General features: G+C 42.3%; 3 protein-coding genes across 3 annotated transcripts in view; all 3 read right to left on the reverse strand.

Moving 5' to 3' along the window:
- Positions 1 to 3,809: 3,809 nt before the first annotated feature.
- On the reverse strand, positions 3,810 to 35,374 carry LOC110517098 (protein ANKUB1-like). Its single transcript, XM_090182755.1, has 7 exons — positions 35,306 to 35,374; positions 31,498 to 31,708; positions 29,884 to 30,417; positions 10,706 to 10,860; positions 5,550 to 5,760; positions 5,292 to 5,406; positions 3,810 to 4,844 (listed from the first exon to the last, which is right to left on the reverse strand). Exons 1-7 carry the CDS (start codon positions 35,372 to 35,374, stop codon positions 3,905 to 3,907), a joined length of 2,235 nt encoding a protein of 744 aa, XP_090038881.1. The 3' UTR covers positions 3,810 to 3,904.
- A 14,331-nt stretch (positions 35,375 to 49,705) lies between these two features.
- Positions 49,706 to 60,059, reverse strand: LOC149985385 (protein ANKUB1-like). The gene is made up of 5 exons (XM_090182769.1): positions 59,991 to 60,059; positions 56,981 to 57,124; positions 51,524 to 51,753; positions 51,286 to 51,399; positions 49,706 to 50,741 (listed from the first exon to the last, which is right to left on the reverse strand). Exons 1-5 carry the CDS (start codon positions 60,057 to 60,059, stop codon positions 49,802 to 49,804), a joined length of 1,497 nt encoding a protein of 498 aa, XP_090038895.1. The 3' UTR covers positions 49,706 to 49,801.
- Positions 60,060 to 71,553: 11,494 nt separating this feature from the next.
- The window catches only part of LOC110519733 (protein ANKUB1-like), a 17,948-nt gene continuing 17,412 nt past the window's right edge, over positions 71,554 to 72,089 (reverse strand). The window contains exons 6-7 of the mRNA XM_090182780.1: positions 71,988 to 72,089; positions 71,554 to 71,873 (exon numbers count right to left, since the gene is read on the reverse strand). The exon at positions 71,988 to 72,089 is cut by the window's right edge and continues 499 nt beyond it. Coding sequence (XP_090038906.1) covers positions 71,649 to 71,873; positions 71,988 to 72,089 — 327 coding nt within the window. The 3' untranslated portion in view covers positions 71,554 to 71,648. The remainder of the gene's footprint in view (positions 71,874 to 71,987) is intronic.

The following is a 72,089-nucleotide window of genomic DNA, read 5'->3' on the forward strand; positions in this document are numbered from 1 at the left end:
ACTTGGGGGTAGAAGCTGTTCAGCAGTCTAATGACTTGGGGGTAGAAGCTGTTCAGCAGTCTAATGACTTGGAGGTAGAAGCTGTTCAGCAGTCTAATGGCTTGGGGGTAGAAGCTGTTCAGCAGTCTAATGACTTGGGGGTAGAAGCTGTTCAGCAGTCTAATGACTTGGGGGTAGAAGCTGTTCAGCAGTCTGATGACTTGGGGGTAGAAGCTGTTCAGCAGTCTAATGACTTGGGGGTGGAAGCTGTTCAGCAGTCTAATGACTTGGGGGTAGAAGCTGTTCAGCAGTCTAATGACTTGGGGGTAGAAGCTGTTCAGCAGTCTAATGACTTGGGGGTAGAAGCTGTTCAGCAGTCTAATGGCTTGGGGGTAGAAGCTGTTCAGCAGTCTAATGACTTGGGGGTAGAAGCTGTTCAGCAGTCTAATGACTTGGGGGTAGAAGCTGTTCAGCAGTCTGATGACTTGGGGGTAGAAGCTGTTCAGCAGTCTAATGACTTGGGGGTGGAAGCTGTTCAGCAGTCTAATGACTTGGGGGTAGAAGCTGTTCAGCAGTCTAATGACTTGGGGGTAGAAGCTGTTCAGCAGTCTAATGACTTGGGGGTAGAAGCTGTTCAGCAGTCTAATGACTTGGGGGTAGAAGCTGTTCAGCAGTCTTATGGCTTTGGGGTAGAAGCTGTTCAGCAGTCTAATGGCTTGGGGGTAGAAGCTGTTCAGCAGTCTGGTGGCTTGGGGGTAGAAACTGTTCAGCAGTCTAATGGCTTGGGGGTAGAACCTGTTCAGCAGTCTGGTGGCTTGGGGGTAGAAGCTGTTCAGCAGTCTAATGGCTTTGGGATAGAAGCTGTTCAGCAGTCTGATGGCTTGAGGGTAGAAGCTGTTCTTCAGTCTAATGACTTGGAGGTAGAAGCTGTTCAGCAGTCTGACTTGGGGGTAGAAGCTGTTCAGCAGTCTAATGGCTTTGGGGTAGAAGCTGTTCAGCAGTCTAATGACTTGGGGGTAGAAGCTGTTCAGCAGTCTAATGACTTGGAGGTAGAAGCTGTTCAGCAGTCTAATGACTTGGGGGTAGAAGCTGTTCAGCAGTCTAATGGCTTGGGGGTAGAAGCTGTTCAGCAGTCTAATGGCTTTGGGGTAGAAGCTGTTAAGCAGTCTAATGACTTGGGGGGTAGAAGCTGTTCAGCAGTCTAATGACTTGGGGGTAGAAGCTGTTCAGCAGTCTAATGACTTGGAGGTAGAAGCTGTTCAGCAGTCTAATGACTTGGAGGTAGAAGCTGTTCAGCAGTCTAATGACTTGGGGGTAGAAGCTGTTAAGGAGCCTTTTGTCCCAGAATTGGTGCTCTCGTATCGCTTGCCGTGTGGTAGCAGAGTAAACAGTCTATGACTTGGGTGGTTGGAGCCTTTTGCCAATCATTTACATATCACTTACTTTATTTTTATTTGATTTGATGTCATATTGTAAACGTATGTATCTGTTTTGCTGAAAATATGATTTTGAAAACAATGAATGTCTACAAGTGCTTCATAAAACAGTTATATTTATTTTTGTATTTTCAAAAGACAGCAAATAGCCAATCAAGTATCAACATAAGTGAAATGAAAGACAGATTTAATTTTCAGTGAATAATTGTCTTGTCCAGTGAGCAACTCAATGACATCGATTCAATGACATCATTAGATCACCTCCAAGAAGCATCTTCAACGTTCACCTGACAACCCATTGGATAAGACACATACACTAACCAAGTGTTTCTTACCTGTCAACAAGGTTGAGATCAGAAGCTTCTTCAATACCCCAGAAATGGAAAGGCTTTGAGACAAAGACAATCAACTGTCCAGATAATGCACATACACTAACCCGGACGTTCTACTTGCCCCACTGAGTTACAGCAAAGTTATCATTTATGCATGGGTCCACGATCCACTCATAGCTCTCACAGCTATCTGACAGTTCTCAGAATACTAAGGAAGAAGTGTGTGATATTGGATTTGGTATCCTTCCCACTCCCAAGTGATTGGGAGTCCCATAGGGTGCCGCATAATTGGCCCAGCGTCGTCCGGGTTTGGCCATCATTGTAAATAAGAATTTGTTCTTAACTGACTTGTCTAGTGAAATAAAGGTTAAATAAAAAATAAACTATTTAAGCTGTCTGCTATGTTGCTGTGTAAATCCACACACTGCAGGGGAATGATGACACATGCTGTGCTAACACATCGTCACAGTAGTTGTCAGTTTTGTAACGTAAATAAAGAGTTTGTCAAATACTCTATGTGAAATACAGTATGTATTATTTTCCCATAATGCCATTATTTCATGTCTTGTGGTATTTTTAGCATTTTTTCCCCCCTTATGTATCAGGTGTATTATTTTGACACTGCACAGACTCATTTAAATGAGCAATAATGATCCACATCTTAATAAAAGAGTTTTAAGGCAGCAGTGTTCATACTGTATTTTACATTGATTTCAACCACTATAGGTCTTCATCAGCAAGTGAGGATTTCTATGGATAAAAACTAGTGTTAAGTGTGGGGGGGGGGGCTCAATTAGACCCATGTCAAACACTTACAATCACGTACAGTACAACCACATTCAGTACAATCACATAGTCACATTCAGTACAACCACATAGTCACATACAGCACAACCACAGTCACATTCAGTCAACTGAATGATTCTAGAATAATAATAATTCCATTCACATTTGGCTACTACAAATAGCCAGTGAAATATGATACGTTTTTTGTTACTTGAGAGGAATGACTGAGAATCCACTGCCTGCCGTTGTAAACTTTCTGCACACAAATCAAACACAGTACTGACTATATCTATAAGCCTCATCCAAAGGAACGAAATTCTAAGTCGTCCGCATTGTTTCAGGCATCATCCGTTCCAAAGTCTCATCTTGTTCACTGTAAAAAATAAAAATAAAAACTCAAATAAGAGTTCCTTTTTGGACAATTCCAAGTTGTCCCTCCTTGTTTCAGTATGTTTAATCTGCCTAATGACCAGGATCCTGGTGTCTACCCAATGTGCTGAGCACTCCTCCTGGACAGAGTCCGCGCTACATTCAGCTGCTGCAACCATGGTCTCTGTGTGAAGGCACTGTTAGAGAGTCAATCAACCAGAACAAGGTTAGGAGACCAAATCTGTGTCCTAGCATTGTGAAATACTGTATATGTAATGGCCTCAATACATTAATGAAGCGCCCTTACATCCTATCCTCTCCCCATACTGAAACGACTTGTTAGGGTGAACCAATAAGACTGACACTATATACCTTCTAAGCATGATAGTTGGCTCATGATTTGTTTCAGGACTTGTTAGGGTAAACCTATAACAGCTTCTAACCCAAAGTCATAAGACTGCTGAACAATTAATCAAATGGCCACCGGACAAGTTCAAATGTTTTATTATTTGTTACTTTAGTTTATTGGGTAAATATTCTCTTAACTCTTCTTGAACTGCACTGTTTGTTAAGGGCTTGTAAGTAAAGTATTTCACGGAAAGATCTACACTTGTTGTATTCAGCGCATGTGACAAATAAAGTTTGAGTTGATTTGATTATGTACCTTCTAAGCATGATGGTTGGCTCATGATTTGTTTGTACTGAAATCTATTCAGGGAGGATAAGGGTATATCATAGGCAGTGATGTAGTGGTAAAAACATTGACTGGTAAATGCTGATTGCCGTTCAGGATTAAAGAAGTAACGCTCCCTCTACTTTCAATGCATCTTCCACAAAAGGTGGGTAAATGCTTGAACAAAATAAAATAAAAAGTGTGTAAACAGCTTTTACATGTGTCCCCCCCCCCCCACCACCACTGATTATAGGAGGCTTCTTCTGACAGTATTCACACCTTTCATAAGAAACCTCCAGAGAAATATTCATATTCACCGTAGCTGTCATTTAAACTTGGACTAACCTGGCCAAGGCCAAACAGTATATGGCGTTTTCTCTGGGTGTGCGGTCGCAGTGGAGAGAAAAGGCCTCCAGTGAGGTGGTGAGTATCTGGGCGGAGTTTGGCGAGGCAAACACAGGTCTGAGATTGGTGTCTCTGGAAATGGGCGGGAGCGGGACTCTGCTCCTCCATTGGTTGCTGTTCTGATCCCCACTCTCATCCTCCTCACATCCCTTCCCTCCACATCCCCTCTTCTTCTCTCTTTCATCACTCGTGGCCACAGGGTGTTGCTTCGGTAGTTGAAGAGGTTTATCCTGGGATGCCAGGGCGCGGAGCTGGCAGGTTACATGAGATGGGCAGTTGATGGGGGTCAAACTTTGAGAGGCTGTGGACATCACCCTGATACCCGCCTTGGCCTCACTCCTCCTGGGCTTGGAAGACATCTTGGGGAGGGTGAAGCCGTCCACCAGGACCGTGTCGCCCACCCTGGTCCTGAACGGAGCCCTGTTGAGGCCCATGCAGTGCCTGGATGCTGCCCTCCTCTGCCCCAGCCTCACCCAGCCCTTTATCTGGAGGTATGTCCGCATGGGCAGGGCCATACCTGGGAGGACCACCACAGAGCACAGCTTGGTGGCCAGGTGACTCACACACTCCCTGTGGCCGTACTGAAGGGCGATCCTCAGGGGGTCACGACCCTGGGGATCCTGACAGGCAAGGGTCAGAACGCTGCTGGCGATACAGAGTTTGAGGATGGTGAGCTGGCCGAGCTCGATGGAGGCGACAGCGGGACACTTGGCGACGTCGGGGTGGGCCGTCTGGTGGCACCACTCACGGTAAGGGTGAACCCCCACCGGCTCAATGACACGCACCCCCCTCTCCAGCAGCCAGCCGGCCAGGTCCAGGTGGCCCAGAGAAGCAGCGATGTAGAGTGCCACCCGGAGCTGGAACCTGGAATAATACAGAATCAATGTATTTATAACACGTTTCAAGTTTTTTTTGTCAAGTTCACAAGATACAGTGGGTTATAAAACAGTACAGTAAAATGCTTACTTGCAAGCTCTTTCCCACAATGCAGTATTAAATATCAGGGTAAGAGAAAAAACATATGAAGGAAAAAAACACGAGAATATAAGCTATATACAGGGTCAGTACTATCATTATAAGCTATATACAGGGTCAGTACTATCATTGTAAGCTAAATACAGGGTCAGTACCATTATTGTAAGCTATATACAGGGTCAGTACTATCATTGTAAGCTATATACAGGGTCAGTACTATCATTGTAAGCTATATACAGGGTCAGTACTATCATTGTAAGCTATATAAAGGTTCAGTACCATCACTGTTGATAGCAAGTCTATCATACAGTTCAGTGTGTAGATGTGTATTCTGACCTCATCACAGGTCTCTCCCTAGACAGGTGTCGTTGGACGGTCAGTCTGTGTCCCAGGAAGCAGCCTCTGAGGGACTCCGCCCACCCATCCCAGGTGTCCAACCGTAGAGTAGCCCCTGGGAGACAGAGACACATGCAGGTTGTCCTCCTGGTTTCCATGAACCAAGAATGTGTTCCATACAGTCCATTTGTCTCTATGTTACATCCATAAGGTGTTGAGCCAGAGGACCATTGATCTACTGCACAAGGAAGGCCATACCCAGGTCAATGGCGTAGTCGTGCAGCCAGTTGCAGTCGTAGAGTTGCAGGCTGGTGGGAGAGCTCAGTCTGAAGGAGCTGACGGGAAGCCCACACTGCTGGGACACCAGGGTCATGAGCCTGGCCACAGACGTACTCAGGAGAAACACAGTGCCCAAGACTGAGAGGGTCTCCCCCGTCACGGCACTGAACACACGCACCACCGGCTCCCGCTGAAGTATAAGACCATGGACATTCAGTAAATTCACTTGTTTTACATAAATACCTATGTTGTGTTTATACACCGAGTAAACAAAACATTATGAACACCGGTTCTTTCCATGACAAAGACTGACCAGGTGAATCCAGGTGAAAGCTATGATCCCTTAATGATGTCACTTGTTAAATCCACTTCAGTGTAGATGAAGGGGAGCGGACAGGTTAAAGAAGGATTTTTAAGCCTTGAGACAATTGAGACATGGATTGTGTATGTGTGCCATTCAGAGGGTGAATGGGCAAGACAAAATATTTAAGTGCCTTTGAACGGGGTAGTAGGTGCCAGGTGCACCGGTTTGTGTCAAGAACTGCAATGCTGCTGGGGTTTTTCACACTCAACAGTTTCCTGTGTGGTCCACCACCCAAAGAACATCCAGCCAACTTGGCACAACTGTTGGAAGCATTGGAGTCAACATGGGCCAGCATCCCTGTGGAACGCTTTCAAACACCTTGTAGAGTCCATGCCCCAACGAATTGAGGCTGTTCTGATGGCAAAAGGCGGGGTGCAACTCAATATTAGGAAGGTGTTTCTAATGTTTGGTACACTCAGTATATATAAGTTAGGAGTCATATAATTACAGGGTTAAGATGAACTGGCTCCTTTGCACTGCTCTTAGGTCTGGTTTGTGTTTTTACTGTTAATGGTAAAGGTTAGGATTTGGTGAGAGTATGCTGATCCTAGATCTGTGCCCAAGGGCAATTTCTATCCAGAGACAAATCAAAGGTCCATGCTATTTAAACTTATAATCTACCACCATCTCGTGGCTCAAACTTGTAACAACATTTTCTAATTAATGTGCTGTACTGAGTTTTGTTCTATCACATTGAACACTAATCTGGGTGCAGATTAATTAAATTGAACACTAATCTGGGTGTAAATTAAATTGAAGACTAATCTGGGTGCAGATTAAATTGTTAACAGAAATATTATGAATATGTATTTCAATGAACCCAAAGGGCCTCTTCTTCTCCTACTATACGGCCTGCTGTGCTCTACTGTACTCTGCTGTACTTTGCTGTACTCTGTCTGCTGTACTCTACTGTACTCTGCTGTGCTCTACTGTACTCTGCTGTACTCTGCTGTGCTCTACTGTACTCTGCTGTGCTCTACTGTACTATAAACCACTGGGTATACAGACTCTTCAGATACTGTTAGCGAACACCAGACTGAGGTCGAGGCGATTACATGGGGAAAAGGTTTATGACTGTAAGGGTGTTTGGTACAAAGGCAACACTACATCGGGCCACATTTCAGCTCTATCCCAGGTCAACCATACAATACTATAGATTTCCACTCTAGTCAACCAGCAAGAAGGAGAGACAGACAGAAGGTCTGGCTTTGACTATGTCAATGATGGGATGTGTAAGTAAGGATTAAGGAACACAAATAAACATTATTCTGATGGTTAAATTTGTACTTAGATACATAACCACTCTCCTCTGTTAGCAAATCTTCCACAGAACTTTGTGGGACAGAGTGAGTTCTGTCCCTGTCTGGCTCTGGACATGTACCCAGGGACCTCTGTACAACAACACTTCACACTCACGAAGCAGTGTTCTTACTAACCAATCACTCTACCATAACCATGGTCTCAGTATAAAGCAGTGTCCTTACTAACCAATCACTCTACCATAACCATGGTCTTGGTTGAGCAAGGGCAATATTACTTTAAGTCTCAAGCAGGGTGACCTCAACATACTATATATCGCCATACTATATACCACCACACTATACAGTGGGGCAAAAAAGTATTTAGTCAGCCACCAATTGTGCAAGTTCTCCCACTTAAAAAGATGAGAGAGGCCTGTAATTTTCATCATAGGTACACTTCAACTATGACAGACAAAATGAGAGAAAAAAATCCAGAAAAATCACATTGTAGGATTTTTAATGAATTTATTTGCAAATTATGGTGGAAAATAAGTATTTGGTCACCTACAAACAAGCAAGATTTCTGGCTCTCACAGACCTGTAACTTCTTCTTTAAGAGGCTCCTCTGTCCTCCACTCGTTACCTGTATTAATGGCACCTGTTTGAATGAACTAAATCACCTAATCATACTATATATAACCATACTATATAATCATACTATATAACCATACTATATCACCATACTATATATTACCACACTCTATATCACCACACTCTATATCACCATACTATATATCACCATACTATATCACCATACTATATATCACCATAATATATATAATCATACTATATAACCATACTATATCACCATACTATATATTACCACACTCTATATCACCATACTATATATATAACCATACTATATAATCATACAATATAACCATACTATATAATCATACTATATCACCATACTATATATCACCATACTATATATCACCATACTATATATCACCACACTATATATCACCATGCTATATAATCATACTATATAACCATACTATATAATCATACTATATAACCATACTACATATCACCATGCTATATATCACCATACTATATAATCATACTATATAACCATACTATATCACCATACTATATCTCACCATACTATATATCACCACACTATATATCACCATAATACATATATAATCATACTATATAACACCATACTATATAACACCATGCTATATATCACCATACTATATATAACCATGCTATATATAACCATAATATATATAATCATACTATATAACCATACTATATAATCATACTATTTAACCATACTATATATCACCATACTATATATTATCATACTATATATAACCATACTATATATCACCATACTATATATCACCATAATACATATATAATCATACTATATAACACCATACTATATATAACCATACTATATATCACTATACTATATATTACCACACTATATATCACCATACTATATATCACTATACTATATCACCATACTATATATAACCATACTATATATCACCACACTATATATCACCATGCTATATATCACCATACTATATATAACCATGCTATATATAACCATAATATATATAATCATACTATATAACCATACTATATAATCATACTATATATCACCATACTATATATTACCATACTATATATAACCATACTATATATCACCATACTATATATCACCATAATACATATATAATCATACTATATAACACCATACTATATATAACACCATACTATATATAACCATACTATATATCACCATACTATATATCACTATACTATATATTACCACACTATATATCACCATACTATATCACCATACTATATAATCATACTATTTAACCATACTATATATCACCATACTAAATATCACCATGCTATATATATAACCATACTTTATCACCATACTATATCACCATACTATATATTACCACACTATAAATCACCATACTATATATCACCATACTATATATAACCATAATATATATAATCATACTATATAACCATACTATATAAGCATACTATATAATCATACTATATCACCATACTATATATTACCACACTATATATCACCACACTATATATAACCATGCTATATATAACCATAATATATATAATCATACTATATAACCATACTATATAATCATACAATTTAACCATACTATATAATCATACAATTTAACCATACTATATATCACCATACTATATATTACCACACTATATATCACCATACTATATATAACCATACTATATATCACTATACTATATATCACACTATACTATATATCACCACACTATATCACCATACTATATCACCATAGTATATAATCATACTATATATCACCATACTATATATTACCATACTATATATTACCATTCTATTTATCACCATACTATATATTACCATACTATATATCACCATTCTATATATCACCATACTATATATAACCATACTATATCACCATACTATATATTACCATACTATATATCACCATGCTATATAATCATATCACCATACTATATAATCACACTATATCACCATACTATATCACCATACTATATATCACCATGCTATATATATAACCATACTATATAACCATACTATATAACCATACTATATAACCATACTATATCACCATACTATATCACCATACTATATATCACCATGCTATATATATAACCATACTATATAATCATACTATATATCACCATGCTATATATATAACCATACTATATAATCATACTATATAACCATACTATATAACCATATTATATAACCATACTATATCACCATACTATATCACCATACTATATCACCATACTATATATTACCACACTCTATATCACCATAATATATATAATCATACTATTTAACCATACTATATAACCATACTATTTATCACCACACTATATATCACTTTACTATATATATAACCATAATATATATAATCATACTATATATATACTATTATAACCATACTATATAATCATACAATTTAACCATACTACATAATCATACAATATAACCATACTATATAATCATACTATATAACCATACTATATAATCATACTATATAACCATACTATATAATCATACTATATAACCATACTATATAATCATACTATATAATCATACTATATCACCATACTATATATTACCACAATATATATAATCATACTATTTAAACATACTATATATATCACCATACTATATAACCATACTATATCACCATACTATATATTACCACACTCTATATCACCATTATATATATAATCATACTATATAACCATACTATTTAACCATACTATATATCACCACACTATATATATATCACCATACTATATATTACCACACTATATCTGAAACACTTTATGTTAATGATAGTATGAAGCTGTTTCAAGCAATAGCCAGCTCACTTTGATATGCATTTTCAAGCACGGGTAGAAACAGCTAGGTGTTCGGCTGGTACCTTCAGCAGGCAGCAGATGGCACTGCTAGGGGTGATGCCAACGTCTGTCAGGACCCAGCTGTCCCGAAGGATGGCACCAGCATAGCTCAGCTCCAGGAAGTGCCTCACCTGCTTGTCGTCTGACAGTTGCACGTGGAAGTAATCCTGCGAGTGTCCTATACAATCAGAGTGAGAGGGCTCAAAACTGATGGAGCCGTAATGGAGGGTGTCCCACACAATAATTGTAAAAGTGTCCAATTGTGTACAATTAAGAAATAAGGCAATATACCACGGCAAAGGGCTGTTCTCCGCAACGCGGAGGTATATTGGCCATATACCACAAACCCATCATGTGACTTTTTTTTTTTTTCAATTTAGTTGTATCCAATTGGTAGTTACAGTCTTGTCCCATTGCTACAACTCCCATATGGACTTGGGAGAGGCGAGAGCCAAGAGCCGTGCATCCTCCGAAACACAACCCAAGCCACACTGCTTCATGACACCATGCCCGCTTAACCAGCCGTGTCGACCGTGTCAGCGTGCACGGCGCTTGGCCCGCCACAGGAGTCACTAGTGCGTGATGGGACAAGAACACCCCTGCCGGCCAAACCCTCCACTAAACCGGATGATGCTGGGCCAATTGTACGCCGCCCCATGGGTCTCCCAGTCACGGCCGGCTGCGACAGAGCCTGGACTTGAACCAGGATCTCTAGTGGCACAGCTAGTACTACGCAGTGCCTTAGACCACTGCACTACTCGGGAAGCCCGAGGTGCCTTATTGCTATAGGGCAGTTAACCCACTGTTCCTAGGCCTTTATTGAAAATAAGAATTTGTTCTTAACTGACTTGCCTTGTAAAATAAAAATTTGAAGCAGAGCTTAATTTGTAAATTGGGAGGTGCCAGAACAAAGAGTGGGTGCTAGAGGGGGGGTTCTGTGGTACCAGAACTCATGAGAAAAAAGATCACCTTTTATAATAGAGCATTGAACGCATATCATCACCTGCATTGCTTGCTGTTTGGGGTTTTAGAATGGGTTTTTGTACAGCACTTTGAGATATCAGCTGATGTACGAAGGGCTATATAAATACATTTGATTTGATATCATCACATTTGGGTAGAGCCACTTATAAAAGGTGCACGCACACATGGGGAACATTTTTAGTAGCCTAGGGTCCGGGAAAGTGTTGGCCTTTTTAAAACCGCATTTCGTGCAATTCTACATCCTTTTACATGACTGGAGACTTTGGCATTATCTTTTTTTTAATCCGCACAAATGATCGAAATGGCAGGCTACTTTGACACTGACAAACTTAGTATCTGAGATCAATAAAAACGACCTTGTCTTGAATCCATCAATAGCCTATAGGCCTAGGTTTGTGGAGAAACATATAGTAGGCTACAATATGAGGAGGAAATTAGTCCTAAAAATGCTTTCCAGTTTCACTGACTCACCCAATGATGCGCAGCTCACTCGCTGGAGATTGTCGATGCGCTCGTGTCAAAAGCCTATCTCTCCCTCTCTCTGTTTTGTAAAACAATGTTTGGGAGTTGATCAAATATTTTGGTAGTCTACAGCATAGTCTTATCTTTTCAGCAAGAGTCATTGCTTTTCAATCTGTGTTTTCCATCGATTGTATTTGAAATATTGCAAAAGGCCTGTTTTGTCTGCCTGCTGTTTTTTCACTGACAGATTTGCCTCGCGTTCCCGACTGTAGGCTATTCTTTGTTATTGGGCTACAATCCGCAGCTAGGCTATTTAAAAAAGAAGCTATTGGTCCTCTGTAGCTAAATTATAGGGCTTCTCATGACGTATTAGGCTATTCTGAATGATTTCATTTATTTCTGAACAGACATCAGTAATTCCGTAACTTTAGAAAATTCCTCCAGAACCCTTCATGCAGCTATGATTCTATAAGGAAACAAATGATGAAGTGCAACTCTGGAGAGATGAGGGGGCAGGATAATTGACGAAGAGGCAACTCGAATGAACTTTGATCGCTTTTATTATAATTGTTACATAGCAAAAAGTGAAAATTATTTTTCATGGCACGAGAGGTACCGGATTCGGCCAAGTAGGTTCCGGAACAAAACAGTCCAGAACGGAACGGTGCCGGATCCTGTTCTGTCATGATCCTGCTCAAAATTAAGCACTGATTTGAAGTACCTAGGCCTCTACCTGCTGAGTATAAAGATTATTAAACTAGATTCAGTGGGCTTGTCATTCACAGTACTGATGAAAAATCAAGTACAGTTGATCTAAATGTGGATATACGAGGACATCTAGTGGTCACCGGATTTAAAAAAATAAAATAATGCAAGCTATCTTTACACTAGCATGCGATGCCATATATTTGACGCAGGTATTTATTTTTCAACATGTATTGTCATTAACTGGAACAAAATATAATTGTATGAGCTATGCCTCTGTGTCCCGGCGTTGTTGTACCCCTCTACTATCTGGCTTGGTGGGGCGATCTCGTTCTGCATGCCTGCTTCACTGAGATACAATGTGTCGTCATGCATTTGTGCATGCACGCTGTTAACGGTCACACCCGTCTTGCTAGCTTGCTCATCGAGCTAGCCCTTATTTGGCTGCAGGGTTGCATCGGTTTCCATTGGATTTGACAGCTTGTTAGGCTGGCTAGCTAGGTAGCTAATTCGCTAACGCGAACTGTTTATCACGTAGCAGCCTATGCTGACTAGCATCGCTAGCAACTAGCTAACATGGATAAAGTCTAGTCGTGGGTCCACAGAATCAAACAAATGGTACTGAACTGATGACAAAATCATGTTTAGAAATTGTAGTAGCTATTTATGTTTTTGTTGTTGTTGTTGTTGCTTAATGACATTGCGAATATCATATTTTTTGTCATTTAACTACCGGTATGTATTTAATCCGGTTTCGGCATGAGAAAAGTATTAATCGCAAATTCCAGCACTAACGGATACCGGGAAAAATAAATATGAGAACCGGTCACGAATGCGGAGCCACGCCCTAAAATAACACGTGACCACAAGGCGTTTGTGACGCATTCATGCGTTCCAATTTTGTCATAATTGTCTGTAGGTTCTAAATTGCTTATGAGCTTGGCTGCCCTTCAGAAAGTAGCTGATTCTTGTACTTTACAGCTGTATTTTCCTACAGTTACTAATAATACTAGCAACAAAACAGATTTCATTCCTTAAAATGATATTGCCAGATGGAAGAAAATAATAAGGTAGGCCTAAACTGTAATAAGATATACCTTAAAGACTGCTTGTGTTTAATCCTGAATCCAGTTGCCCCTCTTGTACTGGGATAAAACAATAGGCAAGCCATGAACCTTATGGAGGAGTACATGTGTTTTGTAGACACACCTGGGTTCTAGACTGGCTGAGGTAAACATTTTAGGAAAGCCTGGGTTTTTAATATCGAAGTCATTCTAAGGGGTAGGTTTGACAAAGCAAATGAGTGAGTGAGTCTTTGACATGAAGACAGTGGTTAGATTCTGCCATTGGGACTGCTCTGATGTTTCCATTCTCTCCTGGTTATGACCATAGAGCCTTGTCCCAGTCTCTAGACCTGCCTGTCTGTGTGATGGATGACCACCTGACCTCTGAAGCTGTCAATGAGATGGTAAGTTGACCTTGTCATTTCAGTGATGCTATCATTGGCAATGTTGACGTACCACAACCATCTCTGTTGTGTTGCAGTTGTTTAATTGGCCCAACGTTGCCAATGCTCCTCCCCTCTTTAACAGTTAATAATTATTTCAGTATGATATTTGTTGTTAATTAAGTTTGATTATTTGCAATATAATTACATTTCTACCAGGAGCAGAGCAATTCTACCAGGAGCAGAGCAACCTCAGTGATGGAAACCTCAGAAGAGGGAAAGCTCAACAATGTGGAACATCTGACACTTATGGACTTCCTTCAAAACCTAACTGAGAAGTATGTTCTGTTTTCTTTGGTACTATCACACCTTCAAGGAAATAGGATCAAATTAGAAACTGATCAATCGGAAAAAAATGTTCAGTGCTAGAAAAGTTGTCACATTGCAATTTTGCCAAAACAACTGACACAAAGCAAGTATAACTTCACGATCAGGCAAATAATTAAATAAAAACTATTCTGCCACGCATCCTGATATGACAACATTTATAACAATATTGTTTTCAGGCAATGGAGGGGGATTCGTGAGGGCATGTTTGACCCGGTAAGATCATGTTACTGACAATTTAATCAGATTACCATGAAAACTCTGCCTAATGTTTAACCTTGTTCATAAGCTTTTGAAAGACGCACTATGCAACATTTTAAAACACTTCTTCTGTTTCTGGAATACAGCTGACAAAACAACAGCTTGCCGGCTTGTGTCTGAGGATTGTCCAGTTTTTATCGGACAAGCTGATGCAGATCATCATCCCAGGTCTTTACGAACTACTGGGCATCCAAGATGCTGCCTCTTCTCCATTATCACAGAGATCTCTCACAGCGTCACTCACCAGTCTGTTAGACGATAAGACTAACACCAAGTCCCGCGTGAGATTTACTGAGGCTGGTGTACCTAAGAGGCCAGGCAGTCGAAAGTCTTACAATAGCTTTCGCATCCCGACTCCCTACCCTTCCTCCAACTGTATGGAGCAGGAAGAGGAAGAAGAACAGGAATCACAACTTAAGTTCAAGGAGATTTACCTGACTAAGGGCAGTCTGGGCAGTGGAAGCTACCTGCCCAAGGGGGCCATGAGGTATGTTCTTAAAGGGAAATTTAACAACTTCATATTCATCTCCAGCATCACCATATGTGAAAATTACACATTTCCATGCTTTGTAGTAAAACAAATATAGAGGGTCGTAACTGTTTCCAATAGTGCTGAGAAATTAGTGCTTTTTGAGGTTGGTTTGGTTTCCATTCAAATATTTAAAAAATAATCACGGTTTTGGATTTCAATACTTTTTTTAGACATTGAATGCACTATGGATTATGTGTGTTGAATGCTGTAACAACACATAATAAAACAATGAATAAAAGTCCCATGATGGTAGTGACTGTCCATTACTGTTTATGACTTATCAACCATCATTTACTTTCTCATATAAAATATTTATTTGATGACTTTATTATTTCATTCCAAGTCATCAACTCATCTCTATAGAGCTGCTGCTTATCCTGTCTGACAAAATCACTATTTTAGTAGTTCTTCTAAGTAAATAAGACCTACTTTTATGACCGCTGAACACCAACTGTCAATCACTTAGATCATGTATTTCCAGGTAGAGAATCCTCGCAACGCAACTGCTTTTTATCTCTCTCATGCATTCTCTCGTCTCTCCGTCTCAGTCAATGAGGTTTCCGTATCTGCTCCACACAGAGTGGACAAGCAAGTGGGCGTGCAATGGATTATGGGAATTAATTGCCATATTTTCTGTGCTAAACTATGTAGAATATTGGCCTGTTGGAAACTACAACTCCCTACTACATTGCATAGTTCGTGCTTGATCTGATTTATCTCTACAGAAACTGAGCATCGAGCTCACAGAAGAAGAAAAAAATTAACTATATGGAATTCAAATAATTGAGCCGACGTCGGTCAATTAATTGTTTAAAAACCGAAAAATAACAAAAATGTTGGTTAAATGCTCAGCTCTAGATTCTAATGACATCATCAGTGTGCATCGTGTGATTTTAACCAATTATGAGTAGGCATTTCCTACTAATTGGTTGATGATGTCATAGAAAACACTTATCTTCCTCTTTCTTTTTTTACTACAAAACATAGAAATTACCGTTTTTCACATATGCTGATGTAGGGGTGGTGCTGGAGATGATGAATATGAAGTTGAAACATTTAGAAATTTCCCTTTAACATTTCTTCAAACTGCCTTGTATTTATGATTGTCCTTGAAGTTATTAGAAGTTACAGTATTTGAAGTTTATAGCAATTTGGATTTTTGTAGAGGATAGATATTGCCAGGATAGATAGATATCTACACGCCAGTTTCAATACAAATGACTTATACAAAATACATTTTATTGGGCTTTAGAAATTAAGCAGTTAGGCTGACATCACACTAAGGTTTTTTCTCAGAGAAACAGCAGCGTTTTCCTCATTGTTTTCAATGGTGCAGATGTATTTGACACACTGAATGTGCATCACAGCCTTACATATTATTTGTTTGACTTTGATGATTTCTGCGGTTTTTTTTCCCAAGGACTCTAACCTCTCTGTCTGATGTGCAGAAGAAAACAACCAACTCTGAGACGCTACAAGTCCTCTTAGGTGTCTCAGAGGACACCCTTGTCACCTGTGTGCAGGACAGCCTGCAATGTTCTCTCTCCAAACTTGCATGCATGTCCAATTCTCCATCTGGAAGTGCAGGCTCTATGATGCTAACCCCTGCTGTAATGGCAGAGTTGGCTAAAGATGTCAAGTCGGCCTTATCAGTGGTCGTTAAGAGTGCCTCCGCAAGTCAAACCTCTCTAGTGACACCGGTAAGGGGAGACTCACAGACCAAGGTGACTGAGAGCATGGTGAGAGAGCTGGCTTTTAAACTTGAAAAAGTTGACCAAGAGAGCAAGAGTCTAACAGGGCAAGTCATGACCACCATCTCTGACACAATGGTGGCTTTTGTTGACGAGAACGAACAGAATTTGCTGGAAGATCTGAAGGACAAGATCACGTTTTTGGCATCGCATGTTGGCTTCATTGAGGATCTTGATGCCCTGATAAGGAAATACGAGAGCAGCTACAATATTAGTGAATCTGGTTCCTCCTGCACGCTCACATCTAAGAGCATCCAAAAACTCTCTAGCCGGGAGTTTCAAACATCAGCAATACAAGCAGTGAGTGGAGTTCTTGCCAAAAAAGTCAGTAGTTTGAGCTTTCCTAGTTCAGTCATTCAGTCTGAGTTAACAGGTGCTGTATCAGGTCAAACATTGTCTGGCATTGTAAAGACAGAGTCAATTCACCCAGTGGGCTCAGCAGCGTCAGTAGTTGTTAAGACTTTCGTGTCAGATATGAAGTCCTTGGCTGAATCTGAAGAGAGTCCCCAACAGAAGAGTGCCTGGTCTGCTGCTGTTCACATTTACCACAGCATCCAAAACAACTTGAAAGATTATTTCGACAAGCTTCAGCGATTTGCCCTAAAGAGCATTGTCACATCTGATGACAACATCACAAATTCTGAGTTTAAGGAGACAGTTCCACTTCCTTGCTTAGACATGAAATATAGGCCCAGTAAGAGTGAGCCTCAGTTGCCAGAGTCCACTGGTGAAGTTACTTTACAAAGAGGCCTAAGTGAGAGCTCAAAACTTCTTTGGGCAAAAACTGAGTCAGAAGAAAGCAAGCTCCTTCTGACAACTTGCACCAAAGAAGTCATCTCAGAGCTTCTGGTCTTGTACAACACTGAGATGTCAAAGGAGGACCCCCTGTACACTGTTGGAGAAAAAGGATCAGGCTTCTCTATTGAGAGAGAGACATTTGTAGAGGGTGTTCTGGCTCAGCTTGGGGATATTGCCCATTCCAGGGCCTCATCACCAATAGTATGTGAGTTCCCCTGTCAAATTGAGGACAGCAGAAGTAAGGCCACAGCTTCTTTGACCAGTCTGTTAGATTGTATTAGAAAACTCTCAAGTGAGGAATTTAAGAGAAATGCCACTCAAGCAGTGAGTGAGTTCCTAGTTAAAAAGTCCACCAGTAGCTTAACTAGTGCAAAGCCTGCTTATTCTGTAGCATCCAGGTCTTGTTCCATTCAAAACCAGTACACATGGTCAAAGGATATTTGTGCGGATTCTGCTGCCTTTGGCATCATTGAAACATTTGTGGAAGACCTGCAGAGCTCGGCGCAACCTGCAGAAGTAGAGGAGAGAGAACCTGACCTCCAGGAAAATGCACAAAAGCTACAGAGCAGGATCTGGTCTGCTACCACTAGTTTATATAACAATATTCAGAAGACATTAAAGGACTTCATCATTCATCAGCGGAGGTCAGACATGCTGAGCAGAATGTCTAGTCATATACCCACAGAGGACTCTGGACATCTTGGGACTAAGGAGCACATTTGTTTGGCAAGCCAGGACTTGAGGCAAGCTAGTAAGAGTGTGCCTCACTTGCACAGTTTGAACCTTGAAGTGGCTCTACACAGGGGTGTCAGCGAGAGTTCAAAACTTCTCTGGACTGAAACAGACGAGGCTCTACTGACCAATAGTACCAAAGAGGTCATTTCAACAATCTTGACCTCATGCGAGGATCAGGCATCAAATGCACCTTGCTTCTCCACAGTAGGAAAGAAAATATCTGATATGTCCCTTGAGGTCAACATGTTGGTAGGTGGTGTTCTGTCTCAGCTGAAGGACATCTCCTTGTCAAGGTCCCCAACACCATGTGAAGACATGTTTGAACGTCTCCAAGGTTCTCCTGAGCGAACCTCTCCAGTAAGTCTAGATTGCAGCACGGCTGCCTCCAAAGGCATTGCATCTTCCCACAGTCTTTCAACAAAGAGCCTCCAAAAACTCTCTAGTCATGAGTTCCAAACCAAAGCTGAGAAAGGAGTGAGTGAGGTCCTCTCTAGATCATTTAACATTGCGGAGGAAGGTACAACAGATAAGTACCTCCAGTCTGTATCTACATCCACCACATCTACTGATATTATACAAACCATGGTGAAAGACCAGCAGGAGCTCACCCAGACCACCCAATCATCTGACATGGTATCTGGAACCTCCCTGCTCACCACTGGACAGGTTTCTGAGAAAAGAATCTGGTCTGTTGCTCGTAACATCTACTACAGTCTGCAAAGTAAGATTACGGAGTTTCTCAGAAAAGATCTTCAAAGATCAGACACAACACTTGGTTCAATCCAAATCTTTACATATCAAAGCAGTCCTGCTTCACAAAGAGCAAGTCTCTGCCATCTTGAGGTCAACCAGAGCAGTGTTACACCTGGTGGAAACGATGCCTGTGTGGACATTCCGCACAAATTACTACCTAAAACCACTGAGCTCTCAGGATCCATGCTGGAGGATATTGGCACGATCCGTTGTAGGAGTGCTGACAGCCAAAATACAAGAAATACCTCTTCTTCACGCTCTTCTATCTCTCTAACACCTACTTCAAAATTAAGGCAATCGAAATGGCACTTTGCTTTACCCGGGACTCCCATCCCCACTGAGTTTCCTGCTCAGATTGACTTTCCCATTGTTAGAAACACAATCATTGAGGACTTCTTTCACACAGAGGACTTACTTCCTGTAACCTTTGTGGACAAAGTCAGGCAAGCTGCTGGGGTGGTAGTGGACATTATGGTGGAAAGTGTTGAGAACACACAGGAAAATGGACAGGGTGCTTCACATCTTGACGACCTCCGATCTGCTGTTAGGAAATTGAGAAAAATCATTTCCACTTGGACCATCCACATTTTCAGCCATGAATTGGTGGATAAAGTGATAGCCCTTCAGGACAGCCACAGCACTCCACAGGTCTTAACATTGGAAGCAGCCAAAAGTGCTTCAGACTCCATTCTTTCAAGGCTGAAATGGGGAAAGGAACAATGTGCCATATCCAAGGAGCTCTCCTCTCAGCTTCTCCAGATATTTGCTGAAGAGACAGTGAAGTGCTTCCTGAGACAGTGGTCAGATGAGTATGAAAACATAAACTTTGATGTTTCAGTCCAGAACGATCCAAAGACTTCTACTTGCATGGTCATTCTTCAAATGATCACCAAAGCCACTGCTAAATGTTATTTTGAGTCCGCTACCAGCGTGGCCACCAGTGACATTGTAGAAGGCGTGTTTGATTTGGAAAGGGATACCATCAGCAGTACTGGAGAGCAGGTCCTCACCTTCAATACAAAGGTATAGTACACATACATCTTTCATAAATAACACTGCTGTTGACCTTTTATATGATTCTTTGTGTCATGGCATTGCACTGCTTCTTTGCAGTTGATATGCTGTACTTTAAGATATCGAAAACATTTCAGTTTGTTTTAATGTGCCTTTTCCTACCAACCAGGGTTCCAAGAAAGTTAGTAAGAACCTCTGTCCTCAAGAGTCTCTGGAGTACCAGCCTCAGAACATTTCCCCTACTGTGTACTTTACAGGTAAGCCCTGCTGCTGTTTAGACTGCTGCTCAGTCAAGACTGAGACATTATCCCTTTACCATTCCACTAATTCATTTGGAAAGACGTTGTACTCCTCTGAGTTGTTACCTATGACATACTGTACTGTGGGCTGGGTGGTAGCCTAGTGGGTTAAGAGGTTGGGCCAGTAACCGATAGGTTGCTGGTTCAGAATCCCTGAGTTCACGAGGCAAAATCTGTCAATGTGCTCTTGAGCAAGGCACTTAATCCTAATTGCTCCTTGTAAGTCTCTCTGGATAAGAGTGTCTGATAAATGAGTAAAAATGTAAATTGATGGCATGCTGGATGGTCTTTCGTTGCAGAGACGATGACAACATCTCATGGCTCCTTTTCTCCAGAGGGAATTTATGATATCGCATCGTCCTTCCCACTTGAAGAGAAGAGTCGCAAACCCTCCCTTTTCACCAGATTGTCTAGATCCATCACGAAAGGCTTTCTCAGCACATTCAAATCTTCAAGGAAAACCAAATTATTTAAATAAATTCCTCATTATAACAACGAGAGCATTCATTTGTTCAGATGAGAATCTAATCGTATTGGTCACATACGCCGAAAACAACTGTGAGATGCTTTATTACGAGCCCATTCCCAACAATGCAGAGTTAAAAAGTAAGAAAATATTTTCTAAATAGTAACACAATAACAATAACAAGGCTATATACAAGGAGTACCAGTACCGAGTCAATGTGCATGGGTGCGAGGTAGTTGAGGTAATACAGTATGTACATGTAGGTAAGGGTAAAAGTGACTAGTCAATCAGGATAGATAATAAACACAGTAGCAGCAGCTAGTGTGAAAGTCGGTCAGTGTCACAGTGAATGTGTGGGTAGAGTGTAGTGAATGTGCATCGAGCCAATTCAAGAGAGTCAGTGGAAAACAATTAGAAAAATACATCAATAACCAAGGGGGTCAATGCAAATAGTGCAGGTGGCCATTTAATTAACGTTCAGCAGTCTAATGACTTGGGGGTAGAAGCTGTTCAGCAGTCTAATGACTTGGGGGTAGAAGCTGTTCAGCAGTCTAATGACTTGGGGGTAGAAACTGTTCAGCAGTCTAATGACTTGGGGGTAGAAGCTGTTCAGCAGTCTAATGACTTGGGGGTAGAAGCTGTTCAGCAGTCTAATGACTTGGGGGTAGAAGCTGTTCAGCAGTCTAATGACTTGGGGGTAGAAGCTGTTCAGCAGTCTAATGACTTGGGGGTAGAAGCTGTTCAGCAGTCTAATGACTTGGGGGTAGAAGCTGTTCAGCAGTCTAATGACTTGGGGGTAGAAGCTGTTCAGCAGTCTAATGACTTGGGGGTAGAAGCTGTTCAGCAGTCTAATGACTTGGGGGTAGAAGCTGTTCAGCAGTCTGATGACTTGGGGGTAGAAGCTGTTCAGCAGTCTGATGGCTTGGGGGTAGAAGCTGTTCAGCAGTCTGATGACTTGGGGGTAGAAGCTGTTCAGCAGTCTAATGACTTGGGGGTAGAAGCTGTTCAGCAGTCTAATGACTTGGGGGTAGAAGCTGTTCAGCAGTCTAATGACTTGGGGGTAGAAGCTGTTCAGCAGTCTGATGACTTGGGGGTAGAAGCTGTTCAGCAGTCTGATGACTTGGGGGTAGAAACTGTTCAGCAGTCTAATGACTTGGGGGTAGAAGCTGTTCAGCAGTCTAATGACTTGGGGGTAGAAGCTGTTCAGCAGTCTAATGACTTGGGGGTAGAAGCTGTTCAGCAGTCTAATGACTTGGGGGTAGAAGCTGTTCAGCAGTCTAACGACTTGGGGGTAGAAGCTGTTCAGCAGTCTAATGACTTGGGGGTAGAAGCTGTTCAGCAGTCTAATGACTTGGGGGTAGAAGCTGTTCAGCAGTCTAATGACTTGGGGGTAGAAGCTGTTCAGCAGTCTAATGACTTGGGGGTAGAAGCTGTTCAGCAGTCTGATGACTTGGGGGTAGAAGCTGTTCAGCAGTCTGATGGCTTGGGGGTAGAAGCTGTTCAGCAGTCTGATGACTTGGGGGTAGAAGCTGTTCAGCAGTCTAATGACTTGGGGGTAGAAGCTGTTCAGCAGTCTAATGACTTGGGGGTAGAAGCTGTTCAGCAGTCTAATGACTTGGGGGTAGAAGCTGTTCAGCAGTCTGATGACTTGGGGGTAGAAGCTGTTCAGCAGTCTGATGACTTGGGGGTAGAAGCTGTTCAGCAGTCTAATGACTTGGGGGTAGAAGCTGTTCAGCAGTCTAATGACTTGGGGGTAGAAGCTGTTCAGCAGTCTAATGACTTGGGGGTAGAAGCTGTTCAGCAGTCTAATGACTTGGGGGTAGAAGCTGTTCAGCAGTCTTATGGCTTGGGGGTAGAAGCTGTTCAGCAGTCTAATGACTTGGGGGTAGAAGCTGTTCAGCAGTCTAATGACTTGGGGGTAGAAGCTGTTCAGCAGTCTAATGACTTGGGGGTAGAAGCTGTTCAGCAGTCTAATGACTTGAGGGTAGAAGCTGTTCAGCAGTCTAATGACTTGGGGGTAGAAGCTGTTCAACAGTCTAATGACTTGGGGGTAGAAGCTGTTCAGCAGTCTAATGAGTTGGGGGTGGAAGCTGTTCAGCAGTCTAATGACTTGGGGGTAGAAGCTGTTCAGCAGTCTAATGACTTGGGGGTAGAAGCTGTTCAGCAGTCTAATGACTTGAGGGTGGAAGCTGTTCAGCAGTCTAATGACTTGGGGGTAGAAGCTGTTCAGCAGTCTAATGACTTGAGGGTAGAAGCTGTTCAGCAGTCTAATGACTTGGGGGTAGAAGCTGTTCAGCAGTCTAATGACTTGGGGATAGAAGCTGTTCAGCAGTCTAATGAGTTGGGGTGGAAGCTGTTCAGCAGTCTAATGACTTGGGGGTAGAAGCTGTTCAGCAGTCTAATGACTTGGGGGTAGAAGCTGTTCAGCAGTCTAATGACTTGAGGGTGGAAGCTGTTCAGCAGTCTAATGACTTGGAGGTAGAAGCTGTTCAGCAGTCTAATGACTTGGGGGTAGAAGCTGTTCAGCAGTCTAATGACTTGGGGGTAGAAGCTGTTCAGCAGTCTAATGACTTGGGGGTGGAAGCTGTTCAGCAGTCTTATGACTTGGGGGTAGAAGCTGTTCAGCAGTCTTATGACTTGGGGGTAGACGCTGTTCAGCAGTCTAATGACTTGGGGGTAGAAGCTGTTCAGCAGTCTAATGACTTGGGGGTAGAAGCTATTCAGCAGTCTAATGACCAGGATCCTGGTGTCTACCCAATGTGCTGAGCACTCCTCCTGGACAGAGTCCGCGCTACATTCAGCTGCTGCAACCATGGTCTCTGTGTGAAGGCACTGTTAGAGAGTCAATCAACCAGAACAAGGTTAGGAGACCAAATCTGTGTCCTAGCATTGTGAAATACTGTATATGTAATGGCCTCAATACATTAATGAAGCGCCCTTACATTCTATCCTCTCCCCATACTGAAACAACTTGTTAGGGTGAACCAATAAGACTGACACTATATACCTTCTAAGCATGATAGTTGGCTCATGATTTGTTTCAGGACTTGTTAGGGTAAACCTATAACAGCTTCTAACCCCAAGCCATAAGACTGCTGAACAATTAATCAAATGGCCACCGGACAAGTTCAACTGTTTTATTATTTGTTACTTTAGTTTATTGGGTAAATATTCTCTTCAACTCTTCTTGAACTGCACTGTTTGTTAAGGGCTTGTAAGTAAAGTATTTCACGGAAAGATCTACACTTGTTGTATTCAGCGCATGTGACAAATAAAGTTTGATTTGATTTGACTATGTACCTTCTAAGCATGATGGTTGGCTCATGATTTGTTTGTACTGAAATCTATTCAGGGAGGATAAGGGTATATCATAGGCAGTGATGTAGTGGTAAAAACATTGACTGGTAAATGCTGATTGCCATTCAGGATTAAAGAAGTAACGCTCCCTCTACTTTCAATGCATCTTCCACAAAAGGTGGGTAAATGCTTGAACAAAATAAAATAAAAAGTGTGTAAACAGCTTTTACATGTGTCCCCCCCCCCACCACTGATTATAGGAGGCTTCTTCTGACAGTATTCACACCTTTCATAAGAAACCTCCAGAGAAATATTCGTATTCACCGTAGCTGTCATTTAAACTTGGACTAACCTGGCCAAGGCCAAACAGTATATGGCGTTTTCTCTGGGTGTGCGGTCGCAGTGGAGAGAAAAGGCCTCCAGTGAGGTGGTGAGTATCTGGCCGGAGTTTGGCGAGGCAAACACAGGTCTGAGATTGGTGTCTCTGGAAATGGGCGGGAGCGGGACTCTGCTCCTCCATTGGTTGCTGTTCTGATCCCCACTCTCATCTTCCTCACATCCCTTCCCTGCACATCCCCTCTTCTTCTCTCTTTCATCCCTCGTGGCCACAGGGTGTAGCCGCCTCGCTTCGCGGGCCGCCTCGCTTCGCGTTCCTAGGAAACTATGCAGTTTTTTGTTTTTTTACGTGTTATTTCTTACATTACTACCCCAGATCATCTTAGGTTTCATTACATACAGTCGAGAAGAACTACTGAATATAAGATCAGAGTCAACTCACCATCAGTACGACCAAGAATATGTTTTTCGCGACGCGGATCCTGTGTTCTGCCTTACAAACAGGACAACGGAGTGGATCCCATGCAGCGACCCAAAAAAACCATTCCGAAAAAGAGGGAAACGAGGCGGTCTTCTGGTCAGACTCCGGAGACGGGCACACTGTGCACCACTCCCTAGCATTCTTCTTGCCAATGTCCAGTCTCTTGACAACAAGGTTGATGAAATCCGAGCAAGGGTAGCATTCCAGAGGGACATCAGAGACTGTAACGTTCTTTGCTTCACGGAAACATGGCTCACTGGAGAGACGCTATCCGAGGCGGTGCAGCCAACGGGTTTCTCCACGCATCGCGCCGACAGAAACAAACATCTTTCTGGTAAGAAGAGGGGCGGGGGCGTATACCTTATGGCTAACGAGACATGGTGTGATGAAAGAAACATACAGGAACTCAAATCCTTCTGTTCACCTGATTTAGAATTCCTCACAATCAAATGTAGACCGCATTATCTACCAAGAGAATTCTCTTCGATTATAATCACAGCCGTATACAGTGCCTTGCGAAAGTATTCGGCCCCGTTGAACTTTGCGACCTTTCGCCACATTTCAGGCTTCAAACATAAAGATATAAAACTGTATTTTTTTTGTGAAGAATCAACAACAAGTGGGACACAATCATGAAGTGGAACAACATTTATTGGATATTTTATAACTTTTTTAACAAATCAAAAACTGAAAAATTGGGCGTGCAAAATTATTCAGCCCCTTTACTTTCAGTGCAGCAAACTCTCTCCAGAAGTTCAGTGAGGATCTCTGAATGATCCAATGTTGACCTAAATGACTAATGATGATAAATACAATCCACCTGTGTGTAATCAAGTCTCCGTATAAATGCACCTGCACTGTGATAGTCTCAGAGGTCTGTTAAAAGCGCAGAGAGCATCATGAAGAACAAGGAACACAACAGGCAGGTCCGAGATACTGTTGTGAAGAAGTTCAAAGCCGGATTTGGATACAAAAAGATTTCCCAAGCTTTAAACATCCCAAGGAGCACTGTGCAAGCGATAATATTGAAATGGAAGGAGTATCAGACCACTGCAAATCTACCAAGACCTGGCCGTCCCTCTAAACTTTCAGCTCATACAAGGAGAAGACTGATCAGAGATGCAGCCAAGAGGCCCATGATCACTCTGGATGAACTGCAGAGATCTACAGCTGAGGTGGGAGACTCTGTCCATAGGACAACAATCAGTCGTATATTGCACAAATCTGGCCTTTATGGAAGAGTGGCAAGAAGAAAGCCATTTCTTAAAGATATCCATAAAAAGTGTCGTTTAAAGTTTGCCACAAGCCACACCAAACATGTGGAAGAAGGTGCTCTGGTCAGATGAAACCAAAATTGAACTTTTTGGCAACAATGCAAAATGTTATGTTTGGCGTAAAAGCAACACAGCTGAACACACCATCCCCACTGTCAAACATGGTGGTGGCAGCATCATGGTTTGGGCCTGCTTTTCTTCAGCAGGGACAGGGAAGATGGTTAAAATTGATGGGAAGATGGATGGAGCCAAATACAGGACCATTCTGGAAGAAAACCTGATGGAGTCTGCAAAAGACCTGAGACTGGGACGGAGATTTGTCTTCCAACAAGACAATGATCCAAAACATAAAGCAAAATCTACAATGGAATGGTTCAAAAATAAACATATCCAGGTGTTAGAATGGCCAAGTCAAAGTCCAGACCTGAATCCAATCGAGAATCTGTGGAAAGAACTGAAAACTGCTGTTCACAAATGCTCTCCATCCAACCTCACTGAGCTCGAGCTGTTTTGCAAGGAGGAATGGGAAAAAAATTCTGTCTCTCGATGTGCAAAACTGATAGAGACATACCCCAAGCGACTTACAGCTGTAATCGCAGCAAAAGGTGGCGCTACAAAGTATTAACTTAAGGGGGCTGAATAATTTTGCACGCCCAATTTTTCAGTTTTTGATTTGTTAAAAAAGTTTGAAATATCCAATAAATGTCGTTCCACTTCATGATTGTGTCCCACTTGTTGTTGATTCTTCACAAAAAAATACAGTTTTATATCTTTATGTTTGAAGCCTGAAATGTGGCAAAAGGTCGCAAAGTTCAACGGGGCCGAATACTTTCGCAAGGCACTGTATATCCCCCCCAAGCAGACACATCGATGGCTCTGAACAAACTTTATTTAACTCTTTGCAAACTGGAAACCATTAATCCGGAGGCTGCATTCATTGTAGCTGGGGATTTTAACAAGGCTAATCTGAAAACAAGACTCCCTAAATTTTATCAGCATATCGATTGCGCAACCAGGGGTGGAAAGACCTTGAACCATTGTTACTCTAACTTCCGCGACGCATATAAGGCCCTGCCCCGCCCCCCTTTCGGAAAAGCTGACCACGACTCCATTTTGTTGATCCCTGCCTACAGACAGAAACTAAAACAAGAGGCTTCCACGCTGAGGTCTGTCCAACGCTGGTCCGACCAAGCTGACTCCACACTCCGAGACTGCTTCCATCACGTGGACTGGGATATGTTTCGTATTGCGTCAGATAACAATATTGACGAATACGCTGATTCGGTGTGCGAGTTCATTAGAACGTGCGTTGAAGATGTCGTTCCCATAGCAACGATTAAATCATTCCCTAACCAGAAACCGTGGATTGATGGCAGCATTCGCGTGAAACTGAAAGCGCGAACCACTGCTTTTAATCAGGGCAAGGTGTCTGGTAACATGACCGAATACAAACAGTGCAGCTATTCCCTCTGCAAGGCTATCAAACAAGCTAAGCGTCAGTACAGAGACAAAGTAGAATCTCAATTCAACGGCTCAGACACAAGAGGCATGTGGCAGGGTCTACAGTCAATCACGGACTGCAGGAAGAAATCCAGCCCAGTCACGGACCAGGATGTCTTGCTCCCAGGCAGACTAAATAACTTTTTTGCCCGCTTTGAGGACAATACAGTGCCACTGACACGGCCTGCAACGAAAACATGCGGTCTCTCCTTCACTGCAGCCGAGGTGAGTAAGACATTTAAACGTGTTAACCCTCGCAAGGCTGCAGGCCCAGACGGCATCCCCAGCCGCGCCCTCAGAGCATGCGCAGACCAGCTGGCCGGTGTGTTTACGGACATATTCAATCAATCCCTATACCAGTCTGCTGTTCCCACATGCTTCAAGAGGGACACCATTGTTCCTGTTCCCAAGAAAGCTAAGGTAACTGAGCTAAACGACTACCGCCCCATAGCACTCACTTCCATCATCATGAAGTGCTTTGAGAGACTAGTAGGACCATATCACCTCCACCCTACCTGACACCCTAGAACCACTCCAATTTGCTTACCGCCCAAATAGGTCCACAGACGATGCAATCTCAACCACACTGCACACTGCCCTAACCCATCTGGACAAGAGGAATACCTATGTGAGAATGCTGTTCATCGACTACAGCTCGGCATTCAACACCATAGTACCCTCCAAGCTCGTCATCAAGCTCGAGACCCTGGGTCTCGACCCCGCCCTGTGCAACTGGGTACTAGACTTCCTGACGGGCCGCCCCCAGGTGGTGAGGGTAGGCAACAACATCTCCTCCCCGCTGATCCTCAACACTGGGGCCCCACAAGGGTGCGTTCTGAGCCCTCTCCTGTACTCCCTGTTCACCCACGACTGCGTGGCCACGCACGCCTCCAACTCAATCATCAAGTTTGCGGACGACACAACAGTGGTAGGCCATAAAGATCATCAAGGACATCAACCACCCGAGCCACTGCCTGTTCACCCCGCTATCATTCAGAAGGCGAGGTCAGTACAGGTGCATCAAAGCTGGGACCGAGAGACTGAAAAACAGATTCTACCTCACAAGGCCATCAGACTGTTAAACAGCCACCACTAACATTGAGTGGCTGCTGCCAACACACTGACACTGACTCAACTCCAGCCACTTTAATAATGGGAATTGATGGGAAATGATGTAAATATATCACTAGCCACTTTAAACAATGCTACCTTATATAATGTTACTTACCCTACATTATTAATCTCATATGCATACGTATATACTGTACTCTATATCATCGACTGCATCCTTATATAATACATGTATCACTAGCCACTTTAACTATGCCACTTTGTTTACATACTCATCTCATATGTATGTACTGTACTCGATACCATCTACTGTATCTTGCCTATGCTGCTCTGTACCATCACTCATTCATATATCCTTATGTACATATTCTTTATCCCCTTACACTGTGTATAAGACAGTAGTTTTGGAATTGTTAGTTAGATTACTTGTTGGTTATTACTGCATTGTCGGAACTAGAAGCACAAGCATTTCGCTACACTCGCATTAACATCTGTTAACCATGTGTATGTGACAAATAAAATTTGATTTGATTTGATTTAATTGAAGAGGTTTATCCTGGGATGCCAGGGCGCGGAGCGGGCAGGATACATGAGATGGGCAGTTGATGGGGGTCAAACGTCGAGAGGCTGTGGACATCACCCTGTTACTCGCCTTGGCCTCACTCCTCCTGGGCTTGGAGGACATCTTGGGGAGGGTGAAGCCGTCCACCAGGACCGTGTCGCCCACCCTGGTCCTGAACGGAGCCCTGTTGAGGCCCATGCAGTGCCTGGATGCTGCCCTCCTCTGCCCCAGCCTCACCCAGCCCTTTATCTGGAGGTATGTCCGCATGGGCAGGGCCATACCTGGGAGGACCACCACAGAGCACAACTTGGTGGCAGAGTGACTCACACACTCCCTGTGGCTGTACTGAAGGGCGATCCTCAGGGGGACACGACCCTGGGGATCCCGACAGGCAAGGGTCAAAACGCTGCTGGCGATAAAGAGTTTGAGGATGGTGAGCTGGCCGCGCTCGATGGAGGCGACAGCGGGACACTTGGCGACGTCGGGGTGGGCCGTCTGGTGGCACCACTCACGGTAAGGGTGAACCCCCACCGGCTCAATGACACGCACCCCCCTCTCCAGCAGCCAGGTCCAGGTGGCCCAGAGAAGCAGCGATGTAGAGTGCCACCCGGAGCTGGAACCTGGAATAATACAGAATCAATGTATTTATAACACGTTTCAAGTTTTTTTTTGTCAAGTTCACAAGATACAGTGGGTTATAAAACAGTACAGTAAAATGCTTACTTGCAAGCTCTTTCCCACAATGCAGTATTAAATATCAGGGTAAGAGAAAAAACGTATGAAGGAAAAAAACACAAGAATATAAGCTATATACAGGGTCAGTACTATCATTGTAAGCTATATACAGGGTCAGTACTATCATTGTAAGCTATATACAGGGTCAGTACTATCATTGTAAGCTATATACAGGGTCAGTACTATCATTGTAAGCTATATACAGGGTCAGTACTATCATTGTAAGCTATATACAATGTCAGTACTATCATTGTAAGCTATATACAGGGTCAGTACTATCATTGTAAGCTATATACAGGGTCAGTACTATCATTGTAAGCTATATACAGGGTCAGTACTATCATTGTAAGCTATATACAATGTCAGTACTATCATTGTAAGCTATATAAAGGGTCAGTACCATTATTGTAAGCTATATACAGGGTCAGTACTATCATTGTAAGCTATATACAGGGTCAGTACCATTATTGTAAGCTATATACAGGGTCAGTACTATCATTGTAAGCTATATACAGGGTCAGTACTATCATTGTAAGCTATATACAGGGTCAGTACCATTATTGTAAGCTATATACAGGGTCAGTACTATCATTGTAAGCTATATATATAGGGTCAGTACCATCATTGTAAGCTATATAAAGGTTCAGTACAATCACTGTTGATAGTAAGTCTATCATACAGTTCAGTGTGTAGATGTGTATTCTGACCTCATCACAGGTCTCTCCCTAGACGGGTGTCGTTGGACGGTCAGTCTGTGTCCCAGGAAGCAGCCTCTGAGGAACTCTGCCCACCCATCCCAGGTGTCCAACCGTAGAGTAGCCCCTGGGAGACAGAGACACATGCAGGTTGTCCTCCTGGTTGCCATGAACCAAGAATGTGTTCCATACAGTCCATTTGTCTCTGTGTTACATCCATAAGGTGTTGAGCCAGAGGACCATTGATCTACTGCACAAGGAAGGCCATACCCAGGTCAATGGCGTCGTCGTGCAGCCGGTTGCAATCGTAGAGTTGCAGGCCGGTGGGAGAGCTCAGTCTGAAGGAGCTGACGGGAAGCCCACACTGCTGGGACACCAGGGTCATGAGCCTGGCCACAGACGTACTCAGGAGAAACACAGTGCCCAAGACTGAGAGGGTCTCCCACTTCACGGCACTGAACACACGCACCACCGGCTCCCGCTGAAGTATAAGACCATGGATAAACAGTAAATTCACTTGTTTTACAAAAATACCTACGTTGTGTTTATACACCGAGTAAACAAAACATTATGAACACCTGTTCTTTCCATGACAAAGACTGACCAGGTGAATCCAGGTGAAAGCTATGATCCCTTAATGATGTCACTTGTTAAATCCACTTCAGTGTAGATGAAGGGGAGCAGGAAGGTTAAATAATGATTTTTAAGCCTTGTGACAATTGAGGCATAGATTGTGTATGTGTGCCATTCAGAGGGTGAATGGGCAAGACAAAATATTTAAGTGCCTTTGAACGGGGTAGTAGGTGCCAGGTGCACCGGTTTGTGTCAAGAACTGCAATGCTGCTGGGGTTTTTCACACTCAACAGTTTCCTGTGTGTATCATGAATGGTCCACCACCCAAAGAACATCCAGCCAATTTGGCACAACTGTTGGAAGCATTGGAGTCAACATGGGCCAGCATCCCTGGGGAACGCTTTCAAACACCTTGTAGAGTCCATGCCCCAACGAATTGAGGCTGTTCTGATGGCAAAAGGCGGGGTGCAACTCAATATTAGGAAGGTGTTTCTAATGTTTGGTACACTCAGTATATATAAGTTAGGAGTCATATAATTACAGGGGTAAGATGAAGTGGCTCCTTTGCACTGATCTCAGGTCTGGTTTGTGTTTTTACTGCTAATGGTAAAGGTTAGGATTTGGTGAGAGTAAACTGATCCTAGATCTGTGCCCAAGGGCAATTTCTATCCAGAGACAAATCAAAGATCCATGCTATTTAAATGTATAATCTACCACCATCTCGTGGCTCAAACTTGTAACAACATTTTCTAATTCATGTGCTGTACTGAGTTTTGTTCTATCACATTGAACACTAATCTGGGTGCAGATTAAATTGTTAACAGAAATATTATGAATATGTATTTCAATGAACCCAAAGGGCCTCTTCTTCTCCTACTACATGGCCTGCTGTGCTCTACTGTACTCTACTGTACTCTGTCTGCTGTTCTCTGCTGTGCTCTACTGTAGTCTGCTGTACTCTGCTGTGCTCTACTGTAGTCTGCTGTGCTCTACTGTACTCTGCTGTGCTCTACTGTACTCTGTCTACTGTACTCTGTCTGCTGTGCTCTACTGTACTATACACCACTGGGTATACAGACTCTTCAGATACTGTTAGCGAACACCAGACTGAGGTCGAGGCGATTACATGTGGAAAAGGTTTATGACTGTAAGGGTGTTTGGTACAAAGGCAACACTACATCGGGCCACATTTCAGCTCTATCCCAGGTCAACCATACAATACTATAGATTTCCACTCTAGTCAACCAGCAAGAAGGAGAGACAGACAGAAGGTCTGGCTTTGACTATGTCAATGATGGGATGTGTAAGTAAGGAGTAAGGAACACAAATAAACATTATTCTGATGGTTACATTTGTACTTAGATACATAACCACTCTCCTCTGTTAGCAAATCTTCCACAGAACTTTGTGGAACAGAGTGAGTTCTGTCCCTGTCTGGCTCTGGACATATCATCACATTTGGGTAGAGCCACTTATAGAAGGTGCACACATGGGGAACATTTTTAGTAGCCTAGGGTCCGGGAAAGTGTTGGCCTTTTTAAAACCGCATTTCGTGCAATTCTACATCCTTTTACATGACTGGAGACTTTGGCATTATCTTTTTTAATCAGCACAAATGATCGAAATGGCAGGCTACTTTGACACTGACAAACTTAGTATCTGAGATCAATAAAAACGACCTTGTCTTGAATCCATCAATAGCATATAGGCCTAGGTTTGTGCAGAAACATATAGTAGGCTACAATATGAGGAGGAAATTAGTCCTAAAAATGCTTTCCAGTTTCACTGACTCACCCAATGATGCGCAGCTCACTCGCTGGAGATTGTCGATGCGCTCGTGTCAAAAGCCTATCTCTCCCTCTCTCTGTTTTGTAAAACAATGTTTGGGAGTTGATCAAATATTTTGGTAGTCTACAGCATAGTCTTATCTTTTCAGCAAGAGTCATTGCTTTTCAACCTGTGTTTTCCCTCGATTGTATTTGAAATATTGCAAAAGGCCTGTTTTGTCTGCGTGCTGTTTTTTCACTGACAGATTTGCCTCGCGTTCCCGACTGTAGGCTATTCTTTGTTATTGGGCTACAATCCGCAGCTAGGCTATTTAAAAACAGGGGCCATTGGTCCTCTGTAGCTAAATTATAGGGTTTCTCATGACGTATTAGGCTATTCTGAATGATTTAATTTATTTATGAACAGACAGCAGTAATTCCGTAACTTTAGAAAATTCCTCCAGAACCCTTCATGCAGCTATGATTCTATAAGGAAACAAATGATGAAGTGCAACTCTGGAGAGATGAGGGGGCAGGATAATTGACGAAGAGGTGTAACAGTACTCTTCTTGCGTTGTGTACAATCAGTCATCGACACGGAACATGTAGCACCAGTCATGTAGATTTATTCTGATAGGAACGGCACAAAATTGCACGTCATGCAATGCACGTCTCACCATCCAACTATGCACTCACGCACGCAGGCTGGTTTGGTGCTTGTTCACTGGGGTAGGTACCAAAATAATACAATTACAATATAATATATTTAACAATGTACCTGATAGGAACGGCACAAAATTGCACGTCGTGCAATGCACGTCTCACCATCCAACTCTGCACTCACGCACTGTACAAAATATATGACCCCCCCACCAGACACAGTAAGTTGCTAGCTAGTACTGGCGGGAATTCTCTACAACAAAATGTACAACAAATATTCTCCAAAAACCACTGCATCTTATGTGTGATGTTCGAACAACATTTACAAACAATTTGATATAAATTGTACATTTAAATCATCACTTGAGAGTATAAACATCACTTTTGATGTACTGTGCTTTGCAACCAACAACTTACCGCTGGTTTGGTGCTTGTTCACTGGGACGATTTTAACTGGAACATCCCCCCTCGTAAGCAGCTATTCAAACCAGCCAATAAGATGCCACGTTGAGTAGGTGAAGGCAAGACAAACTCAAACCAAAAACCCATTGGCTTAACAATAAAGTGGCAAGGGGAATCACCAATATAACCCTGTTACAGAGGCAACTCGAATGAACTTTGATCGCTTTTATTATAATTGTTACATAGCAAAAAGTGAAAATTATTTTTCATGGCACGAGAGGTACCGGATTCGGCCAAATAGGTTCCAGAACAAAGCAGTCCAGAACGGAAAGGTGCCGGATCCTGTTCTGGCATGATCCGGCTAAAATGAAGCACTGATTTGAAGTAGCTAGGCCTCTACCTGCTGAGTATAAAGATTATTAAACTAGATTCAGTGGGCTTGTCATTCACAGTACTGATGAAAAATCAAGTATATTTGATCTAAATGTGGATATATGAGGACATCTAGTGGTCACCGGATTTAAAAAAAAAAATCATGCAAGCTATCTTGGCACTAGCATGCGATGCCATATATTTGACGCAGGTATTTATTTTTCAACATGTATTGTCATTGACCCGGACAAAATATAATTGTATGAGCTATGCCTCTGTGTCCCGGCGTTGTTGTACCCCTCTACTATCTGGCTTGGTGGGGCGATCTCGTTCTGCATGCCTGCTTCACTTATATTCAATGTGTCGTCATGCATTTGTGCATGCACGCTGTTAACGGTCATACCCGTCTTGCTAACTTAGCTAGCTCATCAACCAGTATTTTATTCGCTTTTTCTGCACGATAGCACTTATTAAAGCCTTGAAACTCATGGGGACCCCACTGTTACCACGGGTCATCGAGCTAGCCCTTATTTGGCAGCAGGGTTGCATCGGTTTCCACTGGATTTGACAGCTTGCTATGCTGACTAGCGTCGCTAGCAACTAGCTAACATAGATAAAGTTTAGTCGTGGGTCCACAAAATCAAACAAATGGTACTGAACTGATGACAAAATCATGTTTCGAAATTGTAGTAGCTATATATGTTGTTGTTGTTGTTTAATGACATTGCGAATATAATAATTTTTGACATTTAACTACCGGTATGTATCTAATCCGGTTTCGGCATGAGAAAAGTATTAATCGCAAATTCCAGCACTAACGGATACCGGGAAATAGAAATAAGACACCCGGTCACAAATGCGGAGCCACGCCCTAAAATAACATGGCGTTTAAAAACAATTATTTTATTTTTTTTACATTTTTTTAAACATTTTTTTAAATTAATAACAAATCAATACATAAAGCACATGAGGGAACACAAGCATACATAGATTACAAACAATAGACAATCGAGCTAGGGGGTACAATATCACATTACAATTACACAAGGACTTTAAGGGACATGCATGTACTTACAATTCTAACAGCTTTTTTGTTAGAGCATTTAACCGTCTTAAAATACAGTTCAATTTCTTTTTGTAGGGTAGTTTTCTTACATGCATACAATGCCAAAAAAGATGCACAACTGTTTCTGGGTGGTCATTACAAAAGGAGCAATTTGAGTTGATGTTTTCCTTAAACTTCTTCATATAGTGGTTGGCAGGATAATATTTATGAATCATTTTAAAGGAAACTTCCTAAATTTTGTTAACAAGTGTGTGGCAACATCCAAACTTTTTTCCAACAGATATTATCAATAAATCCATTCCAATAAGGCATGACATAAGGTATAGATAGATACAACATCCTGCTGAAACAAGGATCGTATCGCTCTGTTGTTGAATGGATCAAAAGAGAAACAAATCTTTCCTACTGATGAGTCAACAGGGTCAACAGAAGGTAGGCTCTGAGGGTCAGGTCTTTCCTACTGATGAGTCAACAGGGTCAATAGAAGGTAGGCTCTGAGGGTCAGGTCTTGACATGTTCCTGAATAACATAGCAACACCTGAGGGAATGGCATCTAAAACAATTGCAAAATCTTTAGGTGTTACAGGGACCTTGTAAAGTAATAAGAATTCTTTATAACTGAGTAAAACACCCTCTGCATTTACCAGTTGGCTCACCAATAGGATATTATTTCGGAACCAATATTCTAAAAACAGAGAGGTATTTTTATACAATATATCCCGATTATTCCATATATAATATCTGTGTGGAGAAAAATGGTGTTTATAAATTAAGGACCATGACAAGAAAACCTGCCGATGAAAAGCAGAAAGTTTCACTGGAACTTTGTCAATATTATCATTGCAAAACAACATGAAGTTAAGGCCACCAAAAGTAGAGAAGACATGATGAGGAATACAATTCCAGATAGAAGTGGGTCTTCTTAGGAATTGTTTTATCCAATTGATCTTAAAAGTATTATTTAAAGTAGTAAAGTCCAGAAAATTCAGTCCACCATTCTCATAAGTGTTCATTACAACAGTTTTCCTAATGTAATGGGTACGGTTCCTCCAAAGAAAGTTCAAAAGCATCTGGTCTATCTCCTTGCTTATTTTACGGTCAAGATATAAAGATAGAGCACCATATGCTAGTCTAGAGATACCTTCAGCCTTGGTTATTAGGACTCTACCTTTTAAAGATAAGTCCCTCTGTAGCCATTGATTTAGTTTCTTCTGGGTTTTTTTAATAAGAGGGTTCAAATTTAGTAAGCCTCTAGACTTCTGATCCTTTGTAATGGTTATGCCTAAATATGTAAGTTCTTCTTTTACTGGAATACCATAATATGAAGGTGTCACACAATCTTTGACAGCTATGAGTTCACGTTTATTAATGTTAAGATATAGACCAGACACTTTGGAAAAGGATTGTATCACATTGATCGATATGGGAATTTGGTTAGCGTCTTTCAGAAAAAGTGTAGTGTCGTCAGCCAGCTGGCTTATAATAATTTCTTTACCAGCTATGGAAATACCTTGTACAGGACTATTATTTAAAGAATTTGCAAGAAGTTGGGTGATTAATAAAAACAGGTACGGAGAGATAGGACGACCTTGCCTAATTCCTCTCTTTAACTCAAATCTAGGTGAGGTGCCATATTTCAATTTGATAGAGCTGTTACCATTTGCATAGAGAGTCTTAATAGCCTTACAGAAAAAATCCCCAAAGCCAAGTCTCGTTTGTGACACATTCATGCGTTCCAATTTTGTCTTAATTGTCTGTAGGTTCTAAATTGCTTATGAGCTTGGCTGCCCTTCAGAAAGTAGCTGATTCTTGTACTTTACAGCTGTATTTTCCTACAGTTACTAATAATACTAGCAACGAAACAGATTTCATTCCTTAAAATGATTTTGCCAGATGGAAGAAAATAATAAGGTAGGCCTAAACTGTAATAAGATATACCTTAAAGACTGCTTGTGTTTAATCCTGAATCCAGTTGCCCCTCTTGTACTGGGATAAAATAATAGGGAACCCATGAACCTTATGGAGGAGTACATGTGTTTTGTAGACACACCTGGGTTCTAGACTGGCTGAGGTAAACATTTTAGGAAAGCCTGGGTTTTTAAATCCCGGTGAAAGCAGATATGACAAAGTTTATCAATGTCATGTTGCCCTTCTATTTAGATGAAACTAGCGTAAAGGATCATTTTGCTTCTCTTAATCCACATTTTCTAGCAAAAAAACATGTTCATGCTTTAGGGCTGGTGGGCTGCATATATATTGGTAAAATATAAAGTGTGTGTGTGGGGAGGCCTGGTGGATATAATGGGGTATAGGCCTAACTGCTGTTTTGAGGGTGAAATTTCAACCACAGGATGATGTTATCATTGTAAAGTAAATTCAGCATAGCCAAACCTTGTATAAAATAGGTTGAATTTGTACCTTTGAAACCATGTCAGATTTTCAACATTATATACACTTTCAGAAAAAAACTATAGGCAGCACCTCAGCCCGGGATCGAACCCCATCCAGGGATTTAACTACACCCAGCCCTGCTTAGCTTTAATATGTCACTGACTACTACCAATATGCTATTGTGAGAATTATTATTGAGAGATCTCTTAATAACAAAATATATTCAGTGTTAATATCGAAGTCATTCTAAGGGGTAGGTTTGACAAAGCAAATGAGTGAGTGAGTCTTTGACATGAAGACAGTGGTTAGATTCTGCCATTGGGACTGCTCTGATGTTTCCATTCTCTCCTGGTTATGACCATAGAGCCTTGTCCCAGTCTCTAGACCTGCCTGTCTGTGTGATGGATGACCACCTGACCTCTGAAGCTGTCAATGAGATGGTAAGTTGACCTTGTCATTTCATTTTACAACATGAATCCAATAAAATGTTATAGTGATGCTATCATTGGCAATGTTGACGTACCACAACCATCTCTGTTGTGTGTCAGTTGTTTAAATTTGTCCAACGTTGCCAATGCTCCTCCACTCTTTAACAGTTAATAATTATTTCAGTATGATATTTGTTGTATATTAAGTTTGATTATTTGCAATATAATTACATTTCTACCAGGAGCAGAGCAATTCTACCAGGAGCAGAGCAACCTCACTGATGGAAACCACAGAAGATCTGACACTTATGGACTTCCTTCAAAACCTAACTGAGAAGTATGTTCTGTTTTCTTTGGTACTATCACACCTTCAAGGAAATAGGATCAAATTAGAAACTGATCAATCGGAAAAAAATGTTCAGTGCTAGAAAAGTTGTCACATTGCAATTTTGCCAAAACAACTGACACAAAGCAAGTATAACTTCACGATCAGGCAAATAATTAAATAAAAACAATTCTGCCACGCATCCTGATATGACAACATTTATAACAATATTGTTTTCAGGCAATGGAGGGGATTCGTGAGGGCATGTTTGACCCGGTAAGATCATGTTACTGACAATTTAATTAGATTACCATGAAAACTCTGCCTAATGTTTAACCTTGTTCATAAGCTTTTGAAAGATGCACTATGCAACATTTTAAAACACTTCTTCTGTTTCTGGAATACAGCTGACAAAACAACAGCTTGCCGGCTTGTGTCTGAGGATTGTCCAGTTTTTATCGGACAAGCTGATGCAGATCATCATCCCAGGTCTTTACGAACTACTGGGCATCCAAGATGCTGCCTCCTCTCCATTGTCACAGAGATCTCTCACAGCGTCACTCACCAGTCTGTTAGACGATAAGACTAACACCAAGTCCCGCGTGAGATTTACTGAGGCTGGTGTACCTAAGAGGCCAGGCAGTCGAAAGTCTTACAATAGCTTTCGCATCCCGACTCCCTACCCTTCCTCCAACTGTATGGAGCAGGAAGAGGAAGAAGAACAGGAATCACAACTTAAGTTCAAGGAGATTTACCTGACTAGGGGCAGTCTGGGCAGTGGAAGCTACCTGCCCAAGGGGGCCATGAGGTATGTTCTTAAAGGGAAATTTAACAACTTCATATTCATCTCCAGCATCACCATATGTGAAAATTACACATTTCCATGCTTTGTAGTAAAAAAAATACAGAGGGACGTAACTGTTTCCAATAGGGCTAAGAAATTAGTGCTTTTTGAGGTTGGTTTGGTTTCGATTCAAATATTTAAAAAATAATCACGGTTTTGGATTTCAATACTTTTTTTAGACATTGAATGCACTATGGATTATGTGTGTTGAATGCTGTAACAACACATAATAAAACAATGAATAAAAGTCCCATGATGGTAGTGACTGTCCATTACTGTTAATGACTTATCAACCATCATTTACTTTCTCATATAAAATATTTATTTGATGACTTTATTATTTCATTCCAAGTCATCAACTCATCTCTATAGAGCTGCTGCTTATCCTGTCTGACAAAATCACTATTTTAGTAGTTCTTCTAAGTAAATAAGACCTACTTTTATGACCGCTGAACACCAACTGTCAATCACTTAGATCATGTATTTCCAGGTAGAGAATCCTCGCAACGCAACTGCTTTTTATCTCTCTCATGCATTCTCTCGTCTCTCCGTCTCAGTCAATGAGGTTTCCGTATCTGCTCCACACAGAGTGGACAAGCAAGTGGGCGTGCAATGGATTATGGGAATTAATTGCCGTATTTTCTGTGCTAAACTATGTAGAATATTGGCCTGTTGGAAACTACAACTCCCTACTACATTGCATAGTTCGTGCTTGATCTGATTTATCTCTACAGAAACTGAGCATCGAGCTCACAGAAGAAGAAAAAAATTAACTATATGGAATTCAAATAATTGAGCCGACGTCGGTCAATTAATTGTTTAAAAACCGAAAAATAACAAAAATGTTGGTTAAATGCTCAGCTCTAGATTCTAATGACATCATCAGTGTGCATCATGTGATTTTTAACCAATTATGAGTAGGCATTGCCTACTAATTGGTTGATGATGTCATAGAAAACACTTATCTTCCTCTTTCTTTTTTACTACAAAACATAGAAATGCCCATTTTTCACATATGCTGATGTTGGGGTGGTGCTGGAGATGATGAATATGAAGTTGAAACATTTAGAAATTTCCCTTTAACATTCTTCAAACTGCCTTGTATTTATGATTGTCCTTGAAGTTATTAGAAGTTACAGTATTTGAAGTTTATAGCAATTTGGATTTTTGTAGAGGATAGATATTGCCAGGATAGATAGATATCTACAGGCCAGTTTCAATACAAATGACTTATACAAAATACATTTTGTTGGGCTTTAGAAATTAAGCAGTTAGGCTGACATCACACTAAGGTTTTTTCTCAGAGAAACAGCAGCGTTTTCCTCATTGTTTTCAATGGTGCAGATGTATTTGACACACTGAATGTGCATCACAGCCTTACATATTATTTGTTTGACTTTGATGATTTCTGCGTTTTTTTTCCCAAGGACTCTAACCTCTCTGTCTGATGTGCAGAAGAAAACAACCAACTCTGAGACGCTACAAGTCCTCTTAGGTGTCTCAGAGGACACCCTTGTCACCTGTGTGCAGGACAGCCTGCAAGGTTCTCTATCCAAACTTGCATGCATGTCCAATTCTCCATCTGGAAGTGCAGGCTCTATGATGCTAACCCCTGCTGTAATGGCAGAGTTGGCTAAAGATGTCAAGTCGGCCTTATCAGTGGTCGTTAAGAGTGCCTCCGCTAGCCAAACCTCTGTAGTGACACCGGTAAGGGGAGACTCACAGACCAAGGTGACTGAGAGCATGGTGAGAGAGCTGGCCGCTAAACTTGAAAAAGTTGACCAAGAGAGCAAAAGTCTAACAGGGCAAGTCATGACCATGATCTCTGACACAATGGTGGCTTTTGTTGACGAGAACGAACAGAATTTGCTGGAAGATCTGAAGGACAAAATCACGTTTTTGGCATCGCATGTTGGCTTCATTTACAATCTTGATGCCCTGATAAGGAAATACGAGACCAGCTACAATATTGGTGAATCTGGTTCCTCCTGCACGCTCACATCTAAGAGCATCCAAAAACTCTCCAGCCGGGAGTTTCAAACATCAGCAATACAAGCAGTGAGTGGAGTTCTTGACAAAAAAGTCAGTAGTTTGAGCTTTCCTAGTTCAGTCATTCAGTCTGAGTTAACAGGTGCTGTATCAGGTCAAACATTGTCTGGCATTGTAAAGACAGAGTCAATTCACCCAGTGGGCTCAGCAGCGTCAGTAGTTGTTAAGACTTTCGTGTCAGATATGAAGTCCTTGGCTGAATCTGAAGAGAGTCCCCAACAGAAGAGTGCCTGGTCTGCTGCTGTTCACATTTACCACAGCATCCAAAACAACTTGAAAGATTATTTCGGCAAGCTTCAGAGATTTGCCCTAAAGAGCATTGTCACATCTGATGACAACATCACAAATGCTGAGTTTAAGGAGACAGTTCCACTTCCTTGCTTAGACATGAAATATAGGCCCAGTAAGAGTGAGCCTCATTTGCCAGAGTCCACTGGTGCAGTTACTTTACAAAGAGGCCTAAGTGAGAGCTCAAAACTTCTTTGGGCAAAAACTGAGTCAGAAGAAAGCAAGCTCCTTCTGACAACTTGCACCAAAGAAGTCATCTCAGAGCTTCTGGTCTTGTACAACACTGTTGGAGAAAAAGGATCAGGCTTCTCTATTGAGAGAGAGACAATTGTAGAGGGTGTTCTGGCTCAGCTTGGGGATATCTCCCATTCCAGGTCCTCATCACCAATAGTATGTGAGTTCCCCTGTCAAATTGAGGACAGCAGAAGTAAGGCCACAGCTTCTTTGACCAGTCTGTTAGATTGTATTAGAAAACTCTCAAGTGAGGAATTTAAGAGAAATGCCACTCAAGCAGTGAGTGAGTTCCTAGTTAAAAAGTCCTCCAGTAGCTTAACTAGTGCACAGCCTGCTTATTCCAGGTCTTGTTCCATTCAAAACCAGTACACATGGTCAAAGGATATTTGTGCGGATTCTGCTGCCTTTGGCATCATTGACACATTTGTGGAAGACCTGCAGAGCTTGGCGCAACCTGCAGAAGTAGAGGAGAGAGAACCTGACGTCCAGGAAAATGCACAAAAGCTACAGAGTAGGATCTGGTCTGCTACCACTAGTTTATATAACAATATTCAGAAGACATTAAAGGACTTCATCATTCACCAGCGGAGGTCAGACATGCAGAGAAGAATGTCTAGTCATATACCCACAGAGGACTCTGGAAATCTTGGGACTAAGGAGTACCTTGGTTTGGCAAGCCAGGACTTGAGGCAAGCTAGTAAGAGTGTGCCTCACTTGCACAGTTTGAACCTTGAAGTGGCTCTACACAGGGGTGTCAGCGAGAGTTCAAAACTTCTCTGGACTGAAACAGACGAGGCTCTACTGACCAATAGTACCAAAGAGGTAATTTCAACAATCTTGACCTCATGCGAGGATCAGACATCAAATGCACCTTGCTTCTCCACAGTAGGAAAGAAAATATCTGATATGTCCCTTGAGGTCAACATGTTGGTAGGTGGTGTTCTGTCTCAGCTGAAGGACATCTCCTTGTCAAGGTCCCCAACACCATGTGAAGACATGTTTGAACGTCTCCAAGGTTCTCCTGAGCGAACCTCTCCAGTAAGTCTAGATTGCAGCACGGCTGCCTCCAAAGGCATTGCATCTTCCCACAGTCTTTCAACAAAGAGCCTCCAAAAACTCTCTAGTCATGAGTTCCAAACCAAAGCTGAGAAAGGAGTGAGTGAGGTCCTCTCTAGATCATTTAACATTGTGGAGGAAGGTACAACAGATAAGTACCTCCAGCCTGTATCTACATCCACCACATCTACTGATATTATACAAACCATGGTGAAAGACCAGCAGGAGCTCACCCAGACCACCCAATCATCTGACATGGTATTTGGAACCTCCCTGCTCACCACTGGACAGGTTTCTGAGAAAAGAATCTGGTCTGTTGCTCGTAACATCTACTATAGTCTGCAAAGTAAGATTACGGAGTTTCTCAGAAAAGATCTTCAAAGATCAGACACAACACTTGGTTCAATCCAAATCTTTACATATCAAAGCAGTCCTGCATCACAAAGAGCAAGTCTCTGCCATCTTGAGGTCGACCAGAGCAGTGTTACACCTGGTGGAAACGATGCCTGTGTGGACATTCCGCACAAATTACTACCTAAAACCACTGAGCTCTCAGGATCCATGCTGGAGGATATTGACACGATCCGTTGTAGGAGTGCTGACAGCCAAAATACAAGAAATACCTCTTCTTCACGCTCCTCCATCTCTCTAACACCTACTTCAAAATTAAGGCAGTCGAAATGGCACTTTGCTTTACCCGGGACTCCCATCCCCACTGAGTTTCCTGCTCAGATTGACTTTCCCATTGTTAGAAACACAATCATTGAGGACTTCTTTCACACAGAGGACTTACTTCCTGTAACCTTTGTGGACAAAGTCAGGCAAGCTGCTGGGGTGGTAGTGGACATTATGGTGGAAAGTGTTGAGAACACACAGGAAAATGGACAGGGTGCTTCACATCTTGACGACCTCCGATCTGCTGTTAGGAAATTGAGAAAAATCATTTCCACTTGGACCATCCACATTTTCAGCCATGAATTGTTGGATAAAGTGATAGCCCTTCAGGACAGCCACAGCACTCCACAGGTCTTAACATTGGAAGCAGCCAAAAGTGCTTCAGACTCCATTCTTTCAAGGCTGAAATGGGGAAATGAACAATGTGCCATATCCAAGGAGCTCTCCTCTCAGCTTCTCCAGATATTTGCTGAAGAGACAGTGAAGTGCTTCCTGAGACAGTGGTCAGATGAGTATGAAAACATAAACTTTGATGTTTCAGTCCAGAACGATCCAAAGACTTCTACTTGCATGGTCATTCTTCAAATGATCACCAAAGCCACTGCTAAATGTTATTTTGAGTCCGCTACCAGCGTGGCCACCAGTGACATTGTAGAAGGCGTGTTTGATTTGGAAAGGGATACCATCAGCAGTACTGGAGAGCAGGTCCTCACCTTCAATACAAAGGTATAGTACACTTTCATGAATAACACTGCTGTTGACCTTTTATATGATTCTTTGTGTCATGGCATTGCACTGGTTCTTTGCAGTTGATATGCTGTACTTTAAGATATCGAAAACATTTCAGTTTGTTTTAATGTGCCTTTTCCCACCAACCAGGGTTCCAAGAATGTTAGTAAGAACCTCTGTCCTCAAGAGTCTCTGGAGTACCAGCCTCAGAACATTTCCCCTACTGTGTACTTTACAGGTAAGCCCTGCTGCTGTTTAGGCTGCTGCTCAGTCAAGACTGAGACATTATCCCTTTACCATTCCACTAATTCATTTGGAAAGACATTGTACTCCTCTGAGTTGTTACCTATGACATACTGTACTGTGGGCTGGGTGGTAGCCTAGTGGGTTAAGAGGTTGGGCCAGTAACCGATAGGTTGCTGGTTCAGAATCCCTGAGTTCACGAGGCAAAATCTGTCAATGTGCTCTTGAGCAAGGCACTTCATCCTAATTGCTCCGTGTAAGTCTCTCTGGATAAGAGTGTCTGATAAATGAGTAAAAATGTAAATTGATGGCATGCTGGATGGTCTTTCGTTGCAGAGACGATGACAACATCTCATGGCTCCTTTTCTCCAGAGGGAATTTATGATATCGCATCGTCCTTCCCACTTGAAGAGAAGAGTCGCAAACCCTCCCTTTTCACCAGATTGTCTAGATCCATCACGAAAGGCTTTCTCAGCACATTCAAATCTTCAAGGAAAACCAAATTATTTAAATAAATTCCTCATTATAACAACAAGAGCATTCATTTGTTCAGATGAGAATCTAATCGTATTGGTCACATACGCCGAAAACAACTGTGAGATGCTTTATTACGAGCCCATTCCCAACAATGCAGAGTTAAAAAGTAAGAAAATATTTTCTAAATAGTAACACAATAACAATAACAAGGCTATATACAAGGAGTACCAGTACCGAGTCAATGTGCATGGGTGCGAGGTAGTTGAGGTAATACAGTATGTACATGTAGGTAAGGGTAAAAGTGACTAGGCAATCAGGATAGATAATAAACACAGTAGCAGCAGCTAGTGTGAAAGTCGGACAGTGAATGTGTGGGTAGAGTGTAGTGAGTGTGCATCGAGCCAATTCAAGAGAGTCAGTGGAAAACAATTAGAAAAATACATCAATAACAAAGGGGGTCAATGCAAATAGTGCAGGTGGCCATTTAATTAACGTTCAGCAGTCTAATGACTTGGGGGTAGAAGCTGTTCAGCAGTCTAATGACTTGGGGGTAGAAGCTGTTCAGCAGTCTAATGGCTTGGGGGTAGAAGCTGTTCAGCAGTCTTATGGCTTGGGGGTAGAAGTTGTTCAGCAGTCTAATGACTTGGGGGTAGAAGCTGTTCAGCAGTCTAATGACTTGGGGGTAGAAGCTGTTCAGCAGTCTAATGACTTGGGGGTAGAAGCTGTTCAGCAGTCTAATGACTTGAGGGTAGAAGCTGTTCAGCAGTCTAATGACTTGGGGGTAGAAGCTGTTCAGCAGTCTAATGACTTGGGGATAGAAGCTGTTCAGCAGTCTAATGAGTTGGGGTGGAAGCTGTTCAGCAGTCTAATGACTTGGGGGTAGAAGCTGTTCAGCAGTCTAATGACTTGGGGGTAGAAGCTGTTCAGCAGTCTAATGACTTGAGGGTGGAAGCTGTTCAGCAGTCTAATGACTTGGAGGTAGAAGCTGTTCAGCAGTCTAATGACTTGGGGGTAGAAGCTGTTCAGCAGTCTAATGACTTGGGGGTAGAAGCTGTTCAGCAGTCTAATGACTTGGGGGTAGAAGCTGTTCAGCAGTCTAATGACTTGAGGGTGGAAGCTGTTCAGCAGTCTAATGACTTGGAGGTAGAAGCTGTTCAGCAGTCTAATGACTTGGGGGTAGAAGCTGTTCAGCAGTCTAATGACTTGGGGGTAGAAGCTGTTCAGCAGTCTAATGACTTGGGGGTAGAAGCTGTTAAGGAGCCTTTTGTCCCAGACTTGGTGCTCTCGTATCGCTTGCCGTGTGGTAGCAGAGTGAACAGTCTATGACTTGGGTGGTTGGAGCCTTTTGCCAATCAGTTACATACCACTTGCTTTATTTTTATTTGATTTGATGTCATATTGTAAACGTATGTATCTGTTTTGCTGAAAATATGATTTTGAAAACTATGAATGTCTACAAGTGCTTCATAAAACAGTTATATTTATTTTTGTATTTTCAAAAGACAGCAAATAGCCAATCAAGTATCAACATAAGTGTAATGAAAGACATATTTAATTTTCAGTGAATAATTGTCTTGTCCAGTGAGCAACTCAATGACATCGATTCAATGACATCATTAGATCACCTCCAAGAAGCATCTTCAACGTTCACCTGACAACCCATTGGATAAGACACATACACTAACCAAGTGTTTCTTACCTGTCAAGAAGGTTGAGATCAGAAGCTTCTTCAATACCCCAGAAATGGAAAGGCTTTGAGACAAAGACAATCAACTGTCCAGATAATGCACATACACTAACCCGGATGTTCTACTTGCCCCACTGAGTTACAGTAAAGTTATCATTTATGCATGGGTCCACGATCCACTCATAGCTCTCACAGCTATCTGACAGTTCTCAGAATACTAAGGAAGAAGTGTGTGATATTGGATTTGGTATCCTTCCCACTCCCAAGTGATTGGGAGTCCCATATTGTGCCGCATAATTGGCCCAGCGTCGTCCAGGTTTGGCCATCATTGTAAATAAGAATTTGTTCTTAACTGACTTGTCTAGTGAAATAAAGGTTAAATAAAAATAAACTATTTAAGCTGTCTGCTATATTGCTGTGTAAATCCACACACTGCAGGGGAATGATGACACATGCTGTGCTAACACATCGTCACAGTAGTTGTCAGTTTTGTAACGTAAATAAAGAGTTTGTCAAATACTCTGTGAAATACAGTATGTATTATTTTCACACTGCACAGACTCATATGAGCAATAATGATCCACATCTTAATAAAATAGTTTTAAGGCAGGGGGTTGGAGCCTCAATTAGACCCATGTCAAACACTTACAATTACGTACAGTACAACCACATTCAGTACAATCACATACAGCACAACCACATAGTCACATTCAGTACAATCACATACAGCACAACCACATAGTCACATTCAGTACAATCACATAGTCACATTCAGTACAACCCCATTCAGTACAACCACATAGTCACATTCAGTACAATCACATAGTCACATTCAGTACAACCCCATTCAGCACAACCACATAGTCACATTCAGTACAGTCACATACAGCACAACCACATAGTCACATTCAGTACAATCACATACAGCACAACCACATAGTCACATTCAGTACAATCACATACAGCACAACCACATAGTCACATTCAGTACAATCACATACAGCACAACCACATAGTCACATTCAGTACAGTCACATACAGCACAACCACATAGTCACATTCAGTCAACTGAATGATTCTAGAATAATAATAATTCCATTCACATTTGGCTACTACAAATAGCCAGTGAAATATGATAAGTTTTTTGTTACTTGAGAGGAATGACTGAGAATCCACTGCCTGCCGTTGTAAACTTTCTGCACACAAATCAAACACAGTACTGACTATATCTATAAGCCTCATCCAAAGGAACAAAATTCTAAGTTGTCCGCATTGTTTCAGGCATCATCCGTTCCAAAGTCTCATCTTGTTCACTGTAAAAAATAAAAATAAAAACTCAAATAAGAGTTCCTTTTTGGACAATTCCAGGTTGTCCCTCCTTGTTTCAGTATGTTTAATCTGCCTAATGACCAGGATCCTGGTGTCTACCCAATGTGCTGAGCACTCCTCCTGGACAGAGTCCGCGCTACATTCAGCTGCTGCAACCATGGTCTCTGTGTGAAGGCACTGTTAGAGAGTCAATCAACCAGAACAAGGTTAGGAGACCAAATCTGTGTCCTAGCATTGTGAAATACTGTATATGTAATGGCTTCAATACATTAATGAAGCGCCCTTACATTCTATCCTCTCCCCATACTGAAACAACTTGTTAGGGTGAACCAATAAGACTGACACTATATACCTTCTAAGCATGATGGTTGGCTCATGATTTGTTTCAGGACTTGTTAGGGTAAACCAATAACAGCTTCTAACCCCAAGTCATAACACTGCTGAACAATTAATCAAATGGCCACCGGACAAGTTCAAATGTTTTATTATTTGTTACTTTAGTTTATTGGGTAAATATTCTCTTAACTCTTCTTGAACTGCACTGTTTGTTAAGGGCTTGTAAGTAAAGTATTTCACGGAAAGATCTACACTTGTTGTATTCAGTGCATGTGACAAATAAAGTTTGAGTTGATTTGATTATGTACCTTCTAAGCATGATGGTTGGCTCATGATTTGTTTGTACTGAAATCTATTCAGGGAGGATAAGGGTATATCATAGGCAGTGATGTAGTGGTAAAACCATTGACTGGTAAATGCTGATTGCCGTTCAGGATTAAAGAAGTAACGCTCCCTCTACTTTCAATGCATCTTCCACAAAAGGTGGGTAAATGCTTGAACAAAATAAAATAAAAAGTGTGTAAACAGCTTTTACATGTGTCCCCCCCCCCACCACCACTGATTATAGGAGGCTTCTTCTGACAGTATTCACACCTTTCATAAGAAACCTCCAGAGAAATATTCATATTCACCGTAGCTGTCATTTAAACTTTGACTAACCTGGCCAAGGCCAAACAGTATATGGCGTTTTCTCTGGGTGTGAGGTCGCAGTGGAGAGAAAAGGCCTCCAGTGAGGTGGTGAGGATCTGGGCGGAGTTTGGTGAGGCAAACACAGGTCTGAGATTGGTGTCTCTGGAAATGGGCGGGAGCGGGACTCTGCTCCTCCATTGGTTGCTGTTCTGATCCCCACTCTCATCCTCCTCACATCCCTTCCCTCCACATCCCCTCTTCTTCTCTCTTTCATCCCTCGTGGCCACAGGGTGTTGCTTCGGTAGTTGAAGAGGTTTATCCTGGGATGCCAGGGCGCGGAGCGGGCAGGTTACATGAGATGGGCAGTTGATGGAGGTCAAACGTCGAGAGGCTGTGGACATCACCCTGATACCTGCCTTGGCCTCACTCCTCCTGGGCTTGGAGGACATCTTGGGGAGGGTGAAGCCGTCCACCAGGACCGTGTCGCCCACCCTGGTCCTGAACGGAGCCCTGTTGAGGCCCATGCAGTGCCTGGATGCTGCCCTCCTCTGCTCCAGCCTCACCCAGCCCTTTATCTGGAGGTATGTCCGCATGGGCAGGGCCATACCTGGGAGGACCACCACAGAGCACAGCTTGGTGGCCAGGTGACTCACACGCTCCCTGTGGCCGTACTGAAGGGCGATCCTCAGGGGGTCATGACCCTGGGGATCCTGACAGGCAAGGGTCAGAACGCTGCTGGCGATACAGAGTTTGAGGATGGTGAGCTGGCCTCGCTCGATGGAGGCGACAGCGGGACACTTGGCGACGTCGGGGTGGGCCGTCTGGTGGCACCACTCACGGTAAGGGTGAACCCCCACCGGCTCAATGACACGGACCCCCCTCTCCAGCAGCCAGCCGGCCAGGTCCAGGTGGCCCAGAGAAGCAGCGATGTAGAGTGCCACCCGGAGCTGGAACCTGGAATAATACAGAATCAATGTATTTATAACACGTTTCAAGTTTTTTTTGTCAAGTTCACAAGATACAGTGGGTTATAAAACAGTACAGTAAAATGCTTACTTGCAAGCTCTTTCCCACAATGCAGTATTAAATATCAGGGTAAGAGAACAAACATATGAAGGAAAAAAACAAGAGAATATAAACTGGGTCAGTACTATCATTATAAGCTATATACAGGGTCAGTACTATCATTGTAAGCTATCATACTATCATTGTAAGCTAAATACAGGGTCAGTACCATTATTGTAAGCTATATACAGGGTCAGTACTATCATTATAAGCTATCATACTATCATTGTAAGCTAAATACAGGGTCAGTACCATTATTGTAAGCTATATACAGGGTCAGTACTATCATTGTAAGCTATATACAGGGTCAGTACTATCATTGTAAGCTATATACAGGGTCAGTACTATCATTGTAAGCTATATAAAGGTTCAGTACCATCACTGTTGATAGTAAGTCTATCATACAGTTCAGTGTGTAGATGTGTATTCTGACCTCATCACAGGTCTCTCCCTAGACAGGTGTCGTTGGACGGTCAGTCTGTGTCCCAGGAAGCAGCCTCTGAGGAACTCCGCCACCCATCCCAGGTGTCCAACCGTAGAGTAGCCCCTGGGAGACAGAGACACATGCAGGTTGTCCTCCTGGTTTCCATGAACCAAGAATGTGTTCCATACAGTCCATTTGTCTCTATGTTACATCCATAAGGTGTTGAGCCAGAGGACCATTGATCTACTGCACAAGGAAGGCCATACCCAGGTCAATGGCGTAGTCGTGCAGCCGGTTGCAGTCGTAGAGTTGCAGGCCGGTGGGAGAGCTCAGTCTGAAGGAGCTGACGGGAAGCCCACACTGCTGGGACACCAGGGTCATGAGCCTGGCCACAGACGTACTCAGGAGAAACACAGTGCCCAAGACTGAGAGGGTCTCCCCCGTCACGGCACTGAACACACGCACCACCGGCTCCCGCTGAAGTATAAGACCATGGACATACAGTAAATTCACTTGTTTTACATAAATACCTATGTTGTGTTTATACACCGAGTAAACAAAACATTATGAACACCTGTTCTTTCCATGACAAAGACTGACCAGGTGAATCCAGGTGAAAGCTATGATCCCTTAATGATGTCACTTGTTAAATCCACTTCAGTGTAGATGAAGGGGAGCAGACAGGTTAAAGAAGGATTTTTAAGCCTTGAGACAATTGAGGCATAGATTGTGTATGTGTGCCATTCAGAGGGTGAATGGGCAAGACAAAATATTTAAGTGCCTTTGAACGGGGTAGTAGTTGCCAGGTGCACCGGTTTGTGTCAAGACCTGCAATGCTGCTGGGGTTTTTCACACTCAACAGTTTCCTGTGTGTATCATGAATGGTCCACCACCCAAAGAACATCCAGCCAACTTGGCACAACTGTTGGAAGCATTGGAGTCAACATGGGCCAGCATCCCTGGGGAACGCTTTCAAACACCTTGTAGAGTCCATGCCCCAACAAATTGAGGCTGTTCTGATGGCAAAAGGTGGGGTGCAACTCAATATTAGGAAGGTGTTTCTAATGTTTGGTACACTCAGTATATATAAGTTAGGAGTCATATAATTACAGGGGTAAGATGAAGTGGCTCCTTTGCACTAATCTTAGGTCTGGTTTGTGTTTTTACTGCTAATGGTAAAGGTTAGGATTTGGTGAGAGTAAACTGATCCTAGATCTGTGCCCAAGGGCAATTTCTATCCAGAGACAAATCAAAGGTCCATGCTATTTAAACTTATAATATACCACCATCTCGTGGCACAAATTTGTAACAACATTTTCTAATTCATGTGCTGTACTGAGTTTTGTTCTATCACATTGAACACTAATCTGGGTGCAGATTAAATTGAACACTAATCTGGGTGAAAATTAAATTGAAGACTAATCTGGGTGCAGATTAAATTGAAGACTAATCTGGGTGCAGATTAAATTGAAGACTAATCTGGGTGCAGATTAAATTGTTAACTGAAATATTATGAATATCAAATCAAATCAAATCAAATGTATTTATATAGCCCTTCGTACATCAGCTGATATCTCAAAGTGCTGTACAGAAACCCAGCCTAAAACCCCAAACAGCAAGCAATGCAGGTGTAGAAGCACGGTGGCTAGGAAAAACTCCCTAGAAAGGCCAAAACCTAGGAAGAAACCTAGAGAGGAACCAGGCTATGTGGGGTGGCCAGTCCTCTTCTGGCTGTGCCGGGTGGAGATTATAACAAAACATGGTCAAGATGTTCAAATGTTCATAAATGACCAGCATGGTCGAATAATAATAAGGCAGAATAGTTGAAACTGGAGCAGCAGCACAGTCAGGTGGACTGGGGACAGCAAGGAGTCATCATGTCAGGTATTCCTGGGGCATGGTCCTAGGGCTCAGGTCCTCCGAGAGAGAGAAAGAAAGAGAGAATTAGAGAGAGCATATGTGGGATGGCCAGTCCTCTTCTGGCTGTGCCGGGTGGAGATTATAACAGAACATGGCCAAGATGTTCAAATGTTCATAAATGACCAGCATGGTCGAATAATAATAAGGCAGAACAGTTGAAACTGGAGCAGCAGCACAGCCAGGTGGACTGGGGACAGCAAGGAGTCATCATGTCAGGTAGTCCTGGGGCATGGTCCTAGGGCTCAGGTCCTCCGAGAGAGAGAAAGAGAGAAGGAGAGAATTAGAGAACGCACACTTAGATTCACACAGGACACCGAATAGGACAGGAGAAGTACTCCAGATATAACAAACTGACCCTAGCCCCCCGACACATAAACTACTGCAGCATAAATACTGGAGGCTGAGACAGGAGGGGTCAGGAGACACTGTGGCCCATTCCGAGGACACCCCCGGACAGGGCCAAACAGGAAGGATATAACCCCACCCACTTTGCCAAAGCACAGCCCCCACACCACTAGAGGGATATCTTCAACCACCAACTTACCATCCTGAGACAAGGCTGAGTATAGCCCACAAAGACCTCCGCCACGGCACAACCCAAGGGGGGGGGGGGGGGGGCGCCAACCCAGACAGGATGACCACATCAGTGACTCAACCCACTCAGGTGACGCACCCCCTCCAGGGACGGCATGAGAGAGCCCCAGTAAAGCCAGTGACTCAGCCCCTGTAATAGGGTTAGAGGCAGAGAATCCCAGTGGAAAGAGGGGAACCGGCCAGGCAGAGACAGCAAGGGCGGTTCGTTGCTCCAGAGCCTTTCCGTTCACCCTCCCACTCCTGGGCCAGACTACACTCAATCATATGACCCACTGAAGAGATGAGTCTTCAGTAGAGACTTAAAGGTTGAGACCGAGTTTGCGTCTCTGACATGGGTAGGCAGACCGTTCCATAAAAATGGAGCTCTATAGGAGAAAGCCCTGCCTCCAGCTGTTTGCTTAAAAATTCTAGGGACAATTAGGAGGCCTGCGTCTTGTGACCGTAGCGTACGTGTAGGTATGTACGGCAGGACCAAATCAGAGAGATAGGTAGGAGCAAGCCCATGTAATGCTTTGTAGGTTAGCAGTAAAACCTTGAAATCAGCCCTTGCTTTGACAGGAAGCCAGTGTAGAGAGGCTAGCACTGGAGTAATATGATCACATTTTTATTTTTTTTTGGTTCTAGTCAGGATTCTAGCAGCCGTATTTAGCACTAACTGAAGTTTATTTAGTGCTTTATCCGGGTAGCCGGAAAGTAGAGCATTGCAGTAGTCTAACCTAGAAGTGACAAAAGCATGGATTAATTTTTCTGCATCATTTTTGGACAGAAAGTTTCTGATTTTTGCAATGTTACGTAGATGGAAAAAAGCTGTCCTTGAAATGGTCTTGATATGTTCTTCAAAAGAGAGATCAGGGTCCAGAGTAACGCCGAGGTCCTTCACAGTTTTATTTGAGACGACTGTACAACCATTAAGATTAATTGTCAGATTCAACAGAAGATCTCTTTGTCTCTTGGGACCTAGAACAAGCATCTCTGTTTTGTCCGAGTTTAAAAGTAGAAAGTTTGCAGCCATCCACTTCCTTATGTCTGAAACACATTCTTCTAGCAAGGGCAATTTTGGGGCTTCACCATGTTTAATTGAAATGTACAGCTGTGTGTCATCTGCATAGCAGTGAAAGTTAACATTATGTTTTCGAATAACATCCCCAAGAGGTAAAATATATAGTGAAAACAATAGTGGTCCTAAAACGGAACCTTGAGGAACACCGAAATGTACAGTTGATTTGTCAGAGGACAAACCATTCACAGAGACAAACTGATATCTTTCCAACAGATAAGATCTAAACCAGGCCAGAACTTGTCCGTGTAGACCAATTTGGGTTTCCAATCTCTCCAAAAGAATGTGGTGATCGATGGTATCAAAAGCAGCACTAAGGTCTAGGAGCACGAGGACAGATGCAGAGCCTCGGTCCGATGCCATTAAAATGTCATTTACCACCTTCACAAGTGCCGTCTCAGTGCTATGATGGGGTCTAAAACCAGACTGAAGCATTTCGTATACATTGTTTGTCTTCAGGAAGGCAGTGAGTTGTTGCGCAACAGACTTTTCTAAAATGTTTGAGAGGAATGGAAGATTCGATATAGGCCGATAGTTTTTTATATTTTCTGGGTCAAGAATATATAAATATATGAATATGTATTTCAATGAACCCAAAGGGCCTCTTCTTCTCCTACTATACGGCCTGCTGTGCTCTACTGTACTCTGCTGTACTCTGCTGTACTCTACTGTACTCTGCTGTGCTCTGTCTGCTGAACTCTGCTGTGCTCTACTGTACTCTACTGCACTCTGTCTGCTGTACTCTGCTGTGCTCTACTGTACTCTACTGTACTCTGTCTGCTGTACTCTGCTGTGCTCTACTGTACTCTGCTGTACTCTGTCTGCTGTACTCTGCTGTACTCTGCTGTGCTCTACTGTACTCTACTGTACTCTGCTGTGCTCTACTGTACTTTACTGTAGTCTGCTGTGCTCTACTGTACTATACACCACTGGGTATACAGACTCTTCAGATACTGTTAGCGAACACCAGACTGAGGTCGAGGCGATTACATGGGGAAAAGGTTTATGACTGTAAGGGTGTTTGGTACAAAGGCAACACTACATCGGACCACATTTCAGCTCTATCCCAGGTCAACCATACAATACTATAGATTTCCACTCTAGTCAACCAGCAAGAAGGAGAGACAGACAGAAGGTCTGGCTTTGACTATGTCAATGATGGGATGTGTAAGTAAGGAGTAAGGAACACAAATAAACATTATTCTGATGGTTAAATTTGTACTTAGATACATAACCACTCTCCTCTGTTAGCAAATCTTCCACAGAACTTTGTGGAACAGAGTGAGTTCTGTCCCTGTCTGGCTCTGGACATGTACCCAGGGACCTCTGTACAACAACACTTCACACTCACGAAGCAGTGTTCTTACTAATCAATCACTCTACCATAACCATGGTCTCGGTATAAAGCAGTGTCCTTACTAACCAAATACTCTACCATAACCATGGTCTTGGTTGAGCAAGGGCAATATTACTTTAAGTCTCAAGCAGGGTGACCTCAACATACTATATATCGCCATACTATATACCACCACACTATACAGTGGGGCAAAAAAGTATTTAGTCAGCCACCAATTGTGCAAGTTCTCCCACTTAAAAAGATGAGAGAGGCCTGTAATTTTCATCATAGGTACACTTCAACTATGACAGACAAAATGAGAAAGAAAAAAAATCCAGAAAAATCACATTGTAGGATTGTTAATGAATTTATTTGCAAATTATGGTGGAAAATAAGTATTTGGTCACCTACAAACAAGCAACATTTCTGGCTCTCACAGACCTGTAACTTCTTCTTTAAGAGGCTCCTCTGTCCTCCACTCGTTACCTGTATTAATGGCACCTGTTTGAATGAACTAAATCACCTAATCATACCTAATCATACTATATAATCATACTATATAATCATACTATATAACCATACTATATATTACCACACTCTATATCACCATAATATATATAATCATACTATATAACCATACTATTTAACCATACTATATAACCAATACTATATATTACCACACTATATCTGAAACACTTTATGCTAATGATAGTATGAAGCTGTTTCAAGCAATAGCCAGCTCACTTTGATATGCATTTTCAAGATCGGGTAGAAACAGCTAGGTGTTCGGCTGGTACCTTCAGCAGGCAGCAGATGGCACTGCTAGGGGTGATGCCAACGTCTGTCAGGACCCAGCTGTCCCGAAGGATGGCACCAGCATAGCTCAGCTCCAGGAAGTACCTCACCTGCTTGTCGTCTGACAGTTGCACGTGGAAGTAATCCTGCCAGAGGAAGAAGATTGGAAACACAAGGAGCCGTAATTGAGTGTCCCATACAATCAGAGTGAGAGGGCTCAGCACTGATGGAGCCGTAATGGAGGGTGTCCCACACAGACACCCATTATGGAGGGTGTTCCACCCAGGCAGATGTCAATGTTTACCATACAATAATTGTAAAAGTGTCCAAATGTGTACAATTAAGAAATAAGGCCCAAGGAGGTGTGGTATATGGCCAATATACCACGGCCAAGGGCTGTTCTTAGGCACAACGCAACGTGGAGGTATATTGGCCATATACCACAAACCCCCAAGGTGACTTCTTTTTAATTTCTTCTCCAATTTAGTGGTATCCAATTGGTAGTTACAGTCTTGTCCCATTGCTACAACTCCCATTTGGACTTGGGAGAGGCGAGAGCCAAGAGCCGTGCGTCCTCCAAAACACAACCCAGCCAAGCCACACTGCTTCATGACACCATGCCCGCTTAACCTGGAAGCCAGCCGTGTCGACCGTGTCAGCGGGCACTGCTGCGTGCACTGCGCCTGGCCCGCCACAGGAGTCACTAGTGCGTGATGGGACAATGTTGACAAAGCACTGCTGGCGTGGCTGTCTCCTACTGTAAGTACTATCGCCCTATCACATGTCTCCTACTGTAAGTACTATCGCCCCATCACATGTCTCCTACTGTAAGTACTATCGCCCCATCACACGTCTCCTACTGTAAGTACTATCGCCCCATCACATAACCATGTCTCCTACTGTAAGTACTATCGCCCCATCACGTCTCCTACTGTAAGTACTATCGCCCCATCACATAACCATATCTCCTACTGTAGGTACTATCACCCCATCACATGTCTCCTACTGTAAGTACCATCGCCCCATCACGTCTCCTACTGTAAGTACGATCGCCCCATCACGTCTCCTACTGTAAGTACTATCACCCCATCACATAACCATGTCTCCTATTGTAAGTACTAGTCACATACTTTACTTGACACCAGCCAAATGAACAAATTGCTTCTTAGAATCATCTTCCTTTCCCATGGAGCTGTTGGCTGAGGTTGGAGAAGCCAGGAGGAAGGCATGGCCAGCCGTTGAGAAATGCTTGTTGAAGTTTTTGGTTATCATGGATTTATCTGTGGCGACTATGTTACCTAGCCTCAATGCAGTGGGCAGCTGGGAGGGATGCAAACAGGCTCACATAAACCCTTCATGAAGACAAGTAGCCTAGTGGTTAGAGTGTTGGACTGGTAACCGAAAGGTTGCAAGTTCAAATCCCTGAACTGACAAGGTACAAATCTGTCATTCTGCCCCTGAACAGGCAGTTAACCCACTGTTCCTAGGCCTTTAATGAAAATAAGAATTTGTTTTTAACTGACTTGCCTTGTAAAATAAAAATTTGAAGCAGAGCTTAATTTGTAAATTGGGAGGTGCCAGAGGGGGGACTCTGTGGTACCAGAACTCATGAGAAAAAAGATCACCTATTATAATAGAGCATTGAACGCATATCATCACATTTGGGTAGAGCAGTAGAGTAGAGCCATTTACAGTAGGTGAACACATGGGGAACATTTTTAGTAGCCTAGGGTCCGGGAAAGTGTTGGCCTTTTTAAAACCGCATTTCGTGCAATTCTACATCCTTTTACATGACTGGAGACTTTGGCATTATCTTTTTTTAATCCGCACAAATGATCGAAATGGCAGGCTACTTTGACACTGACAAACTTAGTATCTGAGATCAATAAAAACGACCTTGTCTTGAATCCATCAATAGCCTATAGGCCTAGGTTTGTGGAGAAACATATAGTAGGCTACAATATGAGGAGGAAATTAGTCCTAAAAATGCTTTCCAGTTTCACTGACTCACCCAATGATGCGCAGCTCACTCGCTGGAGATTGTCGATGCGCTCGTGTCAAAAGCCTATCTCTCCCTCTCTCTGTTTTGTAAAACAATGTTTGGGAGTTGATCAAATATTTTGGTAGTCTACAGCATAGTCTTATCTTTTCAGCAAGAGTCATTGCTTTTCAACCTGTGTTTTCCCTCGATTGTATTTGAAATATTGCAAAAGGCCTGTTTTGTCTGCGTGCTGTTTTTTCACTGACAGATTTGCCTCGCGTTCCCGACTGTAGGCTATTCTTTGTTATTGGGCTACAATCCGCAGCTAGGCTATTTAAAAAAGGGGCCATTGGTCCTTTGTAGCTAAATTATAGGGTTTCTCATGACGTATTAGGCTATTCTGAATGATTTAATTTATTTCTGAACAGACAGCAGTAATTCCGTAACTTTAGAAAATTCCACCAGAACCCTTCATGCAGCTATGATTCTATAAGGAAACAAATGATGAAGTGCAACTCTGGAGAGATGAGGGGGCAGGATAATTGACGAAGAGGCAACTCGAATGAACTTTGATCGCTTTTATTATAATTGTTACATAGCAAAAAGTGAACATTATTTTTCATGGCACGAGAGGTACCGGATTCGGCCAAGTATGTTCCGGAACAAAACAGTCCAGAACGGAACGGTTCCGGATCCTGTTCTGGCATGATCCTGCTCAAATTAAGCACTGATTTGAAGTACCTAGGCCTCTACCTGCTGAGTATAAAGATTATTAAACTAGATTCAGTGGGCTTGTCATTCACAGTACTGATGAAAAATCAAGTACAGTTGATCTAAATGTGGATATACGAGGACATCTAGTGGTCACCGATTTAAAAAAAAAAAAATCATGCAATATATCTTTGCACTAGCATGCGATGCCATATATTTGACGCAGGTATTTATTTTTCAACATGTATTGTCATTGACTGGAACAAAATATAATTGTATGAGCTATGCCTCTGTGTCCCGGCGTTGTTGTACCCCTCTACTATCTGGCTTGGTGGGGCGATCTCGTTCTGCATGCCTGCTTCACTGAGATACAATGTGTCGTCATGCATTTGTGCATGCACGCTGTTAACGGTCATACCCGTCTTGCTAACTTAGCTAGCTCATCAACCAGTATTTTATTCTCCTTTTCTGCACGATAGCACTTATTAAAGCCTTGAAACTCATGGGGACCCCACTGTTACCACGGGTCATCGAGCTAGCCCTTATTTGGCAGCAGGGTTGCATCGGTTTCCATTGGATTTGACAGCTTGTTAGGCTGGCTAGCTAGGTAGCTAATTCGCTAACGCGAACTGTTTATCACGTAGCAGCCTATGCTGACTAGCATCGCTAGCAACTAGCTAACATGGATAAAGTCTAGTCGTGGGTCCACAAAATCAAACAAATGGTACTGAACTGATGACAAAATTATGTTTAGAAATTGTAGTAGCTATTTATGTTGTTGTTGTTGCTTAATGACATTGCGAATATCATATTTTTTGTCATTTAACTACCGGTATTTATTTAATCCGGTTTCGGCATGAGAAAAGTATTAATCGCAAATTCCAGCACTAACAGATACCGGGGAAAAAGAAATATGAGAACCGGTCACGAATGCGGAGCCACGCCCTAAAATAACATGTGACCACAAGGCGTTTGTGACGCATTCATGCGTTCCAACTTTGTCATAATTGTCTGTAGGTTCTAAATTGCTTATGAGCTTGGCTTCCCTTCAGAAAGTAGCTGATTCTTGTACTCTACAGCTGTATTTTCCTACAGTTACTAATAATACTAGCAACAAAACAGATTTCATTCCTTAAAATGATATTGCCAGATGGAAGAAAATAATAAGGTAGGCCTAAACTGTAATAAGATATACCTTAAAGACTGCTTGTGTTTAATCCTGAATCCAGTTGCCCCTCTTGTACTGGGATAAAACAATAGGCAAGCCATGAACCTTATGGAGGAGTACATGTGTTTTGTAGACACACCTGGGTTCTAGACTGGCTGAGGTAAACATTTTAGGAAAGCCTGGGTTTTTAATATCGAAGTCATTCTAAGGGGTAGGTTTGACAAAGCAAATGAGTGAGTGAGTCTTTGACATGAAGACAGTGGTTAGATTCTGCCATTGGGACTGCTCTGATGTTTCCATTCTCTCCTGGTTATGACCATAGAGCCTTGTCCCAGTCTCTAGACCTGCCTGTCTGTGTGATGGATGACCACCTGACCTCTGAAGCTGTCAATGAGATGGTAAATTGACCTTTTCATTTCAGTGATGCTATCATTGGCAATGTTGACGTACCACAACCATCTCTGTTGTGTTGCAGTTGTTTAATTGGCCCAACGTTGCCAATGCTCCTCCCCTCTTTAACAGTTAATAATTATTTCAGTATGATATTTGTTGTTTATTAAGTTTGATTATTTGCAATATAATTACATTTCTACCAGGAGCAGAGCAATTCTACCAGGAGCAGAGCAACCTCAGTGATGGAAACCACAGAAGAGGGAAAGCTCAACAATGTGGAACATCTGACACTTATGGACTTCCTTCAAAACCTAACTGAGAAGTATGTTCTGTTTTCTTTGGTACTATCACACCTTCAAGGAAATAGGATCAAATTAGAAACTGATCAATCTGAAAAAAATGTTCAGTGCTAGAAAAGTTGTCACATTGCAATTTTGCCAAAACAACTGACACAAAGCAAGTATAACTTCACGATCAGGCAAATAATTAAATAAAAACTATTCTGCCACGCATCCTGATATGACAACATTTATAACAATATTGTTTTCAGGCAATGGAGGGGGATTCGTGAGGGCATGTTTGACCCGGTAAGATCATGTTACTGACAATTTAATCAGATTACCATGAAAACTCTGCCTAATGTTTAACCTTGTTCATAAGCTTTTGAAAGACGCACTATGCAACATTTTAAAACACTTCTTCTGTTTCTGGAATACAGCTGACAAAACAACAGCTTGCCGGCTTGTGTCTGAGGATTGTCCAGTTTTTATCGGACAAGCTGATGCAGATCATCATCCCAGGTCTTTACGAACTACTGGGCATCCAAGATGCTGCCTCTTCTCCATTGTCACAGAGATCTCTCACAGCGTCACTCACCAGTCTGTTAGACGATAAGACTAACACCAAGTCCCGCGTGAGATTTACTGAGGCTGGTGTACCTAAGAGGCCAGGCAGTCGAAAGTCTTACAATAGCTTTCGCATCCCGACTCCCTACCCTTCCTCCAACTGTATGGAGCAGGAAGAGGAAGAAGAGCAGGAATCACAACTTAAGTTCAAGGAGATTTACCTGACTAAGGGCAGTCTGGGCAGTGGAAGCTACCTGCCCAAGGGGGCCATGAGGTATGTTCTTAAAGGGAAATTTAACAACTTCATATTCATCTCCAGCATCACCATATGTGAAAATTACACATTTCCATGCTTTGTAGTAAAAAAAATATAGAGGGTCGTAACTGTTTCCAATAGTGCTGAGAAATTAGTGCTTTTTGAGGTTGGTTTGGTTTCCATTCAAATATTTAAAAAATAATCACGGTTTTGGATTTCAATACTTTTTTTAGACATTGAATGCACTATGGATTATGTGTGTTGAATGCTGTAACAACACATAATAAAACAATGAATAAAAGTCCCATGATGGTAGTGACTGTCCATTACTGTTTATGACTTATCAACCATCATTTACTTTCTCATATAAAATATTTATTTGATGACTTTATTATTTCATTCCAAGTCATCAACTCATCTCTATGGAGCTGCTGCTTATCCTGTCTGACAAAATCACTATTTTAGTAGTTCTTCTAAGTAAATAAGACCTACTTTTATGACCGCTGAACACCAACTGTCAATCACTTAGATCATGTATTTCCAGGTAGAGAATCCTCGCAACGCAACTGCTTTTTATCTCTCTCATGCATTCTCTCGTCTCTCCGTCTCAGTCAATGAGGTTTCCGTATCTGCTCCACACAGAGTGGACAAGCAAGTGGGCGTGCAATGGATTATGGGAATTAATTGCCATATTTTCTGTGCTAAACTATGTAGAATATTGGCCTGTTGGAAACTACAACTCCCTACTACATTGCATAGTTCGTGCTTGATCTGATTTATCTCTACAGAAACTGAGCATCGAGCTCACAGAAGAAGAAAAAAATTAACTATATGGAATTCAAATAATTGAGCCGACGTCGGTCAATTAATTGTTTAAAAACCTAAAAATAACAAAAATGTTGGTTAAATGCTCAGCTCTAGATTCTAATGACATCATCAGTGTGCATCGTGTGATTTTAACCAATTATGAGTAGGCATTTCCTACTAATTGGTTGATGATGTCATAGAAAACACTTATCTTCCTCTTTCTTTTTTTACTACAAAACATAGAAATGACCGTTTTTCACATATGCTGATGTAGGGGTGGTGCTGGAGATGATGAATATGAAGTTGAAACATTTAGAAATTTCCCTTTAACATTTCTTCAAACTGCCTTGTATTTATGATTGTCCTTGAAGTTATTAGAAGTTACAGTATTTGAAGTTCATAGCAATTTGGATTTTTGTAGAGGATAGATGTTGCCAGGATAGATAGATATCCACAGGCCAGTTTCAATACAAATGACTTATACAAAATACATTTTATTGGGCTTTAGAAATTAAGCAGTTAGGCTGACATCACACTAAGGTTTTTTCTCAGAGAAACAGCAGCGTTTTCCTCATTGTTTTCAATGGTGCAGATGTATTTGACACACTGAATGTGCATCACAGCCTTACATATTATTTGTTTGACTTTGATGATTTCTGCGGTTTTTTTTTCCCAAGGACTCTAACCTCTCTGTCTGATGTGCAGAAGAAAACAACCAACTCTGAGACGCTACAAGTCCTCTTAGGTGTCTCAGAGGACACCCTTGTCACCTGTGTGCAGGACAGCCTGCAATGTTCTCTCTCCAAACTTGCATGCATGTCCAATTCTCCATCTGGAAGTGCAGGCTCTATGATGCTAACCCCTGCTGTAATGGCAGAGTTGGCTAAAGATGTCAAGTCGGCCTTATCAGTGGTCGTTAAGAGTGCCTCCGCTAGCCAAACCTCTGTAGTGACACCGGTAAGGGGAGACTCACAGACCAAGGTGACTGAGAGCATGGTGAGAGAGCTGGCCGCTAAACTTGAAAAAGTTGACCAAGAGAGCAAAAGTCTAACAGGGCAAGTCATGACCATGATCTCTGACACAATGGTGGCTTTTGTTGACGAGAACGAACAGAATTTGCTGGAAGATCTGAAGGACAAAATCACGTTTTTGGCATCGCATGTTGGCTTCATTGACAATCTTGATGCCCTGATAAGGAAATACGAGACCAGCTACAATATTGGTGAATCTGGTTCCTCCTGCACGCTCACATCTAAGAGCATCCAAAAACTCTCCAGCCGGGAGTTTCAAACATCAGCAATACAAGCAGTGAGTGGAGTTCTTGACAAAAAAGTCAGTAGTTTGAGCTTTCCTAGTTCAGTCATTCAGTCTGAGTTAACAGGTGCTGTATCAGGTCAAACATTGTCTGGCATTGTAAAGACAGAGTCAATTCACCCAGTGGGCTCAGCAGCGTCAGTAGTTGTTAAGACTTTCGTGTCAGATATGAAGTCCTTGGCTGAATCTGAAGAGAGTCCCCAACAGAAGAGTGCCTGGTCTGCTGCTGTTCACATTTACCACAGCATCCAAAACAACTTGAAAGATTATTTCGGCAAGCTTCAGAGATTTGCCCTAAAGAGCATTGTCACATCTGATGACAACATCACAAATGCTGAGTTTAAGGAGACAGTTCCACTTCCTTGCTTAGACATGAAATATAGGCCCAGTAAGAGTGAGCCTCAGTTGCCAGAGTCCACTGGTGCAGTTACTTTACAAAGAGGCCTAAGTGAGAGCTCAAAACTTCTTTGGGCAAAAACTGAGTCAGAAGAAAGCAAGCTCCTTCTGACAACTTGCACCAAAGAAGTCATCTCAGAGCTTCTGGTCTTGTACAACACTGTTGGAGAAAAAGGATCAGGCTTCTCTATTGAGAGAGAGACAATTGTAGAGGGTGTTCTGGCTCAGCTTGGGGATATCTCCCATTCCAGGTCCTCATCACCAATAGTATGTGAGTTCCCCTGTCAAATTGAGGACAGCAGAAGTAAGGCCACAGCTTCTTTGACCAGTCTGTTAGATTGTATTAGAAAACTCTCAAGTGAGGAATTTAAGAGAAATGCCACTCAAGCAGTGAGTGAGTTCCTAGTTAAAAAGTCCTCCAGTAGCTTAACTAGTGCACAGCCTGCTTATTCCAGGTCTTGTTCCATTCAAAACCAGTACACATGGTCAAAGGATATTTGTGCGGATTCTGCTGCCTTTGGCATCATTGACACATTTGTGGAAGACCTGCAGAGCTTGGCGCAACCTGCAGAAGTAGAGGAGAGAGAACCTGACGTCCAGGAAAATGCACAAAAGCTACAGAGTAGGATCTGGTCTGCTACCACTAGTTTATATAACAATATTCAGAAGACATTAAAGGACTTCATCATTCACCAGCGGAGGTCAGACATGCAGAGAAGAATGTCTAGTCATATACCCACAGAGGACTCTGGAAATCTTGGGACTAAGGAGTACCTTGGTTTGGCAAGCCAGGACTTGAGGCAAGCTAGTAAGAGTGTGCCTCACTTGCACAGTTTGAACCTTGAAGTGGCTCTACACAGGGGTGTCAGCGAGAGTTCAAAACTTCTCTGGACTGAAACAGACGAGGCTCTACTGACCAATAGTACCAAAGAGGTAATTTCAACAATCTTGACCTCATGCGAGGATCAGACATCAAATGCACCTTGCTTCTCCACAGTAGGAAAGAAAATATCTGATATGTCCCTTGAGGTCAACATGTTGGTAGGTGGTGTTCTGTCTCAGCTGAAGGACATCTCCTTGTCAAGGTCCCCAACACCATGTGAAGACATGTTTGAACGTCTCCAAGGTTCTCCTGAGCGAACCTCTCCAGTAAGTCTAGATTGCAGCACGGCTGCCTCCAAAGGCATTGCATCTTCCCACAGTCTTTCAACAAAGAGCCTCCAAAAACTCTCTAGTCATGAGTTCCAAACCAAAGCTGAGAAAGGAGTGAGTGAGGTCCTCTCTAGATCATTTAACATTGTGGAGGAAGGTACAACAGATAAGTACCTCCAGCCTGTATCTACATCCACCACATCTACTGATATTATACAAACCATGGTGAAAGACCAGCAGGAGCTCACCCAGACCACCCAATCATCTGACATGGTATTTGGAACCTCCCTGCTCACCACTGGACAGGTTTCTGAGAAAATAATCTGGTCTGTTGCTCGTAACATCTACTATAGTCTGCAAAGTAAGATTACGGAGTTTCTCAGAAAAGATCTTCAAAGATCAGACACAACACTTGGTTCAATCCAAATCTTTACATATCAAAGCAGTCCTGCATCACAAAGAGCAAGTCTCTGCCATCTTGAGGTCGACCAGAGCAGTGTTACACCTGGTGGAAACGATGCCTGTGTGGACATTCCGCACAAATTACTACCTAAAACCACTGAGCTCTCAGGATCCATGCTGGAGGATATTGACACGATCCGTTGTAGGAGTGCTGACAGCCAAAATACAAGAAATACCTCTTCTTCACGCTCCTCCATCTCTCTAACACCTACTTCAAAATTAAGGCAGTCGAAATGGCACTTTGCTTTACCCGGGACTCCCATCCCCACTGAGTTTCCTGCTCAGATTGACTTTCCCATTGTTAGAAACACAATCATTGAGGACTTCTTTCACACAGAGGACTTACTTCCTGTAACCTTTGTGGACAAAGTCAGGCAAGCTGCTGGGGTGGTAGTGGACATTATGGTGGAAAGTGTTGAGAACACACAGGAAAATGGACAGGGTGCTTCTCATCCTGACAACCTCCGATCTGCTGTTAGGAAATTGAGAAAAATCATTTCCACTTGGACCATCCACATTTTCAGCCATGAATTGGTGGATAAAGTGATAGCCCTTCAGGACAGCCACAGCACTCCACAGGTCTTAACATTGGAAGCAGCCAAAAGTGCTTCAGACTCCATTCTTTCAAGGCTGAAATGGGGAAAGGAACAATGTGCCATATCCAAGGAGCTCTCCTCTCAGCTTCTCCAGATATTTGCTGAAGAGACAGTGAAGTGCTTCCTGAGACAGTGGTCAGATGAGTATGAAAACATAAACTTTGATGTTTCAGTCCAGAACGATCCAAAGACTTCTACTTGCATGGTCATTCTTCAAATGATCACCAAAGCCACTGCTAAATGTTATTTTGAGTCCGCTACCAGCGTGGCCACCAGTGACATTGTAGAAGGCGTGTTTGATTTGGAAAGGGATACCATCAGCAGTACTGGAGAGCAGGTCCTCACCTTCAATACAAAGGTATAGTACACATACATCTTTCATGAATAACACTGCTGTTGACCTTTTATATGATTCTTTGTGTCATGGCATTGCACTGCTTCTTTGCAGTTGATATGCTGTACTTTAAGATATCGAAAACATTTCAGTTTGTTTTAATGTGCCTTTTCCTACCAACCAGGGTTCCAAGAAAGTTAGTAAGAACCTCTGTCCTCAAGAGTCTCTGGAGTACCAGCCTCAGAACATTTCCCCTACTGTGTACTTTACAGGTAAGCCCTGCTGCTGTTTAGGCTGCTGCTCAGTCAAGACTGAGACATTATCCCTTTACCATTCCACTAATTCATTTGGAAAGACGTTGTACTCCTCTGAGTTGTTACCTATGACATACTGTACTGTGGGCTGGGTGGTAGCCTAGTGGGTTAAGAGGTTGGGCCAGTAACCGATAGGTTGCTGGTTCAGAATCCCTGAGTTCACGAGGCAAAATCTGTCAATGTGCTCTTGAGCAAGGCACTTAATCCTAATTGCTCCTTGTAAGTCTCTCTGGATAAGAGTGTCTGATAAATGAGTAAAAATGTAAATTGATGGCATGCTGGATGGTCTTTCGTTGCAGAGACGATGACAACATCTCATGGCTCCTTTTCTCCAGAGGGAATTTATGATATCGCATCGTCCTTCCCACTTGAAGAGAAGAGTCGCAAACCCTCCCTTTTCACCAGATTGTCTAGATCCATCACGAAAGGCTTTCTCAGCACATTCAAATCTTCAAGGAAAACCAAATTATTTAAATAAATTCATCATTATAACAACGAGAGCATTCATTTGTTCAGATGAGAATCTAATCGTATTGGTCACATACGCCGAAAACAACTGTGAGATGCTTTATTACGAGCCCATTCCCAACAATGCAGAGTTAAAAAGTAAGAAAATATTTTCTAAATAGTAACACAATAACAATAACAAGGCTATATACAAGGAGTACCAGTACCGAGTCAATGTGCATGGGTGCGAGGTAGTTGAGGTAATACAGTATGTACATGTAGGTAAGGGTAAAAGTGACTAGGCAATCAGGATAGATAATAAACACAGTAGCAGCAGCTAGTGTGAAAGTCGGACAGTGAATGTGTGGGTAGAGTGTAGTGAGTGTGCATCGAGCCAATTCAAGAGAGTCAGTGGAAAACAATTAGAAAAATACATCAATAACAAAGGGGGTCAATGCAAATAGTGCAGGTGGCCATTTAATTAACGTTCAGCAGTCTAATGACTTGGGGGTAGAAGCTGTTCAGCAGTCTAATGGCTTGGGGGTAGAAGCTGTTCAGCAGTCTTATGGCTTGGGGGTAGAAGCTGTTCAGCAGTCTAATGGCTTGGGGGTAGAAGCTGTTCAGCAGTCTAATGACTTGGGGGTAGAAGCTGTTCAGCAGTCTAATGAGTTGGGGGTGGAAGCTGTTCAGCAGTCTAATTAATGACTTGGGGGTAGAAGCTGTTCAGCAGTCTAATGACTTGGGGGTAGAAGCTGTTCAGCAGTCTAATGACTTGGGGGTAGAAGCTGTTCAGCAGTCTAATGACTTGAGGGTAGAAGCTGTTCAGCAGTCTAATGACTTGGGGGTAGAAGCTGTTCAGCAGTCTAATGACTTGGGGGTAGAAGCTGTTCAGCAGTCTAATGAGTTGGGGGTGGAAGCTGTTCAGCAGTCTAATGACTTGGGGGTAGAAGCTGTTCAGCAGTCTAATGACTTGGGGGTAGAAGCTGTTCAGCAGTCTAATGACTTGAGGGTGGAAGCTGTTCAGCAGTCTAATGACTTGGGGGTAGAAGCTGTTCAGCAGTCTAATGACTTGAGGGTAGAAGCTGTTCAGCAGTCTAATGACTTGGGGGTAGAAGTTGTTCAGCAGTCTAATGACTTGGGGGTAGAAGCTGTTCAGCAGTCTAATGAGTTGGGGGTGGAAGCTGTTCAGCAGTCTAATGACTTGGGGGTAGAAGCTGTTCAGCAGTCTAATGACTTGGGGGTAGAAGCTGTTCAGCAGTCTAATGACTTGAGGGTAGAAGCTGTTCAGCAGTCTAATGACTTGGAGGTAGAAGCTGTTCAGCAGTCTAATGACTTGGGGGTAGAAGCTGTTCAGCAGTCTAATGACTTGGGGGTAGAAGCTGTTCAGCAGTCTAATGACTTGGGGGTAGAAGCTGTTCAGCAGTCTAATGACTTGGGGGTAGAAGCTGTTAAGGAGGCTTTTGTCCCAGACTTCGTGCTCTCGTATCGCTTGCCGCGTGGTAGCAGAGTGAACAGTCTATGACTTTGGTGGTTGGAGCCTTTTGCCAATCATTTACATACCACTTATTTTATTTTTATTTGATTTGATGTCATATTGTAAACGTATGTATCTGTTTTGCTGAAAATATGATTTTGAAAACTATGAATGTCTACAAGTGCTTCATAAAACAGTTATATTTATTTTTGTATTTTCAAAAGACAGCAAATAGCCAATCAAGTATCAACATAAGTGAAATGAAAGACAGATTTAATTTTCAGTGAATAATTGTCTTGTCCAGTGAGCAACTCAATGACAGCGATTCAATGACATCATTAGATCACCTCCAAGAAGCATCTTCAACGTTCACCTGACATCCCATTGGATAAGACACATACACTAACCAAGTGTTTCTTACCTGTCAAGAAGGTTGAGATCAGAAGCTTCTTCAATACCCCAGAAATGGAAAGGCTTTGAGACAAAGACAATCAACTGTCCACATAATGCACATACACTAACCCGGACGTTCTACTTGCCCCACTGAGTTACAGCAAAGTTATCATTTATGCATGGGTCCACGATCCACTCATAGCTCTCACAGCTATCTGACAGTTCTCAGAATACTAAGGAAGAAGTGTGTGATATTGGATTTGGTATCCTTCCCACTCCCAAGTGATTGGGAGTCCCATAGGGTGCCGCATAATTGGCCCAGCGTCGTCCGGGTTTGGCCATCATTGTAAATAAGAATTTGTTCTTAACTGACTTGTCTAGTGAAATAAAGGTTAAATAAAAATAAACTATTTAAGCTGTCTGCTATATTGCTGTGTAAATCCACACACTGCAGGGGAATGATGACACATGCTGTGCTAACACATCGTTACAGTAGTTGTCAGTTTTGTAACGTAAATAAAGAGTTTGTCAAATACTCTGTGAAATACAGTATGTATTATTTTCCCATAATGCCATTATTTCATGTCTTGTGGTATTTTTAGCATTTTTTCCCCCCCTTATGTATCAGGTGTATTATTTTGACACTGCACAGACTCATTTAAATGAGCAATAATGATCCACATCTTAATAAAATAGTTTTAAGGCAGCAGTGTTCATACAGTATTTTACATTGATTTCAACCACTATAGGTCTTCATCAGCAAGTGAGGATTTCTATGGATAAAAACTAGTGTTAAGTGTGGGGGGGTGAAATACTGTATATGTAATGGCCTCAATACATTAATGAAGCGCCCTTACATTCTATCCTCTCCCCATACTGAAACAACTTGTTAGGGTGAACCAATAAGACTGACACTATATACCTTCTAAGCATGTTAGTTGGCTCATGATTTGTTTCAGGACTTGTAACAGTACAAATTTAGACCGTCCCCTCGCCCATACCCGGGCGCGAACTAGGGACCTTCTGCACACATCAACAGTCACCCTCGAAGCATCGTTACCCATCGCTCCACAAAAGCCGCGGCCCTTGCAGAGCAAGGGGAACTACTACTTCAAGGTCTCAGAGCAAGTGACGTCACTGATTGAAACGCTATTTAGCGCCCACGCTAACTAAGCTAGCCGTTTCACATCCGTTACATTAGGGTAAACCTATAACAGCTTCTAACCCCAAGTCATAAGACTGCTGAACAATTAATCAAATGGCCACCGGACAAGTTCAACTGTTTTATTATTTGTTACTTTAGTTTATTGGGTAAATATTCTCTTCAACTCTTCTTGAACTGCACTGTTTATAGGGTATATCATAGGCAGTGATGAAGTGGTAAAAACATTGACTGGTAAATGCTGATTGCCGTTCAGGATTAAAGAAGTAACGCTCCCTCTACTTTCAATGCATCTTCCACAAAAGGTGGGTAAATGCTTGAACAAAATAAAATAAAAAGTGTGTAAACAGCTTTTACATGTGTCCCCCCCCCACCACCACTGATTATAGGAGGCTTCTTCTGACAGTATTCACACCTTTCATAAGAAACCTCCAGAGAAATATTCATATTCACCGTAGCTGTCATTTAAACTTGGACTAACCTGGCCAAGGCCAAACAGTATATGGCGTTTTCTCTGGGTGTGCGGTCGCAGTGGAGAGAAAAGGCCTCCAGTGAGGTGGTGAGTATCTGGGCGGAGTTTGGCGAGGCAAACACAGGTCTGAGATTGGTGTCTCTGGAAATGGGCGGGAGCGGGACTCTGCTCCTCCATTGGTTGCTGTTCTGATCCCCACTCTCATCCTCCTCACATCCCTTCCCTCCACATCCCCTCTTCTTCTCTCTTTCATCCCTCGTGGCCACAGGGTGTAGCTTCGGTAGTTGAAGAGGTTTATCCTGGGATGCCAGGGCGCGGAGCGGGCAGGATACATGAGATGGGCAGTTGATGGGGGTCAAACATCGAGAGGCTGTGGACATCATCCTGATACCCGCCTTGGCCTCACTCCTCCTGGGCTTGGAGGACATCTTGGG

This window comes from Oncorhynchus mykiss, chromosome 1 (genome assembly GCF_057628025.1).
Source record: "Oncorhynchus mykiss isolate SJ-2025 chromosome 1, ASM5762802v1, whole genome shotgun sequence".
In the NCBI taxonomy this organism is placed as follows: Eukaryota; Metazoa; Chordata; class Actinopteri; order Salmoniformes; family Salmonidae; genus Oncorhynchus; species Oncorhynchus mykiss.

What these genes read in the sequence shown, in the direction of transcription:
- LOC110517098 (XM_090182755.1), bottom strand. Translation starts at nt 35,374, where the DNA reads ATGCATGACGACACATTGAATATAAGTGAAGCAGGCATGCAGAACGAG. An exon ending in GAGGAGTGAGGCCAAGGCGA is followed by an intron (nt 10,861 to 29,883) that starts GTAACAGGGTGA and finishes CTGATTGTATAG; the next exon opens with GACACTCGCAGGATTACTTC. An exon ending in CGACTACGCCATTGACCTGG is followed by an intron (nt 5,407 to 5,549) that starts GTATGGCCTTCC and finishes TCTGTCTCCCAG; the next exon opens with GGGCTACTCTACGGTTGGAC.
- LOC149985385 (XM_090182769.1), bottom strand. Translation starts at nt 60,059, where the DNA reads ATGCATGACGACACATTGTATCTCAGTGAAGCAGGCATGCAGAACGAG. An exon ending in TCGCCCCACCAAGCCAGATA is followed by an intron (nt 57,125 to 59,990) that starts GTAGAGGGGTAC and finishes TTCCTCTGGCAG; the next exon opens with GATTACTTCCACGTGCAACT. An exon ending in AGGGAGAGACCTGTGATGAG is followed by an intron (nt 50,742 to 51,285) that starts GTCAGAATACAC and finishes GTATTATTCCAG; the next exon opens with GTTCCAGCTCCGGGTGGCAC.